Here is a 60,000-nt window from a genome sequence, read left to right on the forward strand (position 1 = left end):
TGTTTTTTAATTAAAAAAAAATAATTCCGGGGCAGAATGACACAACACACACACTCCCATAAAATTTCCTCGCCATAGTCATTCTTTTTTAGCGAGATTCCTTGCCTCCACGTCATTTCTCCGGATGACTATGTCGACTTGTTTCTCCGTGACTCGTATGCCGGCTATTCTGCAGAACGCCACGGTTGTTCGCGTTTAGTCTCTACATGTCCAAGCCTGTCCTAGCAGCACTGAAAGATTGACCGCCCCACTCTAAGAAGAAACAGAAAGCGGGGTCGCTTTTCTGGACTTTACTTTGTTTTATATTGATACCATCTCGTATCCTCCAGAGTCGGGCCCGTCCGCACCACTATACCAACCCATGACGACTGGAATATACCCTAGTATGATACTCTCTCTCGTTCAGACGGATCCGGCTTCTCAAGATCTGTATTTCAGCACAGCACTACACCTTCAACGTTTAATGACTGTCAGTCTAGGGGTTTTCTTGACGGGATGCAACCCATCTCGTCCCTACAAGCTGTGCCCTCTAACGACCTTAACGACGCTATTCACGTGGACATATAAATAGGACATTAAACTTTTAGACCTTCGTTCAAAATTTTATGTCGAAATTACTTTCTTTTTTTAATAAAATTTAATTTGATTACAAGTCCTGAATCGGCAATATATTGTTCGCAGTTTTTGAGGTAAATATAGAAGATAATTTTCGCATGAAAGGGTCAATTTGAAAATTCTGTATGTGGAACATTTCGGATATGAATTTAAATTTAAATTTAAATGAGTGAATGTTTTCTTACTTGTAATATTTTGGTTTAACCAATAATTTCTCAAGCCTTACATGTTTGGGGTATCTTTTATATTAATTAACCATTTAAATTATGATTCTGTATAATATTGTTGATATTTTAGAAGCCTTTCTAACGAACGAATTCTCAAGTGACAGGTTTCGTACTCGATTCAGAGTCTCACAGCGAATCGTTCATTTGCACTCTTGGTCCACGGTTTTCGTGAAAATGCAGTAGTTGTCAGTTGGTCTCTTTCGTATATCATCATCATTATCATCATCATCATCATCATCATCATCATCATCATTATTATTATTATTATTATTATTATTATTATTATTATTATAGATATTCGTGTTTACGCGAGTTCCTAAGTTGAAGGGGCGGAATGTAGCTCAGTGGTACAGCGCTCGCCTGATACCCGATCGCTCTAGGATCGACTCCCGTCGGTGGGCCTATTGAGCTATTTCTCGTTCCAGCCAGTGCTCCACAACTGGTGTAACAAAGGCCGTGATATGTACTGTCCTGTCTGTGGGATGGTGCATATAAAAGATCCCTTGCTGCTAATCGAAGAGAACGAGTAGCCCATGAAGTGGCGACAGCGGGTTTCCTCCCTCAATATCTGTGGTTAAGGAACCATATGTCCGACGCCATATAACCGTAAATAAAATGTGTTGAGTGCGTCATTAAATAAAACATTTCCTTGCTTCCTTTGTAAGTCGAAGCACGTGGATATGTAGTTGTGCGTTGCACATACGAATGGGAGGGGAGCGGGGTATATGGTCGAGATGTGAAATGAACAATTTTAGCCTCCCTCTATATATGTTGTGATAGTGGAGGGGGAGGGAGGGGTGCCAGTTGCAATGAAATACATCAGTATATCGTTGCAACTAGACCCGTCACCCACACAAAGACATAAACAATTAAAATGTGACTACTGTTTATAGATGTATATATGGGGACGGGACGTAGCCCAGTGGCAAAGCGTTCGCTTGATGCGCGATCGGTCTAGGATCGATTCCCATCGTAATACTGGGCGCATTGGGCTATTTCTCTTTCCAGCCAGTACATCACGATTGGCATAGCAAAGGTCGTGGTATGTGCTATTATGTGTGTGGGGTGGGGCATATAAAAGATTCATTGCTACTAATGGAAAATATGTGTCTGAATTACCAAATGTTTGACATCCAACAGCCGATGATTAATAAATCAATGTGCTTTATTTGTTTGTTTTAAACAAAACAAACTTTAATATATATATATATATATATATATATATATATATATATATATATATTAAAGTTTGTTTTGTTTTGTGTCTTTGTATTGTTTTGTTTTGCAATATATATATATATGTGTATATATATATATATATATATATATATATATATATATATATATATATATATAGATAGATAGATAGATAGATAGATAGATAGATAGATAGATAGATAGATTCCTGCTATGTAACGGCACGAGTATAAAATGTATTATTTCCTAGCCGATGCCATATGTTTGATCGATTAAGTTGAAGCGTGTTATTGTCTCAAACACATCAAACCCGGGGGAATGTGTATCCTTTGTTTTGTTTTGTCAACTGAATCAATACAGTATCAATAACAGATCGAATACAACAACATAGGGACAGAGGAGCCGTAGTGTTATTTTCCACTGCAGGGTTGATATGTCACATTCCGTGCAATATGTTGTCATATCTGCGAGGAAAATGCACACTTTTACTTCTTTCTTTTTGCTTTCTTTGTTTCTTTTTTACTTTGTCTTTTTGTTGTCTATCTGTGTTCTGCGTATCTTTGTTTCTTTCTGTCTCTCTCTCTCTCTCTCTCTCTCTCTCTCTCTCTCTCTCTCTCTCTCTCTCTCTCTCTCTCTCTCTCTCTCTCTCTCTCTCTCTCTCTCTCTCTCTCTCTCTCTCTCTCTCTCTCTCTCTCTCTCTCTCTCTCTCTCTCTCTCTCTCTCTGACGGAGCTTGACGATAATCGGTGATAGAGATAACACACATGTGTATCCAACCTGTTGTGACCGGCCTTGGTGGCGCAGTAGTTAAGCCATCGGACTACAGGCTGGTAGGTACTGGGTTCGGATCGCAGTCGACGCATGGGATTTTTAATCCAGATACTTACTCCAAACCCTGAGTGAGTGCTCCGCAAGGCTCAATGGGTAGGTGTAAACCACTTGCACCGACCAGTGATCCATAACTGGTTCAACAAAGGCCATGGTTTGTGCCATGCTGCCTGTGGGAAGCGCAAATAAAAGATTCCTTGCTGTTAATCGGAAAAAGTAGCCCATGTAGTGGCGACAGCGAGTTTCCTCTCAAAATCTGTGTGGTCCTTAACCATATGTCTGACACCATATAACCGTAAATAAAATGTGTTGAGTGCATCGTTGTGTGCGTGTGTGTATGTGTGTGTCTTTCTTTGTCTGTGTGTGCGTGTGTGCCTGTGTGTATGTGTATGTGTATGTGTTGTGTGTGTGTGTGTGTGTGTGTGTGTGTGTGTGTGTGTGTGTGTGTGTGTGTGTGTGTGTGTGTGTGTGTGTGTGTGTGTGTGTTGTGTGTGTGTGTGTGGTGTGTGTGTGTGTGTGTGTGTGTGTGTGTGTGTGTGTGTGTGTGTGTATGTGTGTGTGTGTGTGTGTGTGTGTGTGTGTGTGTGTGTGTGTGTGTGTGTGTGTGTGTGTGTGTGTGTGTGTGTGTGTGTGTGTCTGTGTGTCTGTGTGTGTGTGTGTGTGTGTGTGTGTGTGTGTGTGTGTGTGTGTGTGTGTGTGTGTGTGTGTGTGTGTGTGTGTGTGTGTGTGTTAGGGCAGAGCCGTATTACTACACAGGTTGACTGGGCCCAATGCGTAGGGCGCCTGCTTTTAGGGGTGACAAAATCTGGCACAAAAAGTTGTTTGTTTTTGTTCTGTTTTCTTGTTTTCTTTTTCTTTTTTTTGGCACACGAAATTTCACTTTTCAGCTACGTAGAGTGGGATGGGGATTAGTAGTGGTCTAGTTGCGTCAAATACTCGTCCATTGTCAGTTTAGACCACATGTTGCCAGCGTCATAATATTATGCTACACGCCCAATGTCTCCTTATTAAACAATGGGCTGAGATGTCACTACGCACTTCCTTAATAATATAAAAGTCGAACTACTCTGGCAAATCTGAACACAGGTTGTTATTTGTTTTACATAATTAATACCTTATGATCTCGGGCCATTAGGCAGCTGGCGGTGATGGATTTTAATGGCTTACTGCCTGTTGTTAGAGAAACCTAACACTAATCAATGACAGACTAATAATTAATGACTGCAAATGCGAACACGAGAGAGGGAGGAGAGAGAGACAGATAAAAAAAAGTGAGAGAGAGAGAGGGGGAGAGGGATGAGAGGAGAGAGAGAAAAAGAGAGAGAATGAGAGAGATAGGGAGAGAGAGAGAGAGAGAGAGAGAGAGAGAGAGAGAGAGAGAGAGAGAGAGAGAGAGAGAGAAAGAGACGGACGAGAGACGGGGGGGGGGGGAGAGCCTGGATTCAATCCCTTCGGCGGATCCACTGGGGTTTTCCTCATTCCTGCAAGTTCCCCGCGATACAGACGCAGGCCTTAGGGAAGCAATTTATCTAGGCGGGCCTTTCCTACCACATCATGGCTATAATGTTTAAATTTTATTTGTATTATGTGTGTGTGTGTGTGTGCGTGTGTGTGCGTGCGGGTGTGTGTGTGCCTGTGTGTGCGTGTGCGTGTGTGCGTGTGTGTGTGTGCCTGTGTGTGTGCCTCTGTGAGCGTGTGTGTGTGTGCCTGTATGTGCGTGCGTGTGTGTGCCTGTGTGTGTGCCTGTTTGTGCCTGTGTGTGCCTCTGTGTGCGTGTGTGTCTGTGTGTGCATGTGCCTGTATGTGCGTGTGTGCGTGTGTGTGTGTGTGTGTGTGTGTGTGCAGCCAAAACACTGTCACCAAAAATATAATGACTAGCGGTATTTTGTTTTTCAGAGGCTAGAAGATTGAGTTTGAGTTTTGGCAAAACTAAATATATTTACGTGGCACAATCTGCATTCTCGCAAACGACTTTGTGTCCACCAACTTTAATATCATTACTACAAACCTAACAGGATCTCTAAGATATGTACCGATACATGTACATAAGTAGCTAGTGACATTTTGTTACTCATTAGTAAGTATTACATATATTTATATAATTCTGTATACCATCACCACGTCTACCCCTGGCCCGACACAAGCATTGACGTTTCTCCGATCAGCTATATTGGCCAACTACGAATTACATAGACGATTTTCTAGATTTAGTCACACCTTAGTTACGCAAATGGTTGAACATTGTCTGGCTAAGTCATCAGCTGCTATGCGGGTAGGCGTAAATAAATTTGTAAACATTAATAAACCTAGCAGAATACAAGATACAAAATAATTATAATTCGACTTTACCAGACCAATGTTGGCCAGTATTACGAAACTAAAGTATATTAAAGGGACATTCCTGAGTTTGCTGCACTTTTTAAGATGTTATCGACTAACAGAGTCTTTTTGACGACTGTAATTACATATCAAATGTATTTGTCTGCATAAAATATTAGTGACTGTATATTAAACGTGTTTCTGATCGTTCTAATATTTGTACTAGGTTAAATTTCATTTTATTTCCTAAAAAAATATTTTAGTTTGGGCTTCTTACAAATATTAAGAAGACCAGAAACATATTGATTATACAGATACTGATATTCTAAACAAGAAAATGTATTTAATATGTAAGTTTAATCGCAGAAATATTTTATTAGTCGGAAACATCTTACAATGCAGCAAACTCGGGAATGTCCCTTTAACTCTGGGTTAAACATCAAACATTGGAACGTACGTGTAATTATTTATTGATGAAATACAACAAACACATATATATATTATTGTTAAAACAAAACAAAAAGTAATTCTTCACAAGAACAATGCAACTAGGTTACTTGTTGACATTCCTACTGTCAACCATCTTGTCTGACTGGGATTTTCATCACACACAATGGAACATCGATTGCAGTTCCGGTTCGGCAACGTCCCGTTATTGACTACACGAGAGTGCATTATTATCGTTTAGTTGAGTCTTTTTCTCGTTCGTACTCTCCGCTTGGAAGCACAATATCCTGCCGATTCCACAGAGGGCAGTCTTGTGTTAGTTTTACCAGAAAATGGTGGTTTTACGTAAGGGTTCCTCAGGTAAGACAACCAAAGTAATTATTGTTAGCTTTCTGCTTCGTCTTCGTGTTGTGTTAATGTTTTGAAGGGGAAAAAATAACAATAACAAAAAGAACCAGTTTGGCATGAGTTTCAATTGTAGTTATGTTTTATGTATGTTTGTTTGTGCTGGCGTTTCCATGTCTTAATTGTTTTCAGTATATTTTTTCTTGGATGTTTAGAATTGCTGGGATTTGTGTTGGGGTTTTTTCTCTGTGAGATATTTGCTTTCTATGGGTATTTTTTGGTAGGGTGTCTGTTTCTTTCGTTTCTTTTTTTTCTAATGCGATGTCATCAACATTATTTTTGTTTCTTCTCTTTTACAAAACAATCCTTCAGTTTTCTATTATTGTACTGAACAGCTACAGTCTTACAAACGATTTAAACGAGCTAAACAGCAAAGAAAGAAAGAAAGAAAAAAATCAGATAATAAAAAAAACCTCCTTTGATATAAACACGACAACAATCTGATTATATGATTCGTGACACTTTATAGGCATCTGAACGGGGGGGGGGGGGGGGGGGGGGTTGCAGGAGAACACTTCCACCCAACTTTGAAAAAAACTATATTCCTCCCAGTTGAAAATTAAGTAAATATCTCCAGTTGCTATCAACTCCCGATGCCGATGTATTTGCCCATTTTAAATTATTTTAGTAATTATATCCAGTTAATGTTCAAGCGCGCTGTCCTAGGCACACACCTCAGCTATCTAGATTCTGTCCAGGACAGTGGGTTAGTGGTTAGTTGTCGGTAGTTTCACAGTAAGACGTTGGCGTAATGGCCACACACCTATTCATCGCGTTGTTAAAACGCCTTGTGGGATGGAGCTAGTACGGGGATTCCAACACAGTACCTACCATCCTTACGTGGCTTAACCACAACGCCACCGATGTCAGACAGTTTAAATCGGCCTTTGTATAGCTGCAAATCTTCATCTTCGGGTTACCTAAAGTGAATTCGGTTTAGGGTGTTAATCTTGTAGATATTTTACTATTTGTGTGACACATAGTATCCCGTGTGTGCCTTGCTTGTGCAGATGGTGCATGTTTGGAATCAAGTTCCATCTGTTAATATGCAATAAAGTTTATCTTATCTTATCCTATAACTTATGATATCCATGTCATAAACCCATGTATTAATAAAGTGTATTCATCCGGTTAATAATAGTATGTAAATTTAAAGTTATATGCAAATGTGCAAGGTCTCTAGTTGTTGTGAATGGGTCATTCGTTTACAAGCTAACAAGACCTGTATACCTGAGCGTAACGTGTTCATAAGATTTAGTTAAAATGTGTGACGTCAAACTAATTTGTGCCAATCGTGATGATGTTATATTAAAGATGGTGGCGACTTTAGTACTGTGATTGACTAAATATCGAATGAAAATGTTATTTTAGAAGTGTTATAGGATAAACAGAATTCGCTACTCGTGGGTTTTTTTAATACGTAAAATATCAACCTCGTCTAGTTAATCGGTATTTGTCTCGACAGAGCCTCGACATATACAGATTAACATAGACACGGTTGATATTTCCATATTAAAAAATGCTCGTGACGAATCCTCTATTTAGCGTATGGGATCTAAATTATATATGGCTTAGTGGGCTGCATGACGTCATGAAGTTTTATGACGTCACGAAATAGCAAACTATAACAGAAATTTCCCGGTATGTATTAGCTATCATTCGTATTTCCGTATGTTTGATTCAGATTTTTATTGCATGCATACTTAATTACATTATAGTGTACTATACTAATAAATGTATTTTCGATAGTCAAAAACATATCCCCCCCACATTCTAAAAAACAGTTAAAACTGATAATATGAATTTTTGGTTCTACCTAAAGTTCGAACCGAATCGTTAAAAACTACGATAAATTACTCTCCTACTTTTAATCACAGGCACCCACAAACATAAACATTAAGTACCAATACTATAGTTATATAACGTAACTATAAATATTCGGGTTGGTTGGTTGGTACATGTGCCTTTAATTACCGGTAGATTTTTGTCCAAACATAAAAAACCATGAAAACACCAATTATATTGACATTGATTTCACATATTAAACTGAAACCATATGACCTATATCGACTTTTATAAGATTTCCAAGGACAAAACACATAAAAAGTTTCACTATCTGCCATTTTTCTTCTTTTTTTTCTTCTTTTTTTGTGGAATACTCTTAAAGAGGGATGACGTACATTATACGAGCTCGTGTGTCGTACTAATATTATGAAACGAGTGTCAGGATCATTGTATTACCCGAGCGAATAACAAGCTAGGACCCTGTCAAAACGTTTCAAACGTAATTAAAAACAGACGAAGAAACTGGGGAAGTCGATATCGGTGACATTGTAACAATGTCTCGTATGAGGAATCTGTTTTATTGTAATGTTTGTTTTGTTTTGTTTTGTTTTGTTTTGTTGTTGGTTTTTGTTGTTGTTGTTGTTGTTGTTGTTGTTGTTGTTGTTTTCACGATTTGTGTCAAGACAAAATTTGGGGGAAATCTAACGGTAATTTAATTAAAGGTAGGAGAGTAATTTATCGTAGTTGTTAACAATTTGGTTCGGACTTTAGAGGTGGGCCCATTCATTATTTATGTTTCGTTTTCTACATATGAAGTTCATATCATAGTAAATTTGTAAAGTCGGTTCTTCACTATGACGTAAAGGCGCTAGGGGGCGGGACGTAGCCCAGTGGTACAGCGCTCGCTTGATGCGCGGTCGGTTTGGGATCGATCTTCGTCGGTGGGCCCATTGGGCTATTTCTCGTTTCAGCCTGTGCACCACGACTGGTTTATCAAAGGCCATGATATGTGCTATCCTGTCTGTGGGATGGTGCATATAAAGGATCCCTTGCTACTAATGGAAAAATTTAGCGGGTTTCCTCTCTAAGAGTATATGTCATAATTACCAAATGTTTGACATCCAATAACCGATGATTAATAAATCAATGTGCTCTAGTGGTGTCGTTAAATAAAAAAAAAAACTTCTTTTTCTAAAGGCGAAATTACCAACATGACAACAGAAAAATCATCTAAAATTGTGAACGTGACATTAATATATCAGGACTCCAGTCCTGGCCTAGTGCTTATAAACTCTTTTAGAGTCTGAGACACTAATACCTTGACAACGCCATGCAGATTGTTTGCGTGTGACGTCATTAGAGATTGAGTCCAGACACTACACGTTTTACAAGCACGGGCCCTGTTACTCAGAAGACTGCTTGATATTTGTTTTCCTAACAACATAAACAATGTTAAAGTTACTGCATACAATTACGAACATAGTTATTTGCACTTTCGATAGTTTGACTGACAACCAACAGTCCCGAGTGGAATGTTTATCTACTGTCAACCAAAACACATCGGAAGTGCAAACAGCAATGTATTTCAATTCTTCAATTCAATTCTTCTGGGTTAGTTGTTAGTTGGTTAGTGGTTAGTGAAAGATAAGAGGGTGTAGTGGCCTTACACCTACCCATTGAGCCCTTAAGAACTCGCTCTGGGTGGGAGCCAGTACTGGGCTGCGAACCCTGTACCTAGCAGCCTGTAGTCCGATGGCTTAACCACTGCGGCACCGAGGCCGGTCATACAAATAGAGAATAATACATGAGTGGCCGTTACATACCATTTATCTCACAACGAGTTGTTTTAAAATGTATCTAACGAGCGAAAGCGAGTTTGATACGTTTTTAAACAACGAGTTGTGAGATAAATGGTATCTAACGGACACGAATGTATTATTCTATTCTTACATATCCTCAAAACCCAGGTTTTAAGCAAATTTTAACATCTTTTTCGACTAAAAGTTATTTACAGCCGTTGCACTTGTAGTTAACTTACGCGTCACAGACCCATGATTGTCAGGTTAACTATACGTCACAATGTAATCGATTTCCATCGTGTAATTTTTCATTGGATGTATGGCAGTGGTGACCAGGACCCCGTTCCACAAAGCGATCTTAGCGCTAAGATCGCCTTTAGTGTATATGTTAGCTGTTCAGTTACGGTGATTTTAGGTCTAAGATCGCTTCGTGGAACGGGGCCCTGGTCATCACCTGGGAGCAGCCAGTCTTGAAATTGATAACACACGTACGTGTGTAGACAACTATGTGTTATCAAAAATAGTGCATGGTGTTCTTACCAATGGGTGTGTAAGAAACCATTTGAAACAAGAAATAACGTTTACTGATTCAACATTAAAAATACCGTATAAACAGTCATTTCATTAATACAAGAATTAAGAAAATAACTAAAACGATCCATTTTGTGTCTTTAGCATTGCCAAAAAGTGGTGCAAAATTGAAAAAAAAATAGTATAAATTGAACGTGATAATTTTTAACGTTCATGCAAATTTGTAGCACAGAACTGCTTTACATACTGTATGAACGGCGTCATTTTATTAATAAATAAAGAAAATAGCATAAACGATCTCTTTTGTTTTTTAAACATTGCCGAAAATTCGGGCAAAATTGAGATTCTTGTAGTTCTTGAACGTCGTTGGTTTTTAGTCACATGATATTATGTGGACCAAAAGAGGATTTCTAAAGACAACGTTTCTTTCAGTTATATTGTGTTGTCCTGTATAACGTAGGCAACAAGGCATTCAAAGCGTTTGGATATTCTACTCTGAACAACGGTAAAGTTGTGAATTAAAACAGTCCAGTTCACACATCTTTTGTTTCATGTGGATTGCAGGATAACTACATTCATTTCATTTCCATTTCAACTCATTTTCGTGGTTATATCCAATTAATGTTCAAGCACGCTGTCCTGGGCACACACCTCAGCTATCTGGGCTGTCTGTCCAGGAAAGTGAGTTAGTTGTTAGTGGTTAGTGAGTGAGAAGAGGGTGTAGCGGTCTTACACCTACCCATTGAGTCGTTAAAACTCGTTCTAGGTGGGAGCCGGTACCGGGCTACGAACCCTGTTCTTTACCAGCCTTATGTCCGATGGCTTAGCCACAACACCACTGAGGCCGGTAAATAACTACAATATCTGGTTACTGTCTTAAGATATGGGCTTTATCCTACTTAGAACGTCGCGGCAATTAGCTATCTAACGTTCGCAGGATAAAGCCGATATATTTTGTTCAAGGACACCACTAGAGCACATTGATTGATTAATCATCGGCTACTGAATGTTAAACATTCCATAATTCTGACTCGTAGTCATCGAAGGAAACCCGCTACATTATTCCATTAGTACCAAGGGATTTTTATATGCGCTTTCCCACACAAAGGAAAGAACATACCACGGTCTTTGATCAGTTGTGGTGCACTGGTTGGAACGAGAAAAAACTAAATTAGTTGAATGGATCCATCGAGGTGGTTTGATCCTGCGACGCAAGTACCTCAGGTGATAGCCCAAACAACTGAGCTAATTAAGACAGAAAAGAAGGAAGGAACTGTTTTATTTAACAACGCACTCAACACATTTTATTTACGGTTATATGGCATGAGAAATATGGTTAAGGACCACACAGATATTAAGAGAGGAAACCCGCTCTTACGCCACATCTTGGCCTACTCTTTTCAATCAGCAGCAAGGGATCTTTGATATGCACCATCCCACAGACAGGATAATACATACCACGGCCTTTGTTACACCAGTTGTGGAGAACTGGCTGGAACGAGAAATAGCCCAACGGGTCCACCGATGGGGATCAGTCCTAGTTATTAAGACAGTAACCAGTTATTCTCTATAATTATATTTTATAACAAGCTCTCTCAAAACATATGGTATCTAACAGACACGAGTGTACTATTCTATTTCTAGCATCTCCTATAACAAATTAGAAACAATATGGCATATATTAAGATGTGAAAATTATTAAAATAATGTGTGACTCCAGATGACGTTGTATTTTAAGTTCCTTTATTAAAAGTAAACGCTAGAAAGTTAAAGTTAAAGTTTAGTTTAACGACACCACTGCACATTGATTTATTAATCATCATAGTCTTAGAGCGGAAACCCGCTACATTATTCCATTAGTACCAAGGGATATTTTATATGCATCATCACACAGCACATATCACGGCCTTTGATATACCAGTCGTGGTGCTCTGGCTGGAACGAGAAATAGTACAACTTGGGTCCATGTTGGGGATCAATAATAAACAAACCGCGCATTAGGCGATCTTTATTATTGGGCTATGTCCCGATCTCGTAAACGCTACAAAGTTATACATTTGTTTCGTTTAACGACACCACTAGAGCACATTGATTTATTAATCATCGGCTATTGAATGTCAAACATTTGGTAAGTTTGACATATAGTCATAGACAGGAAACCCTCTAATTTGTGTTTCATTAGTAGCAAGGGGCCATCTATATGCACCATCCTACAGACAGGATAGCACATCCCACAGCCTTTGATATACCAGTCATGGTACACTGACTGGAACGAGAAATAGCCCAATGGGCCACCGACAGGGATCGATCCCGAACCGACCGCGCATCAGGAGAGCGCTTTACCAGCTACGTCCCGCCCTCGTAAACGCTACAAGGTCAAACACTGGCGTTACCATTGTTTTTGAAGACCGGCCTCGGCCATGTTGTGGTTAAGCCATCGGACTACAGGCTGGTAGGTACAGGGTTCGCAGCCCGGTACCGGTTCCCACCAAGATCGAGTTTTAACCAAGAGCGAGTTTTAACGACCCAATGGGTACGTGTAACTCTCACTAACCACTAACAACTAACCCACTGTCCTGGACAGACAGCCCAGGTAGCTGAGGTGTGTGCCAGGACAGCGTACTTAAACCTTAATTGGATATAAGCACGGACGTAAGTTGAAATAAATAAATATTGTTGATGTTTAGTCCAGACGCCCACGCTAGTAAGTCCTATAAGGAGTGTAAAACATGCCAACATATAGAGCGGAGATAAAGATTTTGAGGGGCATGGCGTCATATACCCCCTCCCCCACCCCAATCCAACCCACAAGCTTCGCCAATGTGTTGGGTGTCGATTGTTGAGTTGAACTGTTTTCTGATATTTGTCCCGATTATAGTTTTGATCTTGTTCATACTGATACTGTTGGTACTGTAGCTGAGTCACGTCTAGCCCTTCCCTTATTGATATACTGTAGAAGAAGGCTAGAGATGACTGTGTGTAATACTTCGGCAATCTCCGACGACCAAGTGGTAGTCAGCTGCTGTGTCTGAAATACAAATGTTTTCTTACCTCTGATGTCACAGAGCTTTAGTTTGATTATTTTCGAGTCCATTCATGACATTAAACTTACATGTTAACCGACGAGTCAAGTGGGAAAAGACCTTGCTCTACGTCATCACAAGAAAGTACAGCGCAGGTTCGTTTCGCATATAGGCGTTGGGTTTCTTCATGTAGCGTTGGTACTGGTTAACAATATGTTAGCTTAATGCCATGACTGGACTCGAGAATGACGCTCTGTGGCATCAGATTTAGGAAACAATGTGTATTTTAGACACAGTAGTTGGCTACCATTTGTATTACAGTATTACACACAGTCCTCTTTAGCCTTCCCTATAACATAATATATCAATAAGGGGAGGGTTAGAGGGAACTCTAGCTATTAATACTGTATATTTAATTTCCATTGTATTGTGGTTATGTGGTTTTTTGTGGCTTTTGTGGGGGGGTGTGGGTGTGGGTGGGTGGATTCAGGATTCCAACTAATATATTAAAGGTGCAGGCCCTAGTTTTAACCCATAAAACATGGACACTAAGTTGAGTTAATTTACAAACCTGTAACTCATTTTGATAAAGTTACAATAGAGTGAAAGAAGAGTCTGTGACGTTAAAACGGGAAATATCCTTAAAAATTAACTAGAACTCGAATCAATAAACCGCTACTTCTCAGACGCACGTGCGTTTTTAAAAATATAAAAAATGCACTTTTTGGGTATTAAAAACACTAGGATGTCCAGAAATGGATAATCTAAGGAATACAATATAAGTAATGTTTGATTTCAGTGATCATAAACAACTGAAAAATATACTGTAGTGTTTAAAAACTAGAGTATGTCCCTTTAACCAGCGCACAAGGACTAGTACGTCAATGACTGTGGTATGCACCAACTATTTCTTTTTCTTTAAGAGTTGTCGCTAACGAGTTTTCTTCCTCACTCTTTAGACTTGGTGTCCTAATATCGAAATAGCCGCAGCTTAAAATGTGTTGTGTTGTCATTAAAGAAATATCCCTTATTTTGTTTGTTGGTACGTCGCACTATGCTGTTTATATTGATCATGTTGATTTCCGATATTGGTCTAAGGTATACCGAGAGAAACAAATAATGGAACACTTCGTATGATATGTCAAATGTATTTAACTTCTATAGTAGAAATGTCTACAGTACATAAAGATACATGCCCTAGTTTTTAAACACTAAGGAATATTTTTCACAATTAGAGCCGGGTTTTTTTTTTTATAACTGAAATCGCACTATACTTGGATTTTATTGCTTATATTATCCATTTCCGTACATTCAAAGTGTTTTTGGTCATCCTGGTGTTTTTAATATCACAATAGACATTTCTCATATGTTTCAAAACGCATATGCGTCTGAGAGGTCACAGTTATAGAGTCTGTTCTTAGAGGGTATTTCACCATTTAAAAGTCACAGACTCATGTTTCACTCAGTTGTAACTTTATCCAAATATGATACAGGTTTGTAGATTAACTAAACTTAGTGTTAATTTTCACGGATTGAAACTAGGGTCTGTCCCTTTAACACAAACGTCTAATGTGGCACTGAATGTCAGTAATGTGATATCGAATGTTTAGTATTTTAAATTAGAAGTACTTACATTTTATTATTTAGAATATTAATTTGCGTACACCTGAAGTGGTTCTGGTCATCCAGTGCAATACCCCAAAGTCCATTTTTCGTAATTCTAAAAACGCACGTTCGTCTGAGAAGTAATGGTTATCGACGGTATTTCACTGTTTCAGCATCACAGACTTTTGCTTCTAACTGTATCCAAATGTTTGTTGAAGGTTTGTAGATTAAAGGAACATACCCTAGTTTCAACCCGTGAAAATTATCACTAAGTTTAGTTAGTCTACAAACCTGTAACACATTTGGATAAAGTTACAACTGAGTGAAACATGAATCTGTGACTTTGAAATGGTGAAATACCCTCTAAAAATAGACCAAAACTCGACTCCATAACTATTACTTCTCAGATGCACGTGCGTTTTTAAAAATATGAGAAAAGCATTTTGTAATATTAAAAACACCAGGATGACCAAAAGCATTTCGAATGTACAGAAATGGATAATGTAAAACAATAAAATCTAAGTAAAGTATGATTTCATTTATCAAAAAAAGGCTCCAATAGCAAAACAAACTATGCCTTAGTGTTTCAAAACTAGGGTATGTCCCTTTAAGTAAAGTTAATAATTATTCATTTTCTCCGACTGAAATTAGGGTTTGTGATTTAAGTTCCTTGCACCATGGATAGGGATATTAGGAGCAGTCAACGTTTGCTGTTTGGGCCCATTTGGGCTATTTCTCCTTCTAGCCAGTGCACCACGACAGGTATATCGAAAGCCGTGGTATGTGCTATCATGTCTGTGGGATGGTGCACATAAAATATCACTTGCTACTTGCTAAAATGTAGCAGGATGCCTCTCGGCTCTATGTCAGAATGATCAACTGTTTGACATACAATAGCCGATCATTAGTTAATCAACGTGCTCTAGTGGTGTCGTTAAGCAAAACAAACTTCTTCTCTCTGCTGTTGGTCTGTCTATGATCCCGTATTTCTTTCAGTCAGTATAGATTGTCTTCGTGTCATTCAGTGTTTATTTGGATGACTTGCAGATGTTGGGATCACACCACTATTGCAGCCAATCAGTGGCCTCGAACATACTTCCAATAAAAACAGTGCCTATTTTCTTTTCCTTTTCTTTTGGTTGTAATCAGAACAGATGTGGCGGCTATGCAAATAATGTGGTGGGTGGGGACAACTCACACGATGATAGGGATAAATCCTGTTTCTAGGGGTCACAGTGAAAATAATAGCATGTAGTGTGTTGCCTGTATGCTGTGGCTTATTGAGAGTGCTTCCCTTTTTGGACCCTTCGAAGTAAAGTATGGAAATATGTTAAACTCCTTGGCCCCGTACCACAAAGCAATTTTAGACTTAAGATCACATTAAGTACATAACTACCTTATGTGCTTAAGGTGATCTTAGCGCGAAGATCGCTTCGTAGAACAGGGCCCAGGTGGTGAACTTTGATTGGGGTTCTTGCCCCCACGCCCCACTCCCCTTTTATTGGGATGGATGGGTGGGGAGTGTGTTTGTTTATTTGTTTGTTTTTGGCGAGATATTGGTTTTGTTTTTGGAGGGATCTTTTATTATTTTATTTTATTATTATTATTATTTTATTTTTTTATTTTTATTTCTGTTTTGTTGGGATCTTTGTTTTGTTTGTTATTGTTTGTTTGTTTGTTTTTGTTTGTTTATTTGTTGTTGTTTTTGGGTTTTTTTTGTTTTTTTTTTTTTTTCTTGGTTTTTTTTTTCTTTTTCAAAAATAGAATGACATGACATGGGCCTGTTCCGTATTGCTACAAAAAAAATGATTTTCGGCTACGTAACACATTAAGACTATTGATGATTCCTATTGTTGACCCCTTCATTCTCCTTTATCACAGATTAAATTACAGCGTATGAATACAGTGACCCACAACGAAATCTACGTCGAATACTGACACTGCGAGATGGCGGAAGTGACGGAAACTCAGGACGGAATCGAGATGGTGGAAAAGAAAAAAGATGAAGGAAACAAGATGGAAGAAAAGCCAAACGAGGAAGAAAAAGACGAAAAGAAAAATCATAAACCAAGTAGGTTGTTATCTAGCGCATGCAAAATTATAAACCAAGTAGGTTGTTATCTAGCGCATGCAAAATTATAAACCAAGTAGGTTGTTATCTAGCGCATGCAAAATCATAAACCAAGTAGGTTGTTAAGGCGCATGCAAAATCATAAACCAAGTAGGTTGTTATCTAGCGCATGCAAAATTATAAACCAAGTAGGTTGTTATCTAGCGCATGCAAAATCATAAACCAAGTAGGTTGTTATCTAGCGCATGCAAAATTATAAACCAGTGTATGTTATAAAAACAGAGATAAAATAATAATAATAACAATAATAATACGCAGCCACAGAAAAACAAGTTTTAAAAGTTAGTTTAAGTCTGTGGAAGGATGGGGGAGGGGGGCGATTTCCCTGTGAATATTTTGTGTTTTGTTTATTTGTTTGTTTGGTTAGTTGCTTAGTTGGTTGTGAAGGGGGGGGGGGGGGGGGTTCTAGTGTTTGCTTTATTCGGTTTTGGTTTTGCAACTAAACATCTTTACAATGCTTACAATTGTGCAGCTAACTTAAAGGTCATAGAGTAATAAGATTCAGTAGTGTCAATGTCATTGTATTTCGCTGCTTTGGCCGCTGAGCGATCAACGTAGATCAACCAGCCTTTAATTCCATCTTTCACGTGTAGGTTATCGGCGTGTGATATCACAACTCTGATAGTGTTTTATCCGTTCTAAAGAATTTCTCAAGAGCTATCGTATTTCCTCTAACAAGCGTCCAGGCATTTTATTTATTTCAAAAGACTTCAGTCGCGACGGGTATTAGAGACCGGTGCTTATTTGATGCTCGGCGTTTATATTGCCTAGCACAATTTAAATATTAAAAACAAAACAAAAATACACATTTACAATGTTATATATTTTTTAACTTCAAATTCGAATTGAAACAACAAGTGAATGAATTAACATCTTTGTTCTGTTTATCGTAAACTTTAAAGTCACTGTTTGTTCTTACTCATAGGCCTACAATTATTGTGTTTGATATTTGTGGCCACACGTGGCAAAAATCTCATCGTGTGTTGCCTACGTGAGCTGGCTGAATTTACAAACTGATAACTGATAGTAAACTTTGTTTTGTTTAACGAAACCACTAGAGCACATTGATTTATTAATTATAGGCTATTGGATGTTAAATATTTGATATGTATGTATGTATGTATGTATGTATGTATGTATATATGTATGTATATATATAGGTTATATATATATATATATATATATATATATATATATATATATATATATATATATATATATAGTCTTAGAGAGGAAACCCACTACATGTTTCTTCCATTGCTACATTTCCCCCCATTGTCTCAAAGACAGAACAGCACATACCAAGTCCTTTGATATGCCAGTCGTGGTGCACTGGCTGGATCGAAAAATAGCCCAATGGGCCCACAGACGGCAAAAGATCCTTGAGCGCCCCAAAAATACAACAAACCCTGATCGCTGCAAACACACAAAAAAATGCGTCAAGCAACCTAACTATACGCTTAGCTCATCGCGTGCAGTGAAATTGCTTTGAATAAACTACCGGCCTCGGTGGCGCAGTGGCTAAGCCATTGGACTACATGCTGGTAGGTACAGGGTTCGCAGCCCGGTACCGGCTCTAATCCAGAGCGAGTTCTTAAGGCCACTACACCCTCTTTCGCTCTCACTAGCCACTAACCAACTAACAACTAACCCACTTTTCTGGACAGACAGACCAGATAGCTGAGGTGTGTGTACCCAAGGCAGCGTGCTTGAACTTTAATTGGGTATAAGCACGAAAATAAGTTGAAATGAATGAAATAAAAGTTTTAGACTCTAGACTCAATACTCTAATAGAGTCTGAAACGTTAACGTCATGGCAACGCCATACAAATTGTATGTGTGTGACGTCACTAAACAATGAGTCTAGACTCGAACAGTTTTATAAGCACGGGCCCAGGTATAAGGCGTGGCGCTTATTAGATGAAATACGGTATCTTCTGTTTCTTTGTCTCTCCGTCTTCCAAGGCGTAGTTAAAGCAACTAAATGTTTATGTAACATCCCACAACACAGCTTTATTTCTAAACAATGACTGTGCCTCTTTCAATCTCTAAAACAAAGCGCGATCGATACGAATAAATAGAGTTTGCATGTCGTTCTACTGTGACGCTGTAACGAGAGCGTTCAAGATAGCTGGTTCCCTATTACGCGATCAATGGTATCAGCTATTACCCGTATTCTCTATGCCACGCAAGTTTTTTTTCCCCCGGCAAGTATTGATTCCTAAGACAACCGCAATAACATTGATCATGCTTGCATCCATGGACCGGCCTCGGTGGTGTGGTGGTTAAAGCAATCGGACTTAAGGCTGGTAGATACAGACGACTCACTGGGTAGTGTAAGATCACTACATCCTCTTCTCTCTCACTAACCACTAACAACAAACCACAAACGGAGACTGCGCATCAGGCGAGTGCCGCCTTCTAGTACGAGGTTTTCACGGAGACCGCGCATCAAGCGAGAGTGCCGCCTTCTAGTACGAGGTTTTCACGGAAACCGCGCATCAGGCGAGTGCCGCCTTCTAGTACGAGGTTTTCACGTAGACCGCGCATCAGGAGAGTGCCGCCTTCTAGTACGAGGTTTTCACGGAGACCGCGCATCAGGCGAGAGTGCCGCCTTCTAGTACCAGGTTTTCACGGAGACCGCGCATCAGGCGAGAGTGCCGCCTTCTAGTACGAGGTTTTCACGGAGACCGCGCATCAGGCGAGTGCCGCCTTCTAGTACGAGGGTTTTCACGGAGACCGCGCAGTACGATGGGTCAGGCGAGTGCCGCCTTCTAGTACGAGGTTTTCACGGAGACCGCGCATCAGGCGAGTGCCGCCTTCTAGTACGAGGTTTTCACGGAGACCGCGCATCAGGCGAGTGCCGCCTTCTAGTACGAGGTTTTCACGGAGACCGCGCATCAGGCGAGTGCCGCCTTCTAGTACGAAGTTTTCACGGAGACTGCGTTTCCTCCTTAAGGAGATGAGGTTTTCTCCTTAAAAATAAGATATAAAGCAGCGGACATCAGGCTGGTAGGTACTGGGTTCGTCTCCCGGTTCCACCCAAAGGCCACTTCATCGATTTATCTCTCACTAGCTATAAACAACTAACCATCAACCCACTGTCCTGGTCAATCTACCCAGGACAGCGTGCTTGAACCTGATTGGACATAAGTACGAACAGAACAATAAATGGCATACAATGAAACAAAACAAATAAAATTTGAGACTAGACAATGTAAAAAAAATTGTTCACATTTCTGTAGAATTGGTTTGTTGATATATTCATTAATCTAATCGGGTGACTGGCCGTCTTTCTTTGTGTTTCTATTTGTTAATCTGTCTACCTACATATATACCTACCTATTTATCTACCTATCTACCTATATACACCCCCCCACCCCCCTCTCTCTCTCTCTCTCTCTCTCTCTCTCTCTCTCTCTCTCTCTCTCTCTCTCTCTCTCTCTCTCTCCTCTCTCTCTCTCTCTCTCTCTCTCTCTCTCTCTCTCTCTCTCCCTCTCTCTATCTCTCTCTCTCTCTCTCTCTCACTCTCTCTCTCTCTCTCTCTCTCTCTCTCTCTCTCTCTCTCTCTCTCTCTCTCTCTCTCTCTCTCTCTCTCTCTCTCTCTCTCTCTCTCTCTCTCTCTCTCTCTCTCATCCATCCATCCATTCACCCATCCACGCATCCATCCATCCATCCACCCATCTATCCACCCATCCAACCAACCAACCATTCATCCATCCATCCACGCATCCATTCACCCATCCACGCATCCATCCATCCAAACCCACCCTTCCCTCTCTCCATCCATCCCTACTTCCATCCATCCACCCATCTATCCACCCATCCCTCCATCCCTCCATTCATCCCTCCCTCCCTGCCTCCATTCATCCATCCATTCATCCAATCCCACCCATCCCTCCATCCGTCCATCTATCCATCTACCCATCGATTCACCCATCCATCCATCCATCCAACCAACCATTCATTCATCCATCCATCCATCCATCCATCCATCGATTAATTTAGCTATGTACATATCTTAAAATTAAAATATTATGTTGTTTTTAATTAGAATAAATTAATTTAAATTAAAATTCTTCCCATTTAAGAAGAAGAAGAAAAAAAGCAAGAAAACCCCCCATGAAAAAAAAGCAAATAAGCATTAAAGCAAAAAAAAAAAAAAAAAAAAAAATAAGTTCAAATGTTAACAACGTACCTCAACAGTGTACCACAACGCGAGTTGCTGATATGTTAGGAAAAAGAAAGGAAAGGAATGTTTGTTTAAGAATAAACCAGCACATTAGTGAAAAGATATTGGGTGTACAATACATTGCCAGGGTTCGAACTTAACGGTCGCCCGATCGCCCCTGGCGACTGCAAACGACGACGGGCGACTGAAAACCCACAGTAAGGTTGCCCGCCTGGCGATCGATTTGTTTTTTCGTGTTTTAAATTAATAATTAATAAATAAATAAATAAATAAATAAGTAATATTATTCGGGAAGGTGAAAATAGAACCGGGCAAGGGAAAGTGCTGTCACCACTTGCCCGGATGGCAACTCAAAAAAACAGTTAAGCGCAGACACTGCATTGCACTTTTAGTCCGAGAGACCAAACACGTCCCAACCACAGCCTTCACTTAATGATTCGCATACAAAATTATCTCTTATATATGGACTTTTCCCACAGCCAGGACAACACATACCCCGGCGTTTGATAACCAGTCGTTAGACACTGCCTAGGATTGGGGGAGTGGGCTGTCAGACTGCCAGTCGCTGGGGATTAATCGTGTGAGCGATCGTACGCATGAAGTTCCTATTATTCAACGTTCCAAGGGAGCTAACTGCTGAGAGCATAAGTTGTAATGGATTTACAAATTTGTACGGAAACTCTTAATGTTACTTGTTCCATATATTTTTATATTGATATTGATCATCACCTTATTTGTTTGCATTACCATAGTTTGACACCGTGCTGGGGTGTCGTTAAACTTTCATTCATTCATTCATTCATTGTTCCATATAACGTGCCTATTAAATAAACACACAAGCAAGAAAACACAAATAGACATTAATAATCAAACAAGACAAAAACAGCAAATCAACATAACACACACAAACACAACACACAGATACAGGGAGAAGGAGACAGACACAGAGAGAGACAGACGTGAGAGGGGGCAGAAGGAGGAGGAGACAGGGAGGTGGTTGATGAGACCAGCGCGGAAGAAGAGGAGAGGGGAGAGAGAGTGAGGGAGATGAGAGGAGGAGGAGAGAGAGAGAGGAGGAGGCGGAGAGGAGGGAGTGAGAGAGGGAGGGAGGTGATGCGAGAGAGGAGAGAGAGAGGAGAAAAAGAGGGGGGAGGGAGGGAGTGGAGAGGAGGAGGGAGGGAGGGGAGGGGAGATTGAGAGGAGAGAGAGAGAGAGAGAAGAGAGGAGAGCGGGAGAGAAGAGGTGAGGAGGAGGAGATGGGAGGGGGGAGAAGAGATGGAGAGAGGAGGGAGGAGAGGCGGAGACGAGAGGGGAGGAGGGAGAGAGACGGAGGAGGGAGAGAGGGAGAGGAGGTGGGAGTGAGAGGAGGGACGCGATGGGGGAGGAGGAAGGAGAGGGACGGGAAGGAAAGGGAAGAGGAAGAGGATTAGGGGGAAAGGAAAGGGAGAAGAAGAAGGAAAGGGGAGATAGTGTGAGAGTAATTGCGACGGAGAGAGGGGAGAGAGCGAGAGATAGTCAGACAGAGGATTGAGACGAGGAGACGGATTGGAGTGAATTGGGGAGAGGAGGGAGGAGAGGAGGAGGCGAGAGGGGACGGAGGATAGAGATGGGGATGTGGGTGCGACGCGAGAGGTTTTCGGAGAGAGGAGATGAGGGGGAGAGAAGCAAGGATGGATTGTGGTGGAGGAGAGAGAGAGAGAGGAGATAGGAGCGAGGGGGGGCGGGAAGAGGGAGAGGAGGACGGGAGAGGAGGGAAATGTAGAGGATGCTTATTTAACGAAACAGCCCAACGACATTTATGTACGGTTATATTATGGCGTCGGACATAAGAGACCACACAGATATTGAGGGAGGAAACCAATCTTTTCGATTAGAGCAAGGGATCTTATAGCACCATCCCATAGACGGTAGCACATACCAGATCTTTGGTGTACCAATACGTGGTTGCATGGTTGAAAGCGAGAAAATTGCCTAAACAGACGGGGCGTCTCGCTCCAGAGAGAGAGAGAGATGAGAGTGAGAGAGAGAGAGGAGAGAGAGAGAGAGAGAGAGAGAGAGAGAGAGAGAGAGAGAGAGAGAGAGAGAGAGAGAGAGAGAGAGAGAGAGAGAGAGAGAGAAAGAGAGAGAGAGCACATATAGCTAAGACGTGTGTCCAGGACAGAGTGCTTGAACCTTAATTGGATCTAAGCACGAACGTAAGTATGAATGTTTATTTCAGGAAAATATGTCTCTGCTGTTTGGCTATATTATTTATAATTCTCACTTTTGAAATACCACAATGTATGTGTTAACTAATTTTATTACTGAATCTTGCTTTATCAGAGCAGCACATACCTATGATATTGGTAGCCCGAGTACTCTGACTATGATATTGGAAATAACACATCAACTGATCAGGGGAACTAGTTACTGCAGCGTTCAGTTTATCTATCATTTCATTTCATTTCAACTTATTTTCGTGCTTATATCCAATTAAGATTCAAGCACGCTTTCCTGGGAAAACAACTTCAGCTATCTGGGCTGTCTGTCTAGGACAGAGGGTTAATTGTTAGTGGTTAGTGGTTAGTGAGAGAGAAGAGGGTGTAGTGGTCCAACCCGTTAAAATTAGCTATGGGTGGGAGCCGGTTCCAAGCTGCGAACCCCGTACCTACCAGCCTTATGTCCGATGGCTTAACCACGACACCACCCGCTACATTGTTCCACTAGTAGCAAAGGACCAGATCTTTTTGTATGCAACAACCCACAGACATGATGCCACAGACAGGATGGCACATACCACGGCTTTTGATATACCAGTCGTGCACTGGCTGGAACGAGAAATAGCCTAAAAGTCCCACCGACGGGGATTGATCCCAAGCCGACTGCGTATCAAGCGAGCGCTTTACCACTGGGCTACGTTCAAAAGCATATATATTTCGAAATGTATAGGCTACAACCCCCCCCCCCCCCCCCCCCAACACACACACATACATACACACATAGGCCCCCATTCCCCGATCCCCCCCAAAAAGAAAACAAACAAGCAAAAAACTACAAAAAAACAACACAAAAACAAATCAAATCATGCAGCTGGATTTAGAACTTCCTGTATTTTAATTCCGTCTATTGTACGCCCGAGGTTTGATCCGTTGTCTATGGCTACCGATAAGTTATTTAGGTTATCGCTTCCAGAGAACGGAAATGAGAATGTGATTTCCAGGCATGTACCCATGAAACGCTGAATCGAAATAATGCATTTGAATGCCTCATTACTTCTCTTCTGATCACTTCCGTCGAAAAAAATAGAGAAAGAAAGAAGTTGTGTCGAATCAATTAGCTCGTGTCTATTCACTGGTCCTAATTCACGGTCCGGTTCGCATTCAAATGAAGGTTGCTGCTTTCAATATGATTGTTTCTGCTTCAATCAATCGCGCTTTACACGTGTTTACTGACAATGTGCAATAATTGATGTCAAAGCACGACCGAATACAATGACTATTGGAAAACTATAAAAGCCTATTTTCAAGCAGGAATTTTTTTCTCTTTTTTTTCTTAAATAATTATTAACCATATATACCAAACAGAAAAAGTTTAGGAACAATCAATAGAAATACGACCTAAGAATTAAAATTATTTGTCTACAATAATTTCAGTTAAGTTTTGACATTTTGTAACAAGATATTACTATTGAATATCTTCGGCTGCCATTTGAAGCATGGATTCAAAATTACTGTTTCAGGATTTGAATTAAGAAAGGCGTTGTTGTTTTCCCTTCCCAGTCAGTGCCCCACGACTTGTATAACAAATGTCGTGGTATGTACTGTACTGTTTGTGGAAAAGTACATATAAAAGATATCTTGAACAGATGTTTGCACAAAAGCCGAAAGTGGTCGGTTAAAGACTTAACAATTTGTTTTTAAGTGCAAAGAAATCACGATTGATGCCACCGACAGCTAAATTGTCCGCCGTCGAATATATGCCTCAAACCCTTTGAATACCTTTATGCTAGGCTCAGACTACCAACTGCTAGTACAAAGTTGGGCAACTTTATGTTGCCACGACCGCTGTGACTGTCCAGTTGCTAGTCTGAGCGCTCTGACAACTCGACCGGCCTCGGTGGCGTTGTGGTTAGGCCATCGGTCAACAGGCTGGTAGGTACTGGTTTCGGATCCCAGTCGAGGCATGGGCTTTTTAATCCAGATACCGACTCCAAACCACTTGCAGCGACCAGTGATCCATAACTGGTTCAACAAAGGCCATGGTGTGTGCTATCCTGCCTGTGGGAAGCGCAAATAAAAGATCCCTTGCTGTTAATCGGAAAGAGTAGCCCATGAAGTGGCGACAGTGGGTTTCCTCTCAATATCTGTGTGGTCCTTAACCATATGTCTGACGTCATATATCTGTAAATAAAATGTGTTGAGTGCGTCGTTAAATAAAACATTTCTTTCTTTCTTACAACTCGATTCTCGTCGTTTAACCAGTTAGTTGTTAAGCTGAGCGCACCCGTCGTAAGTCGAGAGCTGGGGGAAATTACAACGTTGGCCAACTTCGTCATAACAGTTGACAGCCTAGCATTACTGTTCTTGGACTATTCTTATAAGGTTATAAATTACATTGGTATATTATTTCCTTTGCTGAAGATGTTTTGTTTTTTAATTCCGCAATTATTATTCTTTGTTATCGGGTTTTTATTGTTGTTGCCCGAGGCGGATCTAGGGGGAGGGGGGGGGGGGGGGGGGGGGGGGGGGGCGCCTGCCTCTAAATTTTGCGACAGTTATAATTTTATTATACAGTGAAACCTCTCAAGACCGGACCCTCTGTAAACCGGAATTCCCCCAAAACCGGACGTTTTACAGAGTCCGTTTTTAAAAACCAGGACAGAGCTTAACCTCTCTAAACCGGATCCCTCTTAAAATCGGACATTTGTCTTGGTCCCAAGAGGATCCGGTTTAGAGGGGTTTCACTGTATATTAATTTCATTTTTTAAGAACTCTCTCCAAACCTCCCCCTTGGCTTGGCTTGGCTTGGCTTGGCTAGGTATTTAACGTGTCCACATACCTCTATGGTTTCGGAAACGCCTATCCTGAGTCCGGCTTCCGATAACATCGGGGGTCTGACTGGGGACAGGAAGCAAACCTCCCCCAGTGTTCCCTTGGAATCCCCCCCCCCCCCAATGGATTTTCTGGATCCGTGACTGGTTGCTTGTTTTGTTTGTTATTTTGGTTTTCTGCTGTTGGTTGTTGTTGGGGGGGGGGGGGGGGTTGTGGGGGGTATTTTTTTTATTTTTTTTTATTTTTATTTTTTTAGCGCAGTATGGGCCAACCGTCATGCGACGCAAAGGTTTTCTTTTGATACTTCCCCCGTTTTCAGAATTATTCCAAATCGATTTACGTTTCCTATCAATAATTATCGCCAAAGAGCTGCACATAAGCAACACCAAATCTGCCATGGAGCACACACATCCACGCGCCAAACAAGCATTTGTATCACTTTATTGAAATTAATTATTCATCCCTACCTATTGTCTACACGTCAAACTGACGTCACACTAAGTGTTCCAATCATTATAATTTATGCAAGTTACGTGTTTATTCGCTTGGGACTTGGTTTCTCTTCGCAGCATCGCACGGTCCGGATTCCGGCGGAGACAAGTTTGCGGAACTTATCAGTAGACTGTATGGCCCAGACTACATTGCCGCCCGGAAGCTGCTCAACCGGCGACTGAAGAAGAAAGGGATGGGGGCGAAGCCGGCGCTGTCGTTGTACGACCGCATCATGCTGTACAGGAAGATGAAGGAAGATGAGGAGGTTTTGCATTTCTTCTATTTTTCATATTTTTGAAACTATTATTATTGTTTTTGTTAATTACTATTATTTTTATTTAATATTTGATTTTTTTAAGGATATTTTTTTATGATTATTAATTGTTATCCTATTTATGTTTTTATTTTTATTTTTTTATTTACTTATTTATTTACTTGTTTATTTAGGAGTGTTTATTTATTTATTTTATTTTATTATTTCATTTTATTTTAGTATTTTTATTTCATTTCATTTCTTTCTTTTTTTTTTCTTTTTTTTTTTTTTTTTTTTTTTTTTTAAATCTTTTATCTGTTTGTGTCTCAGTCGAACTGTATACATATCTGTCCGACTGGCTACTTTACTGTCTGTCTGTCTGTCTGTCTATTTATCTGCCTGTCTAACTGGCTATCTTTGTGTCTATTTATTATATTACATGTATTTATTTCATTATGTCTGTCGGGGTATTTTTTATGAATTATCTTATACAGACAAGCAGACACATTCACGTTCACCGGAATCACATACACGCCCCTACGAACGCACGCACACACACACACACACACACACGCACGCACGCACACGCACACACACACACGCACAACCAGCGTGTGTCAACGTATGTAGCTTATCCTTGCTTTTTCACAGATCAGATTAAATGTAAGGTTTCGCCCTTTAATTGGTCAAATAGTCTGCAAAGCAAATTGTAAGACAAATGGTATCCAAATGTAGTATTTTATATTTGAAATTAAGTTACCATATGCATCACAGAGCAGTCAGTTTTATGTTAACTTACACGTCATTCAATTTCGATCGCGATTATTTCATTGGCTGTGGCGACCGGGTCGTGAAGCCAATCGTATGCTTTCAAAATAGAAAACATACTCGTGTGTGTGTGTGTGTGTGTGTGTGTGTGTGTGTGTGTGTGTGTGTGTGTGTGTGTGTGTGTTTAGTGTTATTCCCGTGTATGTCACAAAATTATTCAATTATACTTGTCCAATTAAGGTTTAAGCACGCTGTTCTGGACACACATCGACTATCTGGGCTGTGTGTCCAGGACAGTGGGTTAGTGGTTAGTTTGTTAGTGGTTAGTGAGAGAGAAGAGGGGGTAGTGGTCTTACACCTACCCAATGAGTCGACAAATTTCGCACTGGGTAAGAAGCGTTATCGGGCTGCGAACACAATACCTACCAGCCTTACGTCCGATGGCTTAACCACGACACTACCGAGGCCGGTGGTATCACAGATAACGCTTTCAAGATGTTCGAGTTTTATTTATTTATTTAATTATTTACTAATTTATTTATTTATTATTCATTTATTTATTATTATTATTCATTTATTCATTCATTCAGAAGTATTTTGGTTTTGATTTTTATTTGTTTATTTATCTATTTTTATTTATTCATTCATTCGTTCATTCATTCATTCATTCATTCATCCATCCATTTTATTCTATTCTATCTATTCTATTCTAACTTTATTTTATTACATTTTGGCTTTGTTTCGTTTGTGTTTGTCGGGGTTTTTATTATTATTTTTTTGTACTGACCGGCCTCGGTGGCGTCGTGGTTAGGCCATCGGTCTACAGGCTGGTAGGTACTGGGTTCGAATCCCAGTCAGACACCGACTCTAAACACTGAGTGAGTGCTCTGTAAGGCTCATCGGGTAGGTGTAAACCACTTGCACCGACCAGTGATCCATAACTGGTTGAACAAAGGTCATGGTTTGTGCTATCCTGCCTGTGGGAAGCGCAAATAAAAGATCCCTTGATGCCTGTCGTAAAAGAGTAGCCTATGTGGCGACAGCGGGTTTCTTCTAAAGTGTCAGAATGACCATATGTTTGACGTCCAATAGCCGATGATGATAAGATATAAAATCAATGTGCTCTAGTGGCGTCGTTAAATAAAACAAACTTTACTTTTTACTTTTTTGTATTGGTTTGTTTACTTGTTTATTCTCCGTTCTTCCTGAAAGATGATAATATCATGCGTGTTGTAACCAGCTCATTTTACTCTATTCACATTCGGAGATACCAAAAAGAATTAACGTCACGCTAAATACACAGGGTATTAAGAAAAGAAAATTGCCTAGCCTCCACGCTTCTTTTCAATACAGGGGTATCTATTGAGTGAATAGTGACAGATCGTTTATATATTCTGTTTGATCGACTGACAATCAAACGGAAGCTATGCCATTGTGGGCTGTTCGGCTTCGTTCACCAAACTTACAAATAACTCTTGCTGTTTAGCACGATACACAGCAAGATATAGCCCTTTATATTTGAGGCCATGCGTATAAAACTATTTTGCTTTTCTGTATTTTCATATACAGTTTTGAAAGTGGGTTATTCGGAAAGTCTCTACATCATTTATATTTTAACATATTTAAAAAAAAATTGTAAGAAAAAGGAATTAAGAATTGGGACCTAGATCTCCTGTTTGGGTCGAATGATCTAAGGACTTCAGTGGACCCATGCTCTAACTGGGATATACCCCCGTCCCTGCCAGTGCAACGGTGTGTGTGTGTGTGTCAGTGTCAGTGTGTGTGTGTGTTGTCAGTGTGTGTGTCAGTGCGTGTGTATGTGTGTGAGTGAATCTCTCTCTCTCTCTCTCTCTCTCTCTCTCTCTCTCTCTCTCTCTCTCTCTCTCTCTGTATGTGTGTGTATCTGTATATGTGTGTATGTGTATATATCTCTCCCCCACTCCCTCCTCCCTCTCTCTTTCTCTCTCTCTCTCTCTCTCTCTCTCTCTCTCTCTCTCTCTCTCTCTCTCTCTCTCTCTCTCTCTCTCTCTCTCTCTCTCTCTCTCTCTCTCTCTCTCTCTCTCTCTCTCTGTGGAAAGGTACATATAAAATATATCTTGCTGCTAATGGTAAAAAAATTGACAATAATTTGTCTCAGTGCAAGAATTATTAAATGTTTGACATTCGGTAGCTGATGATTAATTACTCAGTGTGCTCTAGTGGTGTCGTTAAACAAATAAAACTTTATTTTGTTGGTTACAGCATATACTTGTGGTCTGATGACTACGAGTCACAATTACCAAATGTTTGACATCCAATAGCCGATGATTAATGTGTTCCAGTGGTGCCGAAACAGCAGTAGTTTAAAATAGGGTTGGGTTTTGTTAAACACACATGTTCGTCTTTGCCTTACTGACGCTCAGTATCATGAGGTGTCTATAGTTCAGCTTCGCTTACATTTGTTTTTCTTTAAAAATATAACATTTAATACACGCCATTTCAGGAATGTTTTGAAGTGTCTTACATCGAATATCATTTTCTTTCCTGTAAGTCGGTCTAGGATCGATCCCCGTCGGTGAACCCATTAGGCTATTTCTCGTTCCAGCCAGTGCTTCACAACTGGTGTAACAAAGGCAGTGGTGTGTACTTCCCTGTCTGTGGGATGGTGCATATAAAAGATCCCTTGCTGTTAATCGAAAAGAGTAGCTCATGAAGTGTCGACAGCGGGTTTCCTCTTTCAATATTTGTGGTATTTAACCATGTGTCTGACGCCATATAACCGTAAATAAAATGTGTTGAGTGCGTCGTTAAATAAAAACACTTCCTTCCTTCTTTCCTGTCTGTAAAGTTACCATAAACGTTTTGCTTTTAGTGTTGGCCTTATTAATTCAGACAAACCACGTGGATATGTTGTCAAGTTTACAAGATGTTCGTCTGATAATGTAAGTACTTCTATTTGTTTTGTAAAATTGTGTCATACCCAGGGCGGTACCACACTTTTGACCACAACGTAAGATATTTTAGACCATGTTTTGCCATGTGGCAGATACATGCAGTTATTTTAAACCAGAGGATTGTTATACGTGACGTGGCGTGCAGTTCTAAAGAATACTGGGCCTATTTACTATAGTCAGTGTAATGCAGTGTACATGAGATAACTTCTGGAAAGAAAGAAGGAAAAAAATAAAGAAAGAAAGAAAGAAAGAACATTTGGGTAACGACCACTGAGACAATTAGAGAGGAAACCCACTGTCTACAGGCCATGGACTGCTCTTTTCGATTAGCAACTACAGATATTTTATATGCACCATCCCACAGACAGGATAGTACATATCATTGTCCCTGTTACACCATTTGCGGACCCACCGACGGGGATCGATCCTAGACTGACTGCGCAGCAGGCAGCCACTGAGCTGCGTCCCATCCCAATGAGTTATGGTTCACCGTGTGATTAGTTAACTGTTTTAACGACACCACTAGAGCACATTGATTAATTAATTATTAAATATTCGGTAATTATGTCACGTAGTTTTAGAGGAAACCCGCTATATTTTTCTCAGATCAGGTCAGGTCATAGGTTTTAACGTACACGTTCCAAGCAAGATGTTGTAGCACACGCCTGCCATGGGCGTAAGTTTAGACTTTCACCGGCTCCTCTGTCCAGGGCCAAACACATTTTCGTATATCATAAATTCAAGGGCCATAACTTTGAAAAGTAGGTAAGTCACCATGTAAGTTAAACTTGATGTAACAGTACATGATAAAAGTGACCTGTAACAGTACATGATAACAGTGATCTGTAGCAGTACATGATAAAAGTGACCTGTAACAGTACATGATAACAGTGATCTGTAACAGTACATGATAAAAGTGATCTGTAACAGTACATGATAACAGTGATCTATAACAGTACATGACAAAAAGTGATCTGTAACAGTACATGATAACAGTGATCTATAACAGTACATGACAAAAAGTGATCTGTAACAGTACGTGATAAAAGTGATCTGTAACAGTACGTGATAAAAGTGATCTGTAACAGTACGTGATAAAAGTGATCTGTAACAGTACACAATAAAAGTGATCTATAACAGTAAATGGTAAAAGTGATCTGTAACAGTACATGGTAAAAGTGATCTATAACAGTACATGATAAAAGTGATCTATAACAGTACATGATACAAGTGATCTGTAACAGTACATGGTAAAAGTGATCTGTAACAGTACATGATAAAAGTGATCTGTAACAGTACATGATAAAAGTGATCTGTAACAGTGCATGATAGAAGTGATCTATAACAGTGATCTGTAACAGTACATGATAACAGTGATCTGTAACAGTACATGATAGAAGTGATCTATAACAGTGAACTGTAACAGTACATGATAACAGTGATCTGTAACAGTACATGATAGAAGTGATCTATAACAGTGATCTGTAACAGTACATGAAAGTCAACCTTGATATGTAACAGTACATGAAAAAATGTGTAAATCGCCATGAAAGTCAACCTTGATATGTAACAGTACATGAAAAATGTGTAAATCGCCATGAAAGTCAACCTTGATATGTAACAGTACATGAAAAATGTATAAATCGCCATGAAAGTCAACCTTGATATGTAACAATACATGAAAAAGCGATGTACAAAATTTCAGCTCAGTATCTCAAGGCATTGTTTAAAAAAATATCCGGAAAACTATGCGTGTGAAAGACGGACGGACAAACATACATACAGACCGAAGGATGGAGATGAAACCTACAGTCCTTTCCGGTTTTACCGGTAGGAGACTAATAAACATCTGTTTAATAGCGGGGAATTATGTAGCCCAGTGGTGAAGCGATTGCCTTATTTGCGGTTGGTCAAGGGTCGATCCCCGTCGGTGGGACCATTATTGGGCTATTTCTTGTTGCAGCCAGTGTATGACGACTGGCGCCCAACGACTGTGATATGTGCTATCCTGTCCTGGGATGGTGAATATAAAAGATCCCTTGCTACTAATGGAACAATGTAGCGGGTTTCTTATCTAAGACTATATGTCAGAATTATCAAATGTTTGACATCTAATAGTCAATGATAAATAAATCAGTGTGCACTAGTGGTGTCGTTAAACAAAACAAAATTTAATTCGCGGGGTTAATTTCGTTTTAGTTTGGTTCTGGTCACTTCACATTCAAAGCTCCACGACTGGTGTATCAAAGGTCGTGGTATGTGTTGTCCTGCCTGTGGTGAAATGCATACCAAAAGATCCCTTTCTACTACTAAAAACAAAACTGTAGCGGATTTCTTCAGACATCTAGTAGCCGATAATTTATTCACCAACGTGTTCTAGTTGTGTCGTTAAGCAAAACAAAAGAAGAAATAAACGAATATTCCATTTGCATCTTATAACGCTGTTTTCTTTGGAATAGTGTTTAAATTCCCTGGGTAGTGTGTCCACTATAGTGTTTAAATTCCCTGGGAAGTGTGTTCACTATAGTGTTTAAATTCCCTGGGTAGTGTGTCCACTATAGTGTTTAAATTCCCTGGGTAGTGTGTCCACTATAGTGTTTAAATTCCCTGGGTAGTGTGTCCACTATATTGTTTAAATTCCCTGGGTAGTGTGTCCACTATAGTGTTTAAATTCCCTGGGTAGTGTGTCCACTATAGTGTTTAAATTCCCTGGGTAGTGTGTCCACTATAGTGTTTAAATTCCCTGGGTAGTGTGTCCACTATAGTGTTTAAATTCCCTGGGCAGTGTGTCCACTATAGTGTGTGCAAGGAAATGAGTAGTACAAACACGTCTTAGTATCGTAACAAAATTTATACTGCGCACAAATAATTCAGTAAAAGTGTATATAAAAGAAAGAAAGAAATTTTTATTTAACGACGCACTCAATACATTTTATTTACGGTTATATGGCGTCGCAGTGTTCGAGATTAAAGGTATCCCGATGTCCTGGGGATACCGGAATTTAATTTTGGATACCAGACTTCAAGAACCCAGTATCCCACAGGAATACCACATAATTTTTTGCTAAACCAACGAAAGTCATGTACTGGTGAAGTTAAGTAACAGTATTTTTTAGCTCGTACCCGGTCTAATGCTACGCCATAACAATAACTCCCCCTACTCGTACCCAGTCTAATGCTACACTGGAGCAATAGCGGCATAGCAATTGACTGGGAACCGCTAAGTCGCTATTGTTTTTGTTGGAAGTTTCTTCCCTTCAAATTTTATTTGAGATATTGATTTCACATCTGCAGAAACTTGATACGGATTGTTATTCGTAATGTCAGAAACACTTATAGATTACTGCTAAATATTAATTTATGTCATTATTATGCAAAAATAGATGCAGCAAATATTTTTGCCGATTCCATTTGATTGCGAATTTCACGAATTGCGGTGTAGCATTATTAGATTGGGAACGAGAACAGTGTCGTCAAAGTTTGTTACCACAAACTTCATTCAAGTGGGATATAAAATTTTCAGGTGGGATATCAGATTTTGAAATGTTAGTATCCAACTGGGATACTGCCCAAAATGTTTAATCTGTTTAACACTGCTATCGGACATATGGTTAAGGACCATACAGATATTGAAAGAGGAAACCCGATGTCGCCATTTTATGGGCTACTCTTTTTGATTAGCAGCAAGGGATCTTTTATATGCACCATCCTACAGACAGGGTAGTACATACCACTGCCTTTGATATACCAGTCGTGGTGCACGGGCTGGAACGAGAAATAGCCCAATGGGCCCACCAACGGGGATCGATCCCACACCGACCGCGCATTAAGCGAGCGCTGTACCACTGAGCTACGTCCCGCCCCTTAAAAGTATGAATGCAACATTCTATCAAGAGTGTTTGAGGGAACATTGGTTAGCCAATGGGTTTTCATAACCAACAAAATTACTTCTCTGATTAACCTTTTGTCTTGCCAGGAGTTTATATTGGGGTCTACTCACATTTTAATAATGGGCGTCAGGCAAATATAAAGGTGATGAAGAGAAAAAAGAAACCTGAATCACTGGATGGTGGGGGTGGGGGTGGGGGGGAAGGCATGGCTATGCCAATGTATGTAGTCTACATAGAATTTTTTTAATAATGTTTTTTTGTTTTTGTTTTTTTCCTGGAATAAATCCAGAAAAAAAGAAGAAGCCCAAAATAAGATACTGTAGGTTGTGTTTGTATTTGTTAAAGCGCGGGACGTAGCCCAGTGGTAAAGCGTTCGCTTGATTCGCGGTACAGGATCGATCCCTATCGGTGGGCTCATTGGGCTATTTCTCGCTTCAGCCACGACTGTCTATGGGATAGTGCATATAAAAGATCCCTTGCTGCCAATCGAAAAGAGTACATCATGAAGTGGCGACAACGGGTTTCCTCTCTCATTATCTGTGTCGCCCTTAACCATATGTCTGACGCCATATAACCGTAAATAAAATGTGTTGAGTGCGTCGTTAAATGAAACATTTCCTTCCTTCTTTTCTTCCTCTCCACCTCCCCTTCCGAAGATATGGTATCAAATATATTAGTATTATTCCATCCTATAAACATACCTACTAGACTGCCAGTGTCACATATATAGATATAGATTTCTCACTGAATGTCTGTTGTTAAGCAAGTTAGATTGATTTGTTTGTCAAACATTTCGCGTGTAGCGAGGCCTCCATTAACCCTATTGTGAGACCACAAACGTCGTACACGTCGCTATGGCAATATCGACATTAAATTTCTAATTCTGTAGTGCACATGGCTGTCATGTTCAAATTGAAATCTGCTTGTGTAAATGTTCGGTGCACGTATATTGATGATGCATTGTCTGAATTGGAATATCGAGGCAGTTTTGTTTATTTTAGTTTCTGTGGTTGTTTTTGTTTAGTTTTTTGCTATGAAGGTATTTTCAGCCTCAAGGTTCATCGCGTAACAAAGCAGCCATGACGACGGGGTGGGTTCATTTATTTTCCACCCTTTACAGAGAGGCTCCGATGATTTAGGAACAAATGATAAAATATCAACACCCAGTCCCAGGGGAATGCAAGTGGTGAACGTTTCGGTCTCTCGGTACAAACTCCATGAATTGACTAAGTTTATATGTTTATCAGTTGTTGTAGTTTCCAGACTGACTGCAGACATCGAGTTCATTGCATGTCTGAACATTTTCGTCCATCAACTTCATCATCAACATCATCATCATCATCGTCGTCATCGTCGTCATCATCAGCATAATCGTCATCACCATCATCGTCATCATTATCATTATTAGCATCGTCATCACCATCATAGTTATCATCATCATCGCCATCGTAATCATAATTATCATCATCGTCACCATCAGAGTCAGAATCATCATTATCATCACCATCATCAGTCTCGTCATTATCATCGACTGGATCGCTATCATTGCCATTATCATTACCATCATCAGTATCGTTATCATCATCACGTCCCCACTATTATTATCATTATTATTAGATCGTCATTATGATCATCATCAACATTATAATTTTTATTGCAACCGTCGCCGTCGATATCATCATTATCATCATTATCACCATCATAGTTTCCATAATCTAGCTGAGGAAGAACACATTTGTGAACTAGTTACATTTTGCAGTCCTGATTTATTTAAAGTTATTTTCGAGCTTATATCCTATTAAGGTTCAAACACGCTATCTTAGGCACAAACCTCAGCTATCTGGGCAGTCTGTCCAGGACAGAAGGGGTTAGTTGTTAGAGGTTACTGAAAGAAAAGAGTGGCCATACACCTACCCACTGCTTCGTTAAAACGCGCTCTGAAAATGGAGCTGGTACCGAGATGAGAACCCAGTACCTACCAGTGCGATAGCATAACCACAACATCACCGAGGCCAGAAGGTTCAAAGTACATTTTAACAGCTACAAATCGTCACATCCAGTCGCGTGTGCAGGGGGAGGGTTTGTAGGGTGAAACCCCTCCCTGCTTAAGCATTTTGCTCCTCACTTTATTTTTCGGGGGAGCTTTACTCGACGCCCTCCCCCTCTCCCACTGTAACCGTTGGTCGTCATAGTCTCCCCCCCCCCCCCCCCGTTAAAATTCCTACACACGCGCCTAGTGGGCAGGCATCATTTCTGTAAATATGGGCAACTTTTGAGGTGTCGCGGTGCCAAATTCATATCCAAACGTTTTCAATTCCAACATGCCTACATCCATTAGGTTCAGGCATGTCTGCCCTGGACCCCGTCTCTGGTATGACCAGTGGCTTAACCCTGAGGGTAGAGGCGCGGCGCCATGGAATCGATTCCATTATGTGTCCGTTTTCCGCTTTCCGTGCCCGCGCTGCGCCAAAACAAAACACCCTTCACTCATGGAAAACTGTTCTAGAAAATGTTAAATACAAATTTGTTTTGAATGGACTTTGACTACGTATTTCGTAGAGATTTTTGTATTTTGTTTTCGGTCGGTGACGCGGGTACACTTCCCGCCTAGTAAGTAGTAATCGATATTAGGCGCTTTGGTTTGAATACGATAGATGTGTGTTTCGCATGTTGCCCTAGCAACCAATACTCGCATGTTTGTTTAAGTATTTCACCAAGCTTGTTGGGAGTGGTTGGAGAGGAGGTTGCTTTAACTGGTCGATATTGTGGGTCGATGTGAAATATAGGTTAACTAACACTTATGAGTATGTACATGTATATTAAAAACTTAACAGATATTGTTGGATGGACGGGTGGATGTCTAGGATTCAGGGCGATCGAGGGGGCCAATATTCCCCACCCCTCCCGCTCATGACGAAAAACCCAGTTTTGTTCTTATCTTAAAGGGCATTCGCTTCCATTTAAAGGCGCAGACCCTAGTTTTAACAAGTAAAAAATGGATACTAAGTTTAGTTAGTATACAAACGTGTAACTCATTTCGGTAAAGTTACAGTAGAGTGAAAGAAGAGTCTGTGACACTGAAACCGGGAAAAATGCTTAAAAATAGACTTGAACTCAAATCAATAACCGCAACATTTCAGACGCACGTGCGTTTTTAAAACTATGAAAAAATGATTTTTTTGTGTATTAGAAACACCAGGATGACCAGAAACACTTCGGTTCTTCGAAAATTAATAATCTAAAGAATAAAAAGTAATGTTTGTGATCATAAATGGCTCTAATAGTAAAAAATATGCCGTAGTGTTCAAAAACTAGGCTCTGTCCCTTTAAGTAGTTGTGTGTATACTCCCCTCCCCTGCAAAACGTCCTGGTTTCGCTCCTGGGTGGATGGATGGATGGAAGGGTGGATGGACTGGGTGGATGGGTGAATTGATAAACTAATGAACTGGGGCCGGTGGTTCAAACGTTAGTTACCTTAATCAGTGGTTAAGAGAAATTTTCAAAACCAAGGACTGAATCAATACAAATACTTGTTGAAAATATATTATTGACACTTGATTTAGGGCAACCAAAGGTATCTATACATAATCAAATCTAAAGTTTATTTAAAAGGCCATTAATAGACTAACCCAGGGTTCATTTAGCCATGCTTTGAATAACCGGGACTTGGTTATCGGTATCATGTTAATATTATATTATATTATATTATATTATATTATATTATATTATTATATTATTATATTATTATATTATATTATTATTTCATAGTGATGATTAAGTTTTATGATGATGATGATAATGATGATGACGATGATGGTGATTATGAGGACGATGATGTTAACATGCATGATGGAGGTGGTGATGATAATATGAATACTAATATGGTATTAATGAATTGTAAATACTAACTAAAACTAACTTACTAACCCACTAACCAACAAAGTAATCCCCAAATGAAACAACTGTCTTATCCGCCTTTCCCTCATTGTCAAAATGCAGACAAAAGGCCTGCTAGGTGCATATTCAACCATCTTCCACAGATCCAATCCACTCTACGCTCTTGATTTTTTTTCATTTTTCTGGGAGGCAACCCTTTCCATTGCCTCCTACCCGCTAGGGTCGACTCTGTTTTTATTATTGTTGTTCGTTATTCAGGAACCTGAAAAGAAAGAACCTGAAGAACCAAAGAGAAAAATAGACAGGACAAAAAGCAACAACTCTCTCGACAGCGTTGATATCTCTCAATACACAAACAACAACAACGAACCGAGAACACCAACACCGAAACCGACGGTCGTCAGCCGACAGGCAACGCGCAGGTCCGGAAGTGCCCATGACCTTATCCGGCGGAAGCGAGAGCAGGTACAAACGAGGCAGAGGTCACAGAGTGCAAGGGACGAGCGTATCAGAGATGATATTGCACACTTAGGGTATTCCACCGTGACGTTACAGCCGACAGTGACGTCACTTAAGCCTGGTTACAACGTGGTGCCAAGTATAGTCTCGACCAACGGAAATCATGTTGAATATATTTATCTCTGTCGGTCTTTGTCAGAATCTGATATTTTTGGCAGCGAGTCTGATGTATCGGCAAGATCCAGGGATGTTTGGGTGTCGAAAAATTTCAAACGAGTGCGAAAGAAAAGGAAAGAACCGAATCCAAACGAGTTTTCGCTCGCCCAGAAGGTCTTTCTGCAAAGGAAAGTGATAGCCGCATTTGGGTCGTTTCATAGCGAGGTATTTTCATTTCGTATCGATGGACAACACAGACACACGATCAAACGGCAAAAAAGGGAAAAGAAAAGAGATAAATATTGTTAAAAGAAAGTCGATCTTACTGGATGCTGTCCACCTTCTCCGTTGGTAGATCTGGTCATAGTCTATGTAAAACCATATCAATATTTATTCTCCGCATAGTTCAAGAGATTCAGGCAAATATAGCGAGGTCTGGTGATTATAAAACATTTTTAGAGTCTGAGACATTAATGTCATGACAAAGTGTATGCGTGTGACGTCATTTGAAATTGAGTCAGGACTCAGTTTTATAAACACGGGCCCAGTATGACCCACGTGTGTCATAATGATTTCACGTGCACAACGAATGACGTAATTTTGTGAAGCGATGTCATAACTTATTATACATGTATATAAAATGGCATTTCATTTAATTAATTTAAACGTTGATGGCAAAAACAAAATAATAATAAAACTAAAGAAAACAAAAGGCTTGACAGTTGCTTAATGCATTCGATGGACTTGGGCTTTTCCTGTCCAAACCAGAGACCCATGACTGGTAGATCACAGGTCAGCTAATGAAAATAGCGGCTTTTCGTAGCCCAGTGCTATCTTGATGTGCTATTTCTCGTTATCGCTAGTGTACCACGATTCGTATATCTGATGATTAATAAATGTACATGGATCGTAGGATCGAACCACATTGGCTTTATACCATCCCAACCAGTGCCCCATGACTGGTATGTCAAATGCAGTGGTATGTGCTGTCCTGTCTATGAAAAGTCCACATTATAAATCACTTTTTGCTAATGAAAACATGCAGCGGTTTTGCCTGAAGACTACGTGTCAGAATTACCAAATGTTTACATCCAAAAGCTCATGATTAATTAACCAATCTGTACCAGTGGTGTTTATAAACAATAAATAAACACATATATTAAAAAAATATAACTTGTATCTATCATAAATTCTGACCACTCAAACATTCACTTGAAAAGTTACTAGCGTTTGTGCATGTGAGATCTACCAAAGGAGAGGGTGTTGTCAACAGTAAGTCGTGTTGCGGGTTCAGGAGCATGAGCGTTCGCGATTACATCAGAATTCCAACCACTGACTTGTGTCACTTGCAAACGCTCTAGGGATGCGTTCAATGAGGCAAAATGTACTCTCGGGCGAATTCGATACCTTATAGCCCACGCCAAACCCTACCAATCTTAAAGGGTGTTCTGTCCGATTCGGATGGAGCTGGGGTGCAACCAACTGCGATATTTGATTCCAATTTTACTAATTGCATTACTACATAGTCCAAGAGGTGAGTTTCAGACGAAGACCAGGAGATGCATAACGTAGCACCCCGAGAACTCTAAAGCTTGGATGCTTGATTTGTGAATATTTTACTGACCCTCTCAATTCAAATTGCTGATACGACAATTTGCAAGTACGTCCAGTGTTGAAATATCCCTAGGACCATGCCGAAATGAAACCTACAAAACTGAATTCACGGGGAGTTACGTCGACATTTCTTTTTAATCTGAAGTCAGCTAGTGGACTAACAATATACTACTAATAATAATACTACTAATATTACTACTAATAGTAAGACGTGTTTACTAATGTTACTATTACTAGACTCATACTATATCAGTATAACTACTACTACTACTACTACTACTACTACTACTACTACTACTACTACTGTACTACTACTATACTACTATACTACTATACTACTACTACTACTACTACTACTACTACTACTACTACTACTACTGTACTACTACTATACTACTGCTACTACTACTACTACTATATTACTACTACTACTACTACTATTACTACTACTACTACTACAGCTACTACTACTACTAGTTACTACTATTATTACTACTATAGCTACTACTACTACTATTACTACTACAGCTACTACTACTATTACTACTACAGCTACTACTACTATTATTATTACTACTACTACTACTACTGATGCTGCTACTGATGCTACTACTACTACAACTACTATTACTACTACTAATAATAACACTACTAATAATAGCTACAAACACTACTAATACTACTACTACCACCACCACCACCACCACTACTAGTACTACTATACTACTTTTACTACTATAATATTATTATTACCATGACGACTAATACTACAACTGGTACTAATTGTATTAATTTTAAAGTAATAGCAACACTTATGTTCTTATTGATGTTAGTAGTAGTAATGTTATTTCTCTATTATATGTTATTGACATTAATACAACAATGTTACCAAATATTCATGGCAGATGTACATCAACTGGATAACATCATATGAACATATGTTTACCAGTTATTTAAAGTATTTTAAACCTAGTTGTTTTTACCCGTATTCAATAATTAATGGTTACCAAGGTTACGTGCTAACGCATCTGCTAACTCATGAGTTGTTGATGCTATTTTTACATAATATTAATTGGAATTATCATCAGGGAGGCTGCTAGTGGAACCACGGTGAAGATGTTCCGGTTCTTTGCTTCCTGTGTCTGTGTTTGTCAAGGTTTTGTGTGTTCGTTCTGTGCTTAGAAGGGCCGCACCTAGCGTAAATAACAGGGGGAGGGCTGCAGTAAAGAACAAAAACAATTGGTGCAAATATTATAGGGACTTTTGCAGGTGGACAAAATATAATAAAAATCATTTCTAAAATTCTAAACTGAAAGTGCATTTTAAGTTTCGAAGGAGATGAAGAGAAAGATTGCACCAGTGTGATTCTCCCTCCGCTAGTTGCGGCCCTGGGGTCTAATTCACAAAACTCTTGCAGCAATGCAGTGCAAAGACGATGCGATGCTTCTTAAGTGAGCTTAAGCGAGCTTTGTGAAATAGGCCCCTAGTTAGTTATTGCATCTTGTGGATTTTTCTTTTAATTCATTTTATGCATTTTTATTGCATAACGTGTTGTGTACACGTACATGTGCGTTCCTGTCTTCTTTTTTTAATGTATGTTTGTGTGTACTTGTAATGGTTGTGTTGTAATTTTCCCAACTCCCAACTTACGACGGGTGCGCTCGGATTAATAACTAATGGGGGATATACGACGATAATCAAGTTGTAAGAGCGCTCAGACTAGCAAATAGACAGTCGTAGAAGTCGTGTTGGCAGAAAGTTGGCCAACTTCCTGCTGGCAGTTAGTAGTCTGAGCCTAGCATTAGTCTACTGAAGAGAATAAGATAGAGAACAAGAGAGACAGACAAAGAAAGTGAGAGAAAAAAGAGAGAGAAGGAAGGAAATGTTTTATTCATCGACGCACTCAACACATTTTATTGACGGTTGTATGGACGTCAGACATATGGTTAAAGACCACAAAGATATTGAGAGAGGAAACCCGCTGTCGCCACTTCATGGGCTTCTCTTTTCGATTAGCAGCAAGGGATCTTTTATATGCACCATCCCATAGACAGGATAGTACATACCACGGCCTTTGTTACACCAGTTGTGGAGCACTGGTTGGGACGAGAAAAAGCCCAATGGGTCCTCCGACGGGAGAGAGAAAGATAGAGACAGAAAGAGACAGTCAGATATGTTTGTAAATGTGGGAAAACGCAATACAATGTAATATAAAAATAAAAGTAATATAAAAAAAAATATATATAAAATAGTAATATAAAAAGAAACGATACTTTTGACCAGGCGTGATACAATTATGTCGTCCCGTTTCTAATTTTTGACCATTATGTCAAAGAGCGAAGTACACTAAACAAAATGCCTGAAGTAGAATCGGTAATACTTGTGGTGGTGGTCTTAGTAGTAGTATTAGTAGGAGGAAGATTAACAGTAGTAACAGCAGTAGTAGTACATATTTGTTGTTGTTACCGGCCTCGGTGGAGCAGTGGTTAAACCATCGGACTACAGGCTGGTAGGTACAGGGTTCGCAGTCCGGTACCAGTACTGGCTCCAACCCGAGCGAGTTCTTAAGCGCTCAATAGTTAGGTGTGAGGCCTCTTCTCTCTCACTAACCACTAACCACTAAACAACTAACTCACTGTCCTGGACAGACAGCCCAGGTAGCTGAGGTGTGTGCCCAGGACAGCGTGCTTGAACCTTAATTGGATATAAGCACGAAAATCAGTTGAAATGAAATGAAATGTAGTTGTGCTGGTATGATTAGGTGCATACAGGTATGTGTCAGTCTAAGCTATGCCTAGCCTATATGTGTGTACGTTTCATTTCATTTCATTTTGGTGCTTACATCCATTTAAGGTTCAAGCACACTGTCCTGGGTACACACCTTAGCTATCTGGGCAGTCTGTTTAGGACAGTGGGTTAGTTGTTAGTGATTAGGGAGAAAGAAGAGGGTGTAGTTGTCTAACAACTACCCACTGAGTCGTTAAAACTCGCTCTGGGTGGGAGCCGGTACCGGGCTGCGAACCCAGTACCTACCAGCCTTATGTCCTATGGGTTAACAACGTATGTGTGTGTGGGGGGGGGGGAGTATGTGTGTATACTAATAATGTAGGATATAATAGTTCTTGCCTCAGTATGGTCCAGTATGTTATTTTTTATTCTTCAGCAAGACACTCTCAAAGTTGAAGACGAAGATGTGAAAGCAACACCACGTGACGTGATTGTGGACATCAAAGAAAAAGATGAGGTATGGTGGAAAAAGAAACCCTACAGTACCCTAGGTTCATGTAACCATGGTGCGTGTCCAGATAAGCAGCCCCACAGACAATGTAGTATGAAACAAGAAAAAAAATGTCGATTACTGTTTAAAATTATCTTTCATGTATAGCTGTGGAATATATTTAAATCCTCCTTCCTTTTTTTTCTTCTTTTTTTGTGTGTCTGGTTTTTTGGTGTGTTTTTCTGTTAGGCTTGGCACGGTCCAGGGCCCCTTCAACGAAGCGATCTTAGTGTTAAGATTAAGGTAGCTGTGTACTTAAGGTAATCTCAGCGCTAAGATCACATCGTAAAACGGGGATCAGGTTCATATTTTCGAAGCTATCTTATCGTTACGATATCGTAATACCGCCATAAGCTATGTCTTGTGTCGCAGTGACGTCATAGCCTACGACAGTTTTACTATATCGTAGCGCTAAGATAGCTTTGAAAATATGTAGCCTGATTGATACATTTTATAATGAGTCTTTCCATTTAATGTTTCCAGATAATCGAGGAGAGAACCACGCCGATAAACCAAACGCGCGAGACACGACAGGAAAAGGTTGTCAGGGAAGAAAGGACAGTCTTACCCCCAGTGAGGTCCGCCACTCCACAGCGCCCTCCATCGACAACGTCCAACAAGTCATCGGAGGAGAAGACAACTCTTCCTCCAATCACCAAAGAAGAGAAGGTAATTCAGGAGATTAAGGAAGAGAAGGTTGTGCAGAAAGAAGTTGTGCGCGAGACTCGAACCACAGACGTTGCTGTTGCCAGCGCTGCCGTTGTCGCGACCCAGTCGAGTCGATTACGTGAGGAGAGGGTCGAGAAATCGGATACAAAGAAGGTGGAAAATTCTAAGATTAAGAATGAAGAAATCAAGAAATCTGATGTGTCTGAAACAAAACGCGAGGAGACCAAGAGTGTAAACAAATCTTCTACCAAGTCATCAGAGAAATCTGAAGATGTCAGTAGGGAAGAGTCTAGTCAGAGTAGAAAGGAAGAGAAACACGTGACGAAAATGGAAGAGAAAAAAGAAGAGTCTAAGACCGACATCGATGAAGATGATGCGCGCGCAATCCTCACATCACCTAGGACGCCAAGGGAGGCAACTCCAGACGCTCAACCGGAGTCTCCGACTCCTGCAACTCCTGCAGCTAAGAAACCTCCCCCTAGTCGCAGCAAATCAAAACCGCCACCAGAGGCCTCGGACACGCTGCCTTTTCCAGAGGACGATGACATAGAAGCGCTGGACAAACTGGCCGATTACAACCTCAAGTCGTTGATGGGCGAGCAGGTTGGGGAAGCGCCAGAAGTGAAGAGCGAACTCTTGGACAAAGTCTTCAGCTCCGAGTTTCAGAGTAATATGGACAATTTCCTCGCAGCCAGATAGGCTCGCGTCGACCACAGTCATATAAACATTTAAAGGTACATGTTCTGCTGTTCAGCGAATTCGATGGGCGAGCAGGTTGGGGAAGCGCCAGAAGTGAAGAGCGAACTGTTGGACAAAGTCTTCAGCTCCGAGTTCCAAAGTAATCTGTACAATGTCCTCGCAGCCAGATAAGCTTGCGTTGACCACAGTCATATTCATATTTAAAGGTGCACGTTCTGTTTTTCAGCGAATTCACACACACACCCGCCCCCTGTCCTAGAATCGGCCACTGGATCCAGGGTAGTCATGTCTCAACATGGAATGAATGATGCGCATGTTAATCATGTTTCATTTTAATCTTGTTCAGAGAATTGTGTGTTTCCATCATAATACCAATCTGTTTGTCGTTCTAATAGGAGCTAAATACATGTCACGCAGTTTATCATTGTACAGTATTTTTGGATCGTAGCGAACTCTGTGAAACTTTTCGTATCCTCAAAAATCATTTTCCAAAAAAATAAAATAATAATGTATATAGAAAGTCTGCGTCGCCTATCTGTCAAAATTATCCTGTTTTAATACGAAGCTGCAATATTCAAATTCCTGGACTGAGGAGCGGACGAAAGTCGACGCCTGCACCCATGACAGGCGTGTGCTACAACAGCTTGTTCTGAATGTGCTCGTTAAAACCTATGAAGTGACGTCACGCGTTAAAATGGTGGTCATCCTGATTAAATTTCAACATAAAATAGACGTATAAATAGTAATAAGTGAAATTATTTGGATGTAAAAAATGTAGTTAAAGGCATATGTTTTTTTAAGAAATACAAATAAATCTTTCAGCTCATTAAGCAACTTTGAGACATCCATTTTAAGGACGTATATGTTTCCGAATTCAACACTGTATATCATTTCTGTTTTATTAGTGACCTTTGACCTAACAAGACTTTGTTAAAGATAGTTGGCCCGCTGTTAAGTAGTTTACTCTATTATAGGGAATTTCTGGGTATTAACTACGTTTATGGATTTTAGCAAAGTATATCTTTATGGTATTATTTCTATAATTAGTATAATTGTTGCTCATTACCGACAAAAAGGCAGGTAGTTTACCACGACTTTCGATAGGGCAAGCACGTTTTAAAACGGCCAAATGTTCACGTATCACTGCATTCGAACTTGTATTTCTAAAGTAGTCACTAAAAGTGAAGTCACAACGACACGAGTGCATTGTACGAGAATACCAGATGGTGACAAGACAAACATTAGGATTTCATCGGTTGCGATGCAGTCGTCTAGTCTCGTACGAGGCAGTCGGATCGTGTGGAGTGGCCTTAATGTGTGTCTTGTGTGACAAGAGTGATCCGTGTCTTGAAGATAAGTCCGGTTTTTAGAGGACCACTCTGTAACATGGGCTGTTGGGACATGTACCTTTAATATGTTGGAATATTTTGTTATTTACTGGTCTCTTTACAACGACAAGAGACGGTGGCGGTCCAGGAACAGGCTTTAAGTGGGGTGGGGTGTTTTGGGGGGTTGTTTTGTTTTGTTTCTTTTTTGTTATTTTTTGTTTCTTTGTTGAGGGTTTTTTTTTAGGGAGGATGGTGTTTTTTGTTTTTTCCGTATTTTGTCCGGAGTTGGGGTTTTTGTTGGTGGTTTTTAATTTTTCTGGGTTCTGTTGTTGTTGTTGGGGGTTTTGTCTTTGTTTCTATATTTTATTTTAAATTTGATGTTTAATTTTTGTTTTTAGCTTGCATTTTCTCAACCAGCATACACACACACACACACACACACACACACACACACACACATATACACACGACTTTAGTGTTTATGGACTGGCCCACCGTCTGCATTTTGAAGTCTCGGCACGTTCATGGTGTGATACTATTTGTGATATTTCATTTGAAAATTGTTGGATGGACTTCATTAAAAAATTAAAGAAGTTGATATTTCTGTATTACATGTACATTTATATGTCTATTCATAACAATATATATCTCGTTTTTCTTCATAAGTAAATTATCATTTGTATTGTATATATCGTCTATCGACCAAGTGTCATAATTATGTATATAGTAAGTGGATTGTCTTTTGCAGTGTCCGTTATTTTTAATAACCCAGTCATTTGTCAAGTTCTTTGTTATTGCAATTATTACGGTTCGTGTGGAATGCTGGAACTGGGAATTCATGGGAAAATGGAATAACGAACTGAAACGGAGCTGCCGCTTTAGATGGAGTAAACAAACCATTCTGTGTTAATAATAATGTGATATGCATCCAAGAACAGGATCTGTGCTGAAAGTTACTGAACTGACAGAGCTAGAAGACTGAACAGTGGTCCGTTGACCTCAATTCCCTATCCCGATGCGTGTGCAGCGATTGTAGATGGGTGGACTAGACGAGCGAAGGGGATCGAGACATGATCAGCTGGAAAATGTATTGAAGAATATTTGCTTGAACGGGTATATATACTCTTCAAAAAAGTAGGGAAACTCGAATAAGAATTTACAAATGGTAAAATTGTAAGATATATTAGCTGTGGGGAATGGTTATGTGATAATAGTGAATTACCTGGGCAAACATTACAGCCGGTAGTTCAGTATTACAGTAGGTTTTATGACCACCAAAGATCTTGAAGGACGATTGGGGTCAGAAGTGAAATTTGAAAGATGACGTTTTTTAATCAGTAAATAGCAAATTCAAACAATAAAAATGACTAAAAACAAAACAATAACAACTGTATGATCAACAGAATGAAAACGATTGACAGAAATAATGTTCCACAGTGATTAATGGACCTTCCTGGAAATTGCCAAAATCGAGAATGACATCCCACGCACGTGTACGGGGCAACTACGTGATGCATGTGCAAAATATGGAATGTGTTTCGGTGTGTTGATAAACAGACCTGAACGTTCTTTACTACCATGTCTGTGGTCAAAACGTATAACATTAATATTTCAGGTTCCCCTACTTTTTTTGAAGAGTATATATACAGTTAAATCCCGTTGGCTCGAACCCTGTCGGTGCTTGAGAAAGGGTTCGACATATCGGGTAGTTCGACCTAACCATTCGGCCAACATCGTGTAAATCGGGACTTCGTTTTTGGATCGAGCGTTGCGGTGTGGTCGACCCAACGAGATTCTACTGTGTGTGTGTGTGTGTGTGTGTGTGTGTGTGTGTGTGTGTGTGTGTGTGTGTGTGTCTATATGAGTGGCTATATGAGTGGCCGTTAGATACCATTTATTCCACAACGAGTTGTTTTAAAATGTATCTAATGAGCCAAAGCGAGTTTGATACGTTTTTAAACAACGAGTATAAATGGTATCTAACGGACACGAATGTATTATTTTATTTCTTACATATTCTCAAAAACCAGCTTTTAAGCAACTTTTAACATCTTTTTTGCTGTTGCTGACTTACGCGTCACAGACACATGAATGTCAGGTTAACTATACGTGACAGTCTGATCGATTTCCACTGTGTAGTTTTTCATTGGCTGCATGACACTGGCGACCTGGTCATCACCTAGGAGCAGCCAGTCGTATTGAACCCATGTGTTATCAAAAATAATGCATGGTGTTCTTACCAACGGGTGTGTAAGAAATATATATTATTGCATGTATGCGTTTGTCATATATTTTATATTTTATCAGGATATTTTTAAATTATTCATATACTCTATTTTATCATGTTGATGTTTTGTCTTGCATATTTGAATAAATGACTGAACCAAAAATATATATTACAATAATTGATGTGTTTATTCATTTTGTTTTAACAAAAATAAATTGTTGATAGCAATGTCATCCATTATGTACAATGTATACCATTGTCATATCCGAAAATAGTCTATTGCTCTTCACCATAACCGTTACGTCTTATAGGTACTTGCGTTTCTAAAATTACGAAAAATAAATTTTGTGGTTTTACAAACACCAGTATGACCAGAAACACTTCGGATGTACGAAAATGGATAATCTAAATAAAATGTTAGCTATGTCTCATTCCAGATATGAAAAACGGCTCTAATAGTGAAACACATGCGGTATTGTCTAAACTCTAGGGTCTAACATTTTCAGATTCGAAACAAACGCTTACATATATTTATACAGAGAAATAAAACTGTTGGAACCCACTTCTTGCTATGAGGCCAACAGTTAGTTTTGACAATGTTCATTTACTAATTATCATATTTTAGTCCTAATATCCATTAATCTAACAATGTGCTGGGGTGTCATTTTATAAACATTCCTTTCCTTTCTTCTCTCACACTCTAGACCAATTGTCACAATTATCATATGTTAGCCTCCTAAAGGCCGATGATTAAACAATGTGCTGGGGTGTCATTAAACAAACATTCCTTTCCTTTCTTCTCTCACACTCTAGACCAATTGTCACAATTACCATATGTTAGCCTCCTAAAGGCCACTGATTAAACAATGTGCTGGGGTGTCGTTAAACAAACATTCCTTACCTTTCTTCTCTCACACTCTAGACCAATTGTCACAATTACCATATGTTAGCCTCCTAAAGGCCGCTGATTAAACAATGTGCTGGGGTGTCGTTAAACAAACATTCCTTTCCTTTCTTCTCTCACACTCTAGACCAATTGTCACAATTACCATATGTTAGCCTCCTAAAGGCCGCTGATTAAACAATGTGCTGGGGTGTCGTTAAACAAACATTCCTTTCCTTTCTTCTCTCACACTCTAGACCAATTGTCACAATTACCATATGTTAGCCTCCTAAAGGCCGCTGATTAAACAATGTGCTGGGGTGTCGTTAAACAAACATTCCTTTCCTTTCTTCTCTCACACTCTAGACCAATTGTCACAATTACCATATGTTAGCCTCCTAAAGGCCGCTGATTAAACAATGTGCTGGGGTGTAGTTAAACAAACATTCCTTTCCTTTCTTCTCTCACACTCTAGACCAATTGTCACAATTACCATATGTTAGCCTCCTAAAGGCCGCTGATTAAACAATGTGCTGGGGTGTCGTTAAACAAACATTCCTTACCTTTCTTCTCTCACACTCTAGACCAATTGTCACAATTACCATATGTTAGCCTCCTAAAGGCCGCTGATTAAACAATGTGCTGGGGTGTCGTTAAACAAATATTCCGTCGGTGTATTCATGGATAATTAAAAATAGACAAAAACGGAAACCTTGATTAACCATAATTTAGAACTGTTCAAAACATGAACAAATGTATTGTCCTACAATCAAATGAACTTGGGTATGGTGGGTGAAAAAAGCGCGATAATCCATTAAGTATTCGTTGACTGTTACAACCACAATTACTGCACAAGTTCTTATATTACCAAAAATAGCAAACAAGGCGAAGTGAAACCCCAGTCTTTGTTGCTTTTTTGACGTAACTGACAACAATATGTCGCTGCATCAATAACTCTCTACGGATCCAAACAATGTCACGGGCCTCGCAACTCGTACATCAAAGGTCATGGTATGTACTGTCCTGTTTATGGGGAAATGCATATAAAGAATATTTTGGAATAGCCTTTCTGGCTCCTGCAAACTCGTTCTAGCCAGGGCTCCACAGCTGATGTAACAAAGTCCGTGGTATGTACTATCCTGTTTGTGGGGTAGTGCATATATAAGATCCCTTGCTGCTAATAAAAAAAGAGTAGCACATGGAGTGGCGACAGCGGGTTTCCTATCTAAATATATGTGTGGTCCTTAACCATATGTCTGACGCCATATAACTAAATAAAATATGTTGAGAGCGTCGTTAAATAAAACATTTCCTTCCTTCTTCCGATTAATGTATCGCGGCGTATGGCGGCAGCGTGCAAACCTTGTTTAACCATAATTTAAAACTAAAGTTTGTTTTGTTTAATGACACAACTAGAGCACATTGATTTATTAATCATCGGCTATTGGATGTCAAACATTTAGTAATTTCAACATATAAGTATTAAAGAGGAAACCCGCTACATTGTCCGTTAGTTGCAAGGGATCTTTATATGCACCATCCCACAGACAGGACAGCACATACCACGGCCTTTGACATACCAGCCGTGGTGCCCTGGTTAGAACGAGAAATAGCACAATGGGCTCACCGACGGGGATCGATGATAAACTGGCCGCGCATCAAGCGAGCGCTCCACTACTGGACTACGTCCCGCCCTCGTGCTACAATCAAACGAAGTTGAGTATTATGGGTGAAATCTAATTATTGCATTATTTAAGTTGTCGTTAAACAAACATTCCTTTCCTTTCTTCTTTCACGCTTTAGACTAAGTGTCACAATTAACATGTGTTAGACACCTAATAGCCAATGATTAAACAATGTGCTGTGGTGTGGATGAACAAACATTCCTTTCCTTTCTTCTTCCACTCTCTAGACTGTCACAATTACCATGTTAGTCACCCTATAGCTACTGATTAAACAATGTCGTTATTAAGTACTTCCTCGATTACACCGTGTGCTATGGTCATTTCAAAATAATCGTTAAACAAACATGATCAGGTTGCTCCCTCGGGAAACAAGAATTCGTATTTGCCACACCGCTTGTCTGGCATTAATGACCGCTTACTACAAGCCACTGCGTCTTCCGGGATCAAAAATCTATTTCTGGCGATCTAGGTTTCGCGCGTTCACAGAACTACCATCTGCAAAAACTAAATACTACTACTAAAAAAATGTATTACCAGTGGTATGCATAAGTAAACGAGACAGGTGGGAAATCCTCAAATTCGGTAAAAAAACGATAAAGATATTCTGGCAAAATTAGTTGGCCTGAAACCTTTTCACCTTATATTTCTACCCTAAATATTAGTTGTAATCCACGTAAAAGTGGGTAGTGATTCGTAAATATTGTTATTCAGAGTCTGACATTTTGGTTTAATCCGGGCAAACATTAGTCAGCCGCCTAAATGTTTTTAGCAGTTTGGCACTAAAGTGCATACCGCTGAAGGGACGTTGTAAGTGTGGTTCTTTCTACGTCCGGATATTGTTACATACCCTATATATAGCTGATATTCAAAACTTATGGCACCATGTTTCAAATGTTTCTCAGCCGAAATAGTGCAACAAATGGACACGCAAACCAAAAATGTATAACCTACCGTACTCGCTAAATCCCGATTGAAGTACTTGCATCATTATTAACAAAATAAATCTTCATACGACAACGTAAACCATTTCCCCGCCAATTAGTTAGAGGGAAGCAACTAGCCCTGCACATTAAGAAAAATATTGACTTAATGTGAGCCCCGCACTAATTACAGGCCAGAAGTGATGACTGATGATCTTCAAATGCGTCACTATTACTGGCAAACAGTGATGATCTTGAAATGCAGCACTATTACTGGCCAACAGTGATGATCTTGAAATGCGGCACTATTACTGGCCAACAGTGACGATCTTGAAATGCGGCACTATTACTGGCAAACAGTGACGATCTTGAAATGCGGCACTATTACTGGCCAACAATGACGATCTTGAAATGCGGCACTATTACTGGCCAACAGTGACGATCTTGAAATGCGGCACTATTACTGGCGAACAGTGACGATCTTGAAATGCGGCACTATTACTGGCCAACAGTGACGATCTTGAAATGCGGCACTATTACTGGCCAACAGTGACGATCTTGAAATGCGGCACTATTACTGGCCAACAGTGACGATCTTGAAATGCGGCATTATTACTGGCCAACAGTGATGATCTTGAAATGCGGCACTATTACTGGCCAACAGTGATGACTAATGGTCATGACATGATGAACTATTACAGGTCCATATATACTGAACAAAAAAAGAAACTTCCGATTTGTACATATAGTATTTGTTGTGTTAAAGAATTCATTGTGTAATGAAATTATATAGGTAGTATTAGCCTGGAGCTGTATTATCAGGATTCATGAATTTTATCGATTATATTTGCACTGTTAATCGTCGACAACGTGACATTCAATTTTCACGTGCATGCATGGTTCGACATGTCCCGTGTAGTATTCGGTCAATTTGTTTTACTTGTCTTACTGACATTGTTGTCAAGTGAATGAAAACGCTTCAAAATTTGTAAAAATATTGACGTTTTTTACATTGTAGCATTTTTAGTATGCCAAGAATACCCAATAATTTACGCGAACGGGCGATTGGCATGCTTGATGCTGGCATGTCGACAGAAGACGTTGCAAGGCATGTTGGGAGTTATAGCCGAGTGATACGAAATCTTCGCGTAAGATTTCGAACGACAGGAAGCACCAACGACTTGCCACATCGTGGACGTCCGCGTGTTACAACGCGTGGTCAAGACCGCTATATCATGAACACGCATTTGCGCAATCGATTCCAAACTGCCACTGCTACTGCTGCTAACACACCTGGGCTTCATAATAACCGAAACAGTGGGCAAACTGTTCGTAATCGTCTGCGGGAGAACGGTTTACATGCACGACGTCCTTACGTCGGATGCGTTTTAACGCAACGTCATCGTCTAACTCATCTTAATTGGGCACGTGTACACACTCGTTGGACCGGCAACGCTGGAATACCGTTCTTTTTTTCGGATGAATCCAGATTTTCTTTACAACGTGGTGATGGCAGGGTGCGCGTCTACCGTAGGAGAAATGAACGCTATGCTGACTGTTGTGTTCTTGAACGAGATCGTTTCGGGGGTGGGGGTTGTGTCATGGTCTGGGCAGCCATTGCCCATGGTTATCGTTCACCACTAGTCGTCATTGATGGCAATTTAAATGTTCAACGTTACCACGATGACATTCTCGCTCATCACGTCATTCCTCTGTTCCATAACAACGCCAACTTCTCGATTTTCCAGCATGATACTGCCACCTCTCATACAGTTAGAGACACTGTAAATTTTTTTAGGCAAATAACATTGATTTCATTGATGACTGGCCCGCTAAAAGTCCTGATCTCAACCCCATCGAGCATGTCTGGGATAGTCTGGACAGACGATTGAGGCGTCGTCCCAACCCACCCGCTAACGTCAACGAAATTCGTCAAGCGCTCATTCAGGAATGGAACAATATTCCACAGGCAGAAATCAACACTTTAGTCAATTCTATGCGCCTGCGATGCACTGCAGTGGTCAATTCAAGAGGTGGTCCTACCCGTTATTAAGTGTTGTTTGTTTTAACCCCTACCACACTTGGTCAAAATTTCTCCCAGTTTCTGTTACCCTATGGCCATGATTTTTGCACCAAACGATGCATCATGGAACACTCTTTAAACGCACATATAACAATTATTCCCCCGGTTTGTTTTCATAAAGTTATGTTCAAGCAAAGTTAGCGGAGGTTTCTTATTTTATTCAGTATATATCTGCAATACGAAATTCTAAACTTCCCGAGGACGGGGTTTTGCAAATTGATAGAGAGCCATCATGAAATGCGATAGCTCCTCGGATCGATCATTCACGGTGGTCTCAGTGTTTCTGCCATGCATATGCAGACAGCTTTGGCGGAGCTAGATGTTGGTAGTCAAAGCACCACGATATACATAATAGACATTTATTCTCTCAGAAAACCATCGATGTTACATTTAAGGTGGTTAACGGTCATTTCGGCAGCATGTTTACTGCATGTACGTATAACATAATTAAACATAAAAATAAGTAAATAAATAAATAAGCAAGCAAGTAAGCAAGCAAGTAAGTAAGTAAGTAAGTAAGTAAGTAAGTAAGTAAGTAAGTAAGTAAGTAAGTAAAGTAAGTAAATAAATGTACGACACATTATTCATCAATTTCAAAAATATAGATAATTTCCTTATCATATATATATATATATATATATATATATATATATATATATATATATATATATATATATATATAGATATATTAAAAGAATCAGGGCGAGGCTTGCCGAGTTTCTGACATCATACTACGTACCCGAGGGTGGAATAGCCCTGTCCCATATGGATACATAATGGAGGATTATTTTTCTCCCATCCAGTAGATGAAAAACAAGCATTTTGTGAAAACGTGAAAAACCTACATTTTAATTTTTTATCTTATAATAAAATAATCATAACCATTGAAACGATCGTACCCAAAATGGTTGATACTTACAGTATAAACCGAAAATGATAGTATACTTTCATTAGGACAGCAGGTTTTCTTGTTTTTATGAAATATTATAAAAGCATTTCTTGCGTTATTTTGCCGTTTACGTGACGTCACCCAATGTTAATTAATATCAGCTCAAACAATAGAAGTCACGTGGTCATGCAAGACAAATAGAATCTATAATCGTTGTGAGGTATAGACAAGGAAATTCCAACCCAATGGAGAAAATGTGCTTGTGAGACAAAACACATTTTCTCCCGCGGGTTGGAATTTCCTTGTCTATATCTCACAAAGGTGATTGATTCTTTTTCTTGCCCATTTAATTACAGTAACAAAACATTAATTTTGTAAGCTACGGTCTGTTTATTGTAGAACGATTCGTATACATTTCACCTGCCAACTCATTTAATCATACGCGGAAAAATATAGTCCACCTTATGCAACGACATAAATATGTAATGTTCAATTTACCAATAAATATAAAGTAGAAAATATTAATTTATTTAAATATTTTTAAAACAATGATACAACGTGAAATGGCAAACAGAATTTTTAAAACCATGAGTTATGACGTCAATCGTCGTAAAACATGAGTTATGACGTCACGCGTATGTAGAAATCATCTAGCCCGCGGGTTGGACAGATTTATCTAGCCCTAGGGTCAGACAGATTTTTCTAGCACCGTGCAAAAGCTGGATAACCCTGTCCCGTGGGCAAGAAAATATAATCAAACAAACAAATACGTAACTTGGGACAGATAAATGATTAAACCCGCCATTAATCAACTTATACACTTGGTAAATGTATATACTTTTTCCATGCTTGATGTTTTCGAGTTAAACAGCTTCCTTTAATTTGCAGGTCTTGTGTCTAAGGCAAAACTATTTCGGCAAAGGTGAAGCTCTGCTATTAAATCGTTAACGAGCGTAATAAAAACAGCTCTGGTTAGACGCTATATAGAGATAGTACGTGCTATATTATCTGAATAACGTGCTTACATTCAATTAAAGTTCAAGTACGCTGTTTTGTGGTAACCAATCAAGATCAGAAAACTAATAGATGAAAGGAAATAACAAAGGGAATAAAATGTATTTAATACCAGAAGGAAAACGTAAATAAAAAATATATTCATTGTTCTCCGTATACATTTAACAGTACCATAAAAGTGTCTCTTATGCAATTTCGATTGATTGATTGACTGAGGTCGGTACAATGGGTGATCAAGTCTGAAAATATCTAGCATTGTGGTGTCTTGGGACCTTGTTCCGTACGAAGTCATTATTCGTGTGGCGGTCTTGGGAATGCCAAACATGACCGACGGTTACGGGGTCCCACTGATGGTGAAAATACCAAACGTGTGACAAGGTAATTTACTGTTGCGTGTGTTGCTGTTTTTGCTCATATTATTATTTCATATTTTAGTATTGTGCTCTCTCTCTCTCTCTCTCTCTCTCTCTCTCTCTCTCTCTCTCTCTCTCTCTCTCTCTCTCTCTCTCTCTCTCTCTCTCTCTCTCTCTCTCTCTCTCTCTGTGTGTGTGTCTCTCTCTCACTGCAGGAATTTGCGCAAGGACGGGGTCTCACCGTGGTGCAGGGTGTAACATTCTCTTTGAGAATGGCCAATACAGCACAAAATTCTAATTTTGAGTAAACGTCAGTATCTATCTGTGATATTTGTATTTTTGCACAGTTCTTTACACTGTGTTTTTATTTAAATCTTGAATTTTTATATTGATGTTGATCATCACTTTATTTGTTTGCATTACCATAGTTTGACACCCAATAGCCGATGTATTTTCCGTGCTGGGGTGTCGTTAAACATTCATTCATTCATTCATTCATTCATTCATTCATTCATTCTGTACTATGGTAAGCGAAGTTGTTAGGGTCTTTCTCTGTCGTTTTGTCTCTGTTTTACTCCCTATCTCACTAACACACACACACACACACACACACACACACACTCTCTCTCTCTCTCTCTCTCTCTCTCTCTCTCTCTCTCTCTCTCTCTCTCTCTCTCTCTCTCTCTCTCTCTCCTATACCCAGTTCACCGATTCTGCTCAATGGATCCCCTCCCTACCTATATATCATTAATATATCTAGCTAGAGTGCCCTCTAACTACATTCTGTTAAATGAGAGAATATCGTATCCTCAAATAGGTAGGGCTGGGGGACATTCGAACTGTTATTTGTAATGTTATTCTATTTTTAATTACATGTGCTTCAAAAGCCGTGTTTTGAATCGATTATGATTCGGTTCAAACTACTACATCTACTTCATATACTTTCGGCAGACAATAACAAAAATGAGAACTCGAACAACTGACCAGTGCTTCACTTTGCTTGTAACGTCGGATAATGGCACCATTACCTATTCGCTGCGGGGTGGAGACACCCAGTGTGTTTGAGATTCAGCTTGCAACTACACCAAATCCCACGTACAAAGCTAGTCAGCTGAGTGTTATCGACACTGATAATAGGCTGATATAAACTCTTTGTTTCTTTTCAAGTGGTCGCCATTGATTGACTGTTTCACGACTAGAGATTCATAAGCGTAGCTGGTTTCGTTTCCGGTCTAATAATGTATTCAAACATGGTTTCCATAGTGTTCGTGTCAGATGATTGTGCGATAATGTTTATGGCAATTATAGATTTTGACAGAACTTAAAAAAACATATATTTATTGATGAGGAAACAAAAGGAAATGTAATATATTTTTCGAACGGATGTAAATAGGCAGATGTTGACCAAATGCTCACTTTGTAAACTTTTGCCGACTGATGTGCAATACGGAGATACCAACAATGTTTTTCTTTATTTCTGTCGGTATATGGGATTTTAAGTTTAAACAAAAACACGAGAAGATTAATAATCGTATCGTGGCAGACAAAATTACATGGCAACAAAGAACACCAGTTCACCCTGATGTTGGGTAGAATCGTTTAGTTTGGGAAAGCAAACTATGTTAGGACTCGACAGTCATGATTAGAATGAACGAAAAGAAGAAGAAGATATCATATTACCAATCTTGAAATTCGCGAATTCTGTCTGGACTTCTGTCAACAGTAAGACGGAAAGTAAAACCTGTCTGTGATACTGATTATCAGAAAGCATAGTGTGTGTTTTTGAGCGACATTTCATGCCTGATGCCTAACAATGCTGAGTCATGGTAGACTACAGGCCACAGCGGCTGTGTGTTTAACATTCGGTAATTGTGACACTTTGTTTGTGAACAGTAAGACGGAAAGCAAACGCTGTCTGTGATACTGACTATCAAAAAGCATATTGTGTTTTTCGAGCGACATTTCCTGCCTGATGCCTGACAATGCCGAGTCATGGTAGACTACAGGCCATGGCTGCTGTGTGTTTAACATTCGGTAATTGTGACACTTCTAGGAGATAACCATATGGAGTTTTTAGATTTGTCTATTTGATCCCGCAAATGTCATTTGAAACATTTGCAGGTATCAAATAGACAATAACACCCGCAAATCTAAAAATCCCATATGGTTATGTCCATTGTAAACTGAATCGTTTTTCTACAGAACTATCTGTATATTTGGCATTTCTTGAAACAAATACCTGGCTACAATCTAACTGTAGACCCTTGAATCGTCAACTTTGCCTGTTCCAATTGCTAATGACGTCACTTTCTAATGACGTCATTAGCTTTCCGGGTGTTATTGTCTATTTGATCCCGGGAAAAGAATGTAATTAACCAATCACAATACAGAACACACTCCAGTCAGTGTACAATGTTTGTGAACAGTCTGTGATACTGACTATCAAAAAGCCGAGTCGTGGTAGACTACAGGTCATGGTTGCTGTGTGTTTAATGGTCGGTAATTGTGACACTTTGTTTGTGAACAGTCTGTGATACTGACTATCGAAAAGCATATTGTGTTTTTCGCGCGACATTTCCTGCCTGATGCCTGATAATGTTTAGTCCTGGTAGACTACAGGCCATGGCTGCTATGTGTTTAATGGTCGGTAATTGTGACACTTCATTTGGTGATCACGGACGAAAGGAATGTTCGTTTACTGACACCCCACCACACTGTTTCTTTGGATAAGTTTAGCAGCGCAACAAATGTTTATCGTGTCACGTTTTCTGTAAACTGACAGGAAGTCATGTGGTGAATTACCATTTTAAAACACTCAACAAAAAACAACAATTAACAAAACAAACAAAAACAAACAAACATACAAACAAACGCGAAAACCCCCACAAAAAACACACAAATAAAACAAATATGGACAAAAATATCACTGAAACTATATAAATATTTCAATCTAAATCTATATTTCTAGAAACCATGGAAACGACATTCAATGAAACAGACAGACGGAATATCGACATGCAATTTGACGCAAAGTTTTTCCAAAAGTACACGTCACGTGCTGAACTGCGCATGCGTGTTCGCAAAAAGAGAATGCCAAGAACGTCAGGCCAGTCTCTAGCGGACAGGATTAAATACGTCAGAGAAAACCCGGATGCAGCGAATATAAGCCCAACACCACATGTAAGTATGATCTTTGTTTGTTTGTTTAGTTTAACGATGCCACTAAAGCACATTGATTTATTAATCATTGGCTATTGGATGTCAAACATTTGGTAATTCTGACATATAGTCTTAGAGAGAAAACCCGCTACATTTTTTTTTCCATTAGTAGCAGTGCACCACGACTGGTATATCAAAGGTCGTGGTATGTACTATCCT

At 39.7% G+C, this 60,000-nt stretch overlaps 1 protein-coding gene across 5 annotated transcripts; it reads left to right on the forward strand.

Annotated features, from left to right (window-relative positions):
- The first annotated feature begins 5,884 nt into the window (after positions 1 to 5,884).
- Positions 5,885 to 46,849, forward strand: LOC121385278 (nucleolar protein dao-5-like). Of its 5 annotated transcripts, none has more exons than XM_041515890.1 (6): positions 5,885 to 5,992; positions 16,662 to 16,851; positions 26,703 to 26,890; positions 38,625 to 38,831; positions 43,759 to 43,839; positions 44,356 to 46,849. In XM_041515890.1, exons 2-6 carry the CDS (start codon positions 16,728 to 16,730, stop codon positions 45,238 to 45,240), a joined length of 1,485 nt encoding a protein of 494 aa, XP_041371824.1. In that variant the 5' UTR covers positions 5,885 to 5,992; positions 16,662 to 16,727; the 3' UTR covers positions 45,241 to 46,849. The 5 variants fall into 5 exon arrangements, with proteins under 5 accessions (XP_041371824.1, XP_041371825.1, XP_041371826.1 ...); XM_041515891.1 differs by lacking the exon at positions 5,885 to 5,992 and adding an exon at positions 7,649 to 7,678; XM_041515892.1 differs by lacking the exon at positions 5,885 to 5,992 and adding an exon at positions 15,965 to 16,097.
- The last annotated feature ends 13,151 nt before the right edge of the window (positions 46,850 to 60,000 follow it).

Source organism: Gigantopelta aegis, chromosome 11, assembly GCF_016097555.1.
Source record: "Gigantopelta aegis isolate Gae_Host chromosome 11, Gae_host_genome, whole genome shotgun sequence".
NCBI classification, from domain to species: Eukaryota; Metazoa; Mollusca; class Gastropoda; order Neomphalida; family Peltospiridae; genus Gigantopelta; species Gigantopelta aegis.

Coding starts and splice junctions, on each gene's coding strand:
- LOC121385278 (XM_041515890.1), top strand. CDS start 16,728: ATGGCGGAAGTGACGGAAACTCAGGACGGAATCGAGATGGTGGAAAAG. Junction 16,852..26,702: donor AAAGAAAAATCATAAACCAA/GTAGGTTGTTAT, acceptor TTCTCTTCGCAG/CATCGCACGGTCCGGATTCC. Junction 43,840..44,355: donor ACATCAAAGAAAAAGATGAG/GTATGGTGGAAA, acceptor TAATGTTTCCAG/ATAATCGAGGAGAGAACCAC.